The sequence below is a fragment of the Dipodomys spectabilis genome, unplaced genomic scaffold (assembly GCF_019054845.1).
Source record: "Dipodomys spectabilis isolate Male_0828 unplaced genomic scaffold, ASM1905484v1 ptg000294l, whole genome shotgun sequence".
In the NCBI taxonomy this organism is placed as follows: domain Eukaryota; kingdom Metazoa; phylum Chordata; class Mammalia; order Rodentia; family Heteromyidae; genus Dipodomys; species Dipodomys spectabilis.
Window position 1 is genome coordinate 1652801 of NW_024870971.1, and position 71540 is coordinate 1724340.

At 47.7% G+C, this 71540-nt stretch overlaps 2 protein-coding genes across 2 annotated transcripts; both read right to left on the reverse strand.

The window, feature by feature from the left end:
* Positions 1-14726: 14726 nt before the first annotated feature.
* Positions 14727-39890, reverse strand: LOC122126947 (phosphatidylinositol 3,4,5-trisphosphate-dependent Rac exchanger 1 protein-like). Its single transcript, XM_042701494.1, has 13 exons — positions 39831-39890; positions 39466-39565; positions 38547-38690; positions 38353-38467; positions 37948-38014; positions 36882-37054; positions 35826-35928; positions 35669-35732; positions 34589-34679; positions 30766-30819; positions 26731-26857; positions 17901-17951; positions 14727-14861 (listed from the first exon to the last, which is right to left on the reverse strand). Exons 1-13 carry the CDS (start codon positions 39888-39890, stop codon positions 14727-14729), a joined length of 1284 nt encoding a protein of 427 aa, XP_042557428.1.
* Positions 39891-44868: 4978 nt separating this feature from the next.
* On the reverse strand, positions 44869-45201 carry LOC122126946 (histone H3-like centromeric protein A). Its single transcript, XM_042701493.1, has one exon. It carries the CDS (start codon positions 45199-45201, stop codon positions 44869-44871), a length of 333 nt encoding a protein of 110 aa, XP_042557427.1.
* Positions 45202-71540: the final 26339 nt, after the last annotated feature.

Genomic DNA, 71540 nt, shown 5'->3' on the forward strand with positions numbered 1-71540 from the left:
GTTAGGCTGGCCCCGCCCATTCTAGGAGGAGCTGGCTTGGACAGGGCTCTTTGAGGCTAGCTCCCATCGGTTCAGGCAGCGCAGGCTTGCACAGGGCTTGAAAGGCTGTCCCCCAGCTGGTCTAGGCAGCCCTGATTTGGGTACGGCTCTGTGAGCCGGCCTGCACCGGTCCAGGCAGTGCTGGCTTGCACAGGGCTCTGTGAGTTTGGTGCAGTGTGGTCTAGTTGAAGGTGGCATAGACCGGGCTTTCCAAGGCTCACTAGGGCCAGTCAAGGAGCAGCTTGCTTGGACAAGATTCTGTGAGGTTGACCCAGGCCAGTCTAGGAGGATCTGGCTTGGACAGGGCTCCCCACAGTAACTCTCTTATCACATACTCTTAAAGAAGCATAAGGTAAAGAATGGAGAAGGAAACAGGAGGTACCTCTCGAGCAGCCACAGAAAGGAGGGTATTCATGACAGCTAGGACTTCACCAATGTTCATGCCAGCAAGGTCACTTTTCTCAGGTAGAAGGCCACCTGGGTCTTTATCACTTAAAGAACACAAACTCGTTACACCTGTTTGTAGGAAGGAGCTTTTCCTGGTCAGGTTCCAATAAAGAACCCAGAGAGATGTCAGCATCATTTCTATGAAATAGAGGGGTTTGGGTCAGGAAGACAAATGGTAGTTACAACTAGGACTATGCCACTGTCTGTCCATATGTCCTTCCAAAAGCAAGGCACATAAAGTACCTTGATATCAGTGTTAAATATATCTGATATCATGACTGGTAACTCAACAATCCAGGCTAACAATCCCTGTATCTTCAAATGTTCTTCCTGCAACACCTCCAGGACCTATCATCATCTCCGTTAACTGATTCTGAAAGCATTTTATACAAATAGCCCTAAATCTGGCATCCAGACCAGATAGTTCGACTTGTAAGCAGATGCTCAGTTCCCTCCCTCCTTCAAGTGTCTGTGCCTCCATTAAGGAACTCTACAGTCCCATCGGCTTCTCTGATGGGACTATAAGTCTTCATATACTCTCTTCCTCGAATGTTTTTTTCTACACATTACTACTCTGGGCTTTTTCAGTTGTTGTAATGTAGGACTGAGGACCCCAAACTCCTTTGGTTTTAGTTTTTGTCTTTGATATTTAATTAGAGACTGAAGTTCTCAAGAAGTCCTCACTAGGTTAAATACTACCTTGTCCTATAAGGGACTTGGATTAATGTCTTGACAAGATTATCAGTCTATCACTCTTTTAGTCATTGTCATGCCTAGTAGGATCTCGAGAAACTATCTAACTTCTGGGTAGGAGAAGCACTACTCTAAAAGCACAGAAGGAAGGGCTAGTTTTAAAAAATAACTACAGAGATTAGAAGTATTCAATGATAGAGGATAATCAAACTTACCTAAAATATGTGCACAGTGAATGGAATGTGAGCTTCAGGGACTGCTTATGTTCTTGCTCAGTGATATTCTTCTAGAAAGCCAGAAAAAGGACATTCAGAAAATCTACTTCATGACACTCCACAGACATATTGTACCATGAAATAACATCACGTACTTGTCCCAAGTATGAGGAGAGCAGATTCAGCAGACCACATTGTGGCAGTGAACTACACCCCTGTCCAGTATCAGGAGAGGGAAGAATCTACTACTTAAACAAAATCTGCAGGTAAGTTTGGTTTATGCCCAAAGGTAATATCTACAAGTTTTCCTTCTGGAAGGTTTGACCCAATATTTGAAGAAGCTGACTTCTAAAAGATATACACTATCAGAGGAAGAGACAAAGGAAGGAATAGAGTATGTTTTTTATGAGCTTTCTGTTGTTTAAACAATGTTAAAGCTTTCCCTTTATCTTGTAGATTTACAGACTATGCTTACAATCATAGGAATCAGGCCTCCAGACAGGGCTATTGAGTTATTTTTGGAGAAACTTACTGTTTTAAAATAAATGTATTGAATAGTTAATGCTGTGCAAGGCATTTGACAGAGAGTTCAAGAAGACCCAACATGAGGGCTGGGAAGGTGGCTCAGTGGTAGTAGAGTGCTTGCCTTGTATGCATGAGGCCCTGGGTTTGATTCCTCAGCACCACATACACAGACAAAGCTGGAAATGGGTGCTGTGGCTCAAGTGGTAGAGTGCTAGTCTTGAGCTGAAGAGTTGAGGGACAGCGCCCAGGCCCAGAATTCAGGACCCACTACCAAAAAAGGAAAAAAAAGAAGACCCAACATGATGGAGACAGTGAGGGAGACAAGGGTGGGGGGGTCACATGAACATAAGGATGCTGGACAAAGAACGGCTTAGTCAGGTAAAATATTAGTGAAGTTCAATTCATTAACATAAGTAGGAAAACAAAAACCCCCACCACTGCTTTCTGAAGGGACAATGAAAACAAATGACACAGGGTTGATCTACTAATAGTCACTAGTGTTATTCAAGAAGCCATGTGCCCTCTACTTTTTTGTGTAGGATGAAATAAAAATTATTCAATCAGCTACCTGGTAAATGCAAAGAATTGGGACAATATTCCATTTGCTAACAGAGTGCTTGTAAATACTGAAAGCACCCTTGTACTTCAGTATTTAGTCTGAGTAACATGACAGTATCTAAAAACTGAGCAAATAAAAAAACTGGAGAAACAAAACTTGGTAACATTGTTTTACAGGTATATTTTGAATTATTGATGAATAAAATGGTCATATACTTTCTCTAAAATAATACTGGTAGGAGGGAGAAGAGTAGGTGAGGTATATTATAAATGAAACAAGATAAGCTTATCATTATTGAAAGTAAGTAATGAGTACACTTGGGGGTGAGACAACTATCTACCTTTTTGTTGTCAGTCATGGGGCCTGAACTCTGGGCCTGGGCGCTGTCCCTCAGCTTTTCAGCTCAAGGCTAGCACTCCACCACTTGAGCCACGGTATCACTTCTGGCTTTATCTGCTTATGTGGTGCTGAGGAATTGAAACCAGGGCCTCATGCATGCAAGGAAAGCACTCTACCACTGGGCCACCTTTCCAGCCCTCCCCCTCTTTCTTTTTCGTCTGTCATGGGACTTGAACTCTGGACCTGGGCACTGTCCCTCCGCTCTTCAGCTCCAGGCTAGCACTCTACCATTTGAGCCACAGTGCCACTTCCAGTTTTCTGGTGATTTATTGGAGATAAAAGTCTCATGGCCTTTCCTGCCTGGGCTGGCCTTGAACTGCGATCCTCAGATCTCAACCTCCTGAGTAGCTAGGATTACAGGGGTGAGCCGCCAGCACCTGGCCAACTTTAGTTATGTATTTGTTTAAATTTTTCTCATAATTTGGTTGTAAGCAAGTCATAAGGCTAGAGACCAAACTATGACTTGTAAGACAAAAGCTTATACAATACAGATTAGAAATGAACACAGGGTCATGTCCTTTGATATCTATTTTGTACAAAAGCTTTAGAAATCTATCAACAAACATTTTGGAAACTCTAACTGAAATATTCAGAACAAATAAAAAGTAACAAATCTCATCCTAATCGACTTCAGCGAAAGAATCCACACTTTCAGTAAATAATTACCATCATAGTGAAGAGATGGTTCCGACGGTTCTATCGATCAGGAAAGAATATGGCAACTCCATTGAGAAGGGTGTTCTTAACTTTTTGCTTTAGAAATTTCACAAGTACTCAGTCTCCACCTACCTTATCTACTACTAATAAAAAAAAAACAATGAAATCAACTTTTATATATTCTGTCAATGTTCATCCACTCAACCATCCTACAGACTCACTAGTATTTTGTAGTTAATGCCAGAGCAAAGAAACATCTTTGCATAGGTTAGGGAGTTTTAATTCATTATTTTTATCTTCTTTTGAGACACAACTTGGCAAAGCCTTAAAAATAACCTAAAATCTATCTGGGTGCTGGTGGCTCACACTGGTAATTCTAGCTACACATGAGGCTAATATCTGAGGATCATGGTTTGGAGCAAGCCCGAGTAGGAAAATCTGTGAGACTCTTTCTTTACAATTAACCACTTAAAAGCCAGAAGTGGAGCTGTGGCTTAAATGATAGGCTGCAAGCCTTTAGAGAAAAAAAGCTAAGGGACAGTTCCTAGGCTCTGAGTTCAAGTCCCAGTACCAGCACAGTAATAATAATGATTGCAGACGTGTTTTAACATCTCACTCAGCTTTAAAAGCTCAGATTTCCTAATATTTTAATACTGAATTATCTGTTTTTCAAAGTTATCCACAGGTAATTTTTCATAAGTTTTTTTCTTATTTTATTTGTTTTAGGATCAAGAAGGGTAGCTCTGGGCTGGGAAGGCGGCTCAGTGGTAGAGTGCTCACCTCCTATGCATGAGGCCCTGGGTTCAATTCTTCAGTACCACATAAGCAGAAAAAGCCGAAAGTGAGCACTGTGACTCAAGTGGTAGAGTGCTAGCCTTGAGCTGAAGAGCAGAGGGATAGCACCCATGCCCAGAGTTCAGCCCCCATGACTGACTAAACACAAAAAAAAAAAAAGAAGAAGAAGAAGGGTAGCTCTCAGACGTTAGCAGTTCCCAAGGTTAACTATTTCTTGGATAAATGTTCACCAAGGCCTGTGCATTGAAAACTTCATCCCCAGCCATGACTCTGCTGGGAAGCAGTGCAAAGATAGGAAGAACTAACTCTCTCTACAGGTATCAGGCAGAGGGAAGTCAGTGTTGTTAGGTAAAGTTCCATGGGGGAGAAAATGTCACATCTTTTGCTGTAAATACACCTTAATGTTTCTCTTTGAATAATTAAAGTTGTTAAAGTTGAGTAGCTTGACTGACAGCTTCCAGGCCTTCCCTCTATTCTGTCAAATGATCTTCTCCTTCTTTGGAGAGCAGAGGGACTGACATCCTGAGAGCCAGGCGGCTTCGAACACTTAACTGACACACTAAGTAAACTCCAACCCAGCTACAGAGATTACTGCAACACAGCTGCTGTGGAAGCCATGACTTGCCTTAGACAGTCTTGCTCCAGCTAAGGCTACCGCAGTCAGCTTGCACCATCTCTGGGAGACTCCACTTTCACCATGAAAAGTCTCATCTGGACTTCCAGATGACTCTACCATCTGGCAGATAGTGCCACTCAGGCCAGAGCAAAAGCACTGATACCAGATTTTCTGCTGTGTTCAAGGTGAACAGAGCCTCTTCAAGTTACAGCCTTTCTGGTTCCACAGCCATCAGTGGCCACTAAAGTAAAGTCACAGGCAATGCCTGCTAGTGTATTATCACAACTCTACTGGCCATCTTCTCCTTGGGTTCTTGTCTCAAGAGCTCAAAGAATGAAATCTATGGATACAAAGGGTGAGTGGGAAGACCTTTATGCAGGTGAGAAGGTCCTGATCAAAGGCTGCTCCTGCTCCAAAGTAGCTGAGTCTGGTTTTAATACCCTGCTTGACCTGAGCTCTGATTGGTCATCACACGCTATGCAAATGAGGTGTAAGACAATTGGCCAAATAGAGAAGACTTGCTGAAGTCCTGCAGACATGGAACTGTAGTTCTCGATGAGGTCTCCCTAAGATGGTGCAGAACTAGGAAGGATGGAAGGGGGCCATTTCTTTCTCTGTGGCTGGGAATTTTTAAAGAATAATTTTGCATCTTTTACGGTTCGGTCTCCACTGTTCAGGACAGCAAGGCCTTGTACTGCAAGATGTTCTCTGGGAGCCCTATCAGACTAATAACTATGATGGTAAGTTCATTATGGCCTAGGGCTCCCAGAGAACTATAGTTTTACCTGTTCAGCACTTTCCCCATGACTCAGAAAACAGACTGCAATCAATGAGCTTGGAAGCTGTGAACGAGCATGCCATGCCCCTCTTCCAGCTCTATTAGCAGCCTGCTTCTCTGCCTTCCTGGGTCAGCCCTGGAGGCCTCTGCACGAACTGGGCGCTGCCTCCTTCTCCTTGTGTATCAACACAAATTAAATTTTGTGTTCCTTAGTGAAAACTAAGCTATTTGAAACCGGCTCATGAAATACACATAGGAAATTAATGGAGAGAAAAGATTGATCAAAACAGTTGTTCATCCTAGGATAGAAGCAAAGCAAAGCAGGGAAGACACAGAGCCCGGCTTTTCCAACTAAACCAAACCAATGCACACAATCAGCATTTTATGACATTAACTAGTGAGAGTGAATAGAAAATAGAATCACAGTATTATTTTACAAAAATTTTGATGCATGTGTGTTTATTGTGCAAGTGCACACACATATGCTGGACTTTATTGTAAAATACATTTTTTAAATGCTGGGTTATGGTCAAAACAGCTTGAAAAACACTCTAGTGGATTAAATTACAGAGGGAAATAATTAAATATCTGTCAACAAAATTTGTAAGTAAAAAGAGCAAGGAAACGACTACCTCCAGGAAAACTCTGTGGAGAAAGCAAACACCACTATTTTTTAATAGTTGGCTCTGTAGAGAATGGTATTTACCTGTCATCTAATAAAAACCCATGCCTCCCTCCACCCACTGAATCAGTTGGGGTCATCACAAGGAGAACGCTGCTTCTACCCCATTCTGTTGCCAGAATTGGAGTCTCAGCACAGATGGGTGGATTTGTACACTAATAGATACGGGGTGCACACTTTTAATTTTAGTGATTATTTTGTACTAGGAGGAAATCAAACCTGTGATTTCCTAAGGTGACAGGTAAGGTCAAAGTAAGTGGTACCACAGTGAGTTGATTTATTTAAGTACAAATAGTGTTGGGTTTGTTGAGGAGAAAAATATTAAAATTACATAGCAGCATGGTCTTTGCATTTGGGAAGATGCTTCTTACTGCCTCTGACACAGTTCCATGGAAGGCCTGCCCCCTGCCATCCACAGCCCTGCTCCTTCCCATCCACAGCCCTGCCCTCTTCCATCTACAACCCTGTCTCCTCCTTTCCACAACCCTGCCCCCTCTTATCCACAGCCCTGCCTCCCGCTATCTATAGCCCTGTCCCCTTGGTGACAATGTGAAGAATCTCAATCCAAGTGTGGAGATAGTGGCCCCAAACTTCTACTCAGAAAATACACAATCGCCAGCAGTGCAAAATCACAAATGCCTCCTCTCTTCCTAGGCCCTCCTGACATGGGAGTCCTGCAGGTAACCCAAAGGCACTCTCTGGCCCCATAGCAGTTGGCTCTGCCCCTGCAGTGATCACATGACCAACCTCCCTGTAGACACATGTGCCAGTGCCCACTCTACCTGGCTGTGATCCAATGCCCAGGGTCACTCTCCAGAGTTGCTCACAGCAGCCTAGGTCACACCCAGACCCCATAATTAGGTTCCCTGGCTCCTCAGCCCTCCCAGCAGTATGCATACAAAAGCTATGATCAGTCCTTGGGTTCTGACTCAGATCTGCCACTGACCAGGCCTGCCTGGAGTCAGGGATCATCCCAGGCATCCACAGGCTGTGGAGTGGGGCAGAACACTCAGATCCCCTCAAATTCCAGTAACCCCAGTACTTCCACAGGAGGTCCAGGCCCAGCAGGACTGAACAGCAACCCCAACATAGATCAGATAGCACAGGAGATGACATGGTAACATATGAGATGGTGACGTAATGAGATGACATGGTGACATGTAATGTGGTCGCATGGTAATGTCATACCACGTGGTAATGTGTATGATGTAGTAACATGGTAATGTGTGATGTGGTATGGTAATGTGACAAGGTGACATGGTAGTTGATGACATAGTGATATGATAATATGATGTGGTGACACGGTAATGTATGACGTGACATGGTGATATGGTGACATGACAGTAACATATGACATGGTGATTTGTGATGTGGTGAAATGGTAATGTGTGATGTGACATGGTGACAGAGTGACATAGTGACATGGTAACATGACGGTGATGTGGTGGCAGGGTAACATGATATGGTGATTTGGTGAGTTGTGATGTGGTAACACAATATCACAGCAGTGAAAGCAGGAGATGATGTGTCTGTGTCCAGCTCGTTGTCATCTACCTGAATGTGAAGGACCCAGATGCTGACCAAACAATGACCTAGGAGGCCCCGTGCCACCCGCCCGCCTCAGTGACATAATATGACTTACTGCCTAAGCTCTCCAGCCCAGTTGATAACAAATCTTCGTGTAGAGACCACTAGGTAAAGGGATCCTCTGATGTTTGCAAACATCCCTGGGCTCAGGAAGGGCCTCAGGCTTGACAAATGAGAAATGAGAAAATTAGAGGCTTCCAGAAAATGTAAATATCATCCTTTATAAGTCTGTCCCTGAGCAGGAGGGGGAAAAAAGTTTCCTCAAAGTAAATGAGGCTTTGCTTTGATTCTTTTTACACCAGGAGAAATGACTGTGGCTGTTTTACATGCTTTTACACATTCAGTCTAGTCTGTCTTCCACATTCCTAGCCTAGCCAGGTAGAGGGACAGATGAACTTTTAACCCGTTTTCTCGTAACTCTGTGTTACAGCCTTTATTTCATTACCAGCCATGAAGGATCCCAGCCTAATCTGTTCCTGCTTCCAGCTAGGTCCTGCCCTAAACCTTGGAAAAGATTTTAGCTATTCTAGGTGCTGGTGGCTCATGCCTGTAATCCTAGCAACTCAGGAGGCTGAGATCTGAAGAGTGTAATTCAAAGCCAGTCCCAGCAACAAAATCCATGAGAATCTTTTTTTTTTGGTCAGTTATAGAGTTTAAACTCAGGGCCTGGGAAAGTCTCACAGCCTTTCCTGCCTGGGCTGGCTTTGAACTATACTCCTCAGATCTCAGTCTCCTGAGTAGCTAGAAATATAGCTGTGAGCCACTAGCATCAGCCTCAGTGAGACTCTTATCTCCAATTAACTACTAAAAAGCTGGAAGTGGAGCTGTGGCTCAAATGGTAGAGCATTAGCCCTGAGGAAAAAAAAAAACAAATTCAAGGACAGTGCCCAGGCCCTGACTTTAAGCTCCAGGACCAGCAAAATAAATAAATAAATAAATAAATAAAAATTAAAATAAATAAAAAGTTTACTATGGCTGTGTAAGCCAAGCAGGCTTTGGATATAGTCAAGCCATTTGCTTTCCTCTCCCCATGCAGTGGAGCCTGGCCTGCAGGAAGGCCTGAGTCCCTGGCAGTTGAGATCGGTAGATTCATTCACCCCTGGCAGGTAACATGGTTTCTAGAGCCCATCTCAGTCCCAGCTATGTCCCTGGAACAAGTCCCTTCACCACTCTGTCTGCCTCAGTTTCCCCACAGCCACTGACTGGGAATCAGCCGAGAGAAGGACAGCTCTCCTGGAAGTTCCATGGTGACTGATCTCAGGCCTTCCCACTGGAGTTTTTCTCAGGGTAAGTTTAGCCAAGCTCATTCCTGACCAAGTTCAGGAACAGACCTGGTACCTGTTGGTCCTCACTGATAAGCAACCAGAGAGAACAATCTCAGGGCTGGTGTGGAATGTCTGGAAGAACACGGCAGTGCCTTACGCTGGCGTTTCCACACCATTCATTTTCTTCTGTAAGTTGCCTGGATCACTGTGGTCCAGGGCTGGAGCCTGTGTCCCAAGAAACAGCCCCAGTGACATCCTGCTGTTCCACTCTGTACAGTGCTGCCTGGCTTAGGCCAAGGAGCTGCAGGCACTGAGAGCCACGGCATGAAAAGGAAGAGAAAGTGCCATGGGCTCACAGTGTACCACGGAGCCCGGGAACTTTGTGCCTAGACGTTGGTGGCTCTGGTGGAATTTCTGGAAAAGCAATCAGGAAGACATCTTGGGATGAGTTGGGGACACCTGAGCAGTAGAGCCCATTGGGACGGTGTGGCTGAGTTCAAAGATACCCACCAAAGTCTGGGCCCTGCTTTAGAATAAGCCTCAAGGACAGAGCAGGAGACAGGGGCGGCCTGGGTGGTGAGCGTGGGCCTTTCCCCACGCTCTTGTTGAAGCACACACAGAAAGAGTCCCGTCACGCTCAGTTGTCTCCCAAGATTTCCTTGGACCCCAGGAAGGACCAGGAGATGTTGGGAGGTGGAGCGCCAGGTCCTGTCCTGCTGCTTTGGCTCACCCCGCTGTCACTCTCAGGAGCAGACCTTCCACGTGGGTCTGACGTGGACTGTCCATGTCACTACTTCCAAGGCCAGGGCTGTCCTGTCACTCTAGCCAAGTCCTCCACGGGGAGAATTTTATGTGTGTGCCATCTGAAGCCACAGCCAACAGGTCTCCAGCAGGGCTGGGCACACCACCGGGGACTGTCAGCTCAACTGCCAGCTGCCAGGGGCATTTTCAAGCAGAAATAATGGCCACTGGGCTTCTAAAGAGCCATGACTGATCCTCGGGCCCCCATCTGGACTGCTGGGGACTGAAATAGGTCGCGGGACAGTGAGCAGCTGAGACCCCCTCGGCTGGCCGGACAGCACCTGTTGAGATTTCCAGGGCAGAGTCATGGAGTTAGGGTAATGAGCACCAGATCCCCAAAAAACAGCTGACTGGAGTAACCCACCTTAAAGGGGTGGGAACTTGGGGGGCATGTTGGGTGTGGAGCACACAATGTTTCCTCGGAGGATCTAGCAGGTAAGTGCTGTGGCTCAGCAGCCTTGTGGGTCAGAAGCAGGGCTGCATGTGGAGCTGTAGTCTGTGTCCTTGTGCTGTGGACAGTGCTCCCTGGACTGGACCATGGAAGACTCTTCTGTCACCTGCCACCTGTGCCTTTTTCCCTTAGTAATAGCACCTTGAGGGCCACACACCCCCTGGCTGCTCAGCCCATGGAACATGTGGCCTCCTGGGAGCCCTGTGCACCTCCAGTTTGGGGTCATGTTGCTTTCCATTTCTTAGTGCTGCTCCACTTACCCAGGACCCCCAGCTCTGTAGCAGGCGTCCTGTGGAACACCTCATCCATCTCTACCTGCTGCAGATGCGTTTCCCGCTGTTACAGGCCTGGTCCTCTCAACAGACATGGCAGGATCCAGCTCTGCTCTGGGTTCAGCATTCATTCCTGAGCAGGCCTTTACTGCCTGCCTGCAGAACTCGGGGTGAGGGGCAGGCAGCAGGACTGCTGCACAGGACAGGGACTGACAGTTGTCCTTGCCTGGGGTCAGCGGGGCCCAAAGTCAGCAGTGAAGTGAGGACCATATGAGGGTGGAGCTTGCCGTGCTCTTTCATTCCCACTGCTGCCTGAGCCCCTCCTTTTCTATTTGGTTTTCTTACTCTCCAAGTAAAAAATACAATGTCAAGACACATGCATAATGCCTAATTTGAACCCTAGGACTTACAATCTCGCGTCTGTAATCCTTAATCTCCATGCAGTTAAAGAACACCTTGTATAATAGGGGGATGGCTACACTTTGTGGAACTAGAGGAGACTTGCACAGCTAATGCCTCATTTTCTTTTCTCTCCCCACCCTCTCTTCCTCCCCCATTTCTACTCACTCCCCTTCCCCTGCATGTCACATTCTGCTGGGTCCCATTCTCCAGTGATCTGTGAGTGATAAGGGCTTCCTTCAGGAGTCATTTCTAGGCCCACATGGCTTGCCATCTCTAGAAACCATGTCCCTCTGTTTGTCCCAGTCTGCTGGCCACAGGACCTCACAGGCTCCTGAGCCCCTCCCATGTGTAACCACTTGTAACTTGGCGGGCCTCACGCACACCAACCCCTGATGTCAGGAGCTCCAACAGAACCACACAAAGCAAGCCTGGTTTCCAAGAGATGCCCACTAAGTCATGGTCCCTGCTGTGGGAACCCAGGCCCCGCTGCAGGGACCCGGTTCCCTCTAGATTGACCAGCATTGAGCCAGTTCCATCTGGAATGACCCACATTGAGCCGCAGCTAAGAAGCAGTTAACCTCAGGCTGATTTCCTGGGACCAGTGGTGTTTACTCCAGCTGGGAAGAAGCTTCCTGAATTTGCCAGAGTGTGCTGGCTGCTGTGGGCCAGTGTTTTCACAGAAACCGCCTGGCTGCAGGGCAAGGGAGGAGGGGGCGCTGCTGGGGCCGTGGAATGGGAAATGAGGTCCTTTCTTCCCGTGCTCCTCTGCCCTGATTTGCGTGACAAGTCAGTCTTTCTGCTCTTTTTTTTCTTTAACGTGTTTGTCTATTGATTATCACTCTGTCTCCTATAGGGGGACAAATTAGTTTGCCCACCGGGCAGTGGCCTAAATTTGGCAGAAGCCCCAACCATGCCGACAGCAAAGCAGAGCAAAAGCCCCCCCCCACTTGAGAAGCCAATTGTAGAGGAATTTCAACAGCCTAAGGATGTGCATGGAGATTCTGGAGGCCTCCAGCAGAGCCCTGAAGAGAAATCTTGGCAGAGGAGAATTGGGAAAAGGAGGCGGGGAGAGATCCTCACACGACCCTTTGGCTCCATTTGGCTCCATTGAAACGAAGCTCAAAGCACTCTTCAGACGAGGCTGCCGTTTCCCTAGGGAAAAAGGCGTCAAAGGGGTTGATGAGCGGTAGGAACATGGGTCTTGGCTCTGCTAGGCCCAACACCATCTTTGCCAAACGTTTTGTTTGTTACCGTGTTTTATTTCAACTCTCGCTGAAATCTGAGCATAAGCTACCTACATGTGTGGCTTCAAAAATAAAAAATTCAACACAATGTCCTAACTACATAGAACAACAAATAAGGAAAGTGATGCATGACTACTCATTTGAAGTTAGATCAGTCCTTGTTCTCAGTGCCAATGCTCAGGCACAAATGCTCATGAAGGGCCCACCAGGTCATTCACGCAGGAGGTCCGGGTGAGAATGAGACATGTGCACAAGTTAGGGATGCCAACCTCAGTAAGTTCAAAACAAAATAAATACTGCCTGCTATAGTTAAGCCATCGTGACCATCCTGGGAAACAGAGCAGCCATCAGAACAGCACGTAACCCATCATTACTCCCAGGAAAAGTAAATTTGGCTGCGGATGTAAAATCATAACTCTGCTTTAAAGAGATAAGAAAAAAAAGGTTTACTGTGAGCCAAGATGGAGTGGCCAGAAGACAGGTCGCATTGGCCTAAATGTTCCATTCTCTTTTATAGCCACAGAATAAAGGGAAGTACTACCTAGTTGGGTACTAATGGCTCACCTCTGTAATCCTAGCTACTCAGAAGCTAAGTACTGAGGGTTGTGGGTTCAAAGCCAGACCAAGTAGGCAAGTCTATAATACTCTTATCTCCAGTTACCCAGGAAAAAGTCAGAAGTGGATCCGTGGTTCAAGTGGTAGAGAATCAATCTTGAATGAAAAAGCTAAGGGACAGCACCCAAGCTCTGAGTTCAAGCCCCTCTATCAGTACAAAATGGAAAACTAATTCTTAAAGTCTCCAATTACATTTCTGGAAACATCAGGTAGGGGGGTGGCAGTCAGGTGGAGACCCCCTTCCACAGGTTGCTAACATCACCTTATTGCATTCTGATTGTTTTTTCTTAGTTGGTGGTGAGAAGTGGTTGAACTTAGAGCTTCACGCTTGTTAGGCAGGTGCTCTACCATTTGAATCATACCCCAGCCTCCTTTGCTTTAGGTTGTTTGTTTTGTTGTTGTTATTGTTTTTGTTTTTGTTTTTTGTTTTGTCAGTCATGGGGCTTGAACTCGGCCTGGGCACTGTCCCTCAGTTCTTCAGCTCAAGGCTAGTGCTCTACCACTTGAGCCACAGTGCCCCTTCCAGTTTTCTGAGTAGTTTATTGGAGATAAGAGTTTCACGGACATTCCTGCCCAGGCTGGCTTTGAACCGTGATCCTCAGATCTCAGCCTCCTGAGTAGCTAGGATGACAAGCATGAGTCACCGGCTCTCAGCTGTTCTTGTTTTTTTAGGTATGATCTCAGACTCTTTGCCCAGAGTAAACTCAAATCCCAATCTTCCCAATCTTTAACTCCTAAGTAGTTGGGATTAAAGATGGGAACCACTCAGCCCTGCCCTGTTAGCTTTAGGAAAGCTGAGGTCTGCCAAGTTTAGTGATATACCCCAAGAAGTTTACCTAGTAGTCACCAGGCTGTTGCCTCAGATAATGCAGGTTATTGTTCGTGACTGTTCAAGGAAATGTCAGCTCTTGATCTCCAGTGACTTACCTCCGGGGCCCCGATGCTCCTAGTCAGCCAAGCTCAGAGAGTGCAAGCTCCTTCAGAGACCTTGTTGGCTAGCAGAGTGAACACAGCTCTCCACCTTGTCCTGAGAAGCAATCCAGGCAAGACGGGAGATGCAGTGCGGTAGCAGGGAAGCTTAGTGGAAAGGAATAAGTTTCCATAGACCAAAGTGGGTCACCACGAGGGCAAGAGTGACAGTCTCCGCTGGCACAAGTGTCTGTTGAAGTGCAAGAGGCTGGGAGCACAAACCTCCCCGAGGACAGGCCCATGGCAGCATCATGGAATTACATTTGGCCTCTGGGATCAAATTGTGTGGGACCTGACTTAGACTTTCCTTACTCCTTAGAGGTGGGGGACCCAGAAATAACCTGGCCACGTTCCTTGACCTTGATCTCCACAGAGCTGGGGCACCTCTAAGTGGGAAAGTTGAAGTTGGATTCTGTCTTCTCTCAGAGGCCTGGGGACCTCATCCTCTACATTAAGTGTTCCCTTTCTAGTGGCTAAGTGCTACTTGTCAGGGTGACAGGGCTCAGATCACTGCAAATGGCATCTGGTGACAGCCATATCCAGAGGGATGCTCCACACTTGAGCAAGTGCAAGGAGAAGCACTGGCCCAGCATTGGCACAGTGTGGGTCGGGCCTATGCCGGAGTCATTCAGCCACGCCAGCTCCACGCACTCGCTCCAGCAGACCCCTGCCCTGTCACTGAGCAATAAGGATCATGTCTCCTCCCCACCCTGCATCATTTCCAGCAGTCAAATAAAAGGTCACCGTCAATCACAGAATCTGATGTCCCCTGGAGCCACAGGGTCATGGAGTAACTGGGGCTATTACTGTCACGGCTGCCACTGGGATTGGTGGCCACGACCTCCCAAGCCTGGGCAGACACAGGAGAAGAGGGAGCTGGGAGTGGATCAGCCTTCGCCGTGCAGCACAGCTGCTGCTGGAGAGGCAGGACCTGGACAGGAACGGCAGTCCATAGCCCAGGAGGGGAGGTGGGCAGCGCTGGCGGGGACAGAGCCACAGGCCACATCATTCAGACCACACTTATCCAGTGCAGAGACCCAGCAGGGAGCAGCAGTGGTTGGGGCAACAAGGAGCCAAGTGGGTGAAGACCAGGAATGGAGGGGCCCATGAGCAAGAAGAGGTAGCCCTGTCACCCCCCAGCTTCTCCCAGGAGGCTCGGGGAAGCCTCCAGGGACCCCACTGGGACCCCTTCAGAGTGACCATGGAACCCACACACCTCCTGGGGAGCAGGGCAGGTGGGACCCAGAGCCCAGGTGGGAAAGAAGCAGAGAACAGCCCACAGACAGCAGACCTGCACCTGAGGAGTGCACAGAAGTATGAAAGAAAATAGAAGTTACTGAGGTCTGGGGGCATAATATTGTGGCACTAACTTGAAAAATCTTTTCGCATCAAGACATGTTAAGTTTAAAAAAAGAAGTTTCCATCTGTCAAGAGTAAAAGTGAAGTCTAGTTGCAATACTGAAATTCCATTTTATTTAATTCTGGGTAGTCTACTTTCTTGTTTGTCTGCATTGATGATCTGCCTCCCCTTGGCCCCCAACTTCCTGGCATTAGCAGCTCAGCAAGCCCTGGGCAGCCCAGGTTGAGGTTTCAGCCTTCCTTCTGAAACATCTGCCATTGCCCCGCCCCTGCTTGACACGACCCCACCCCTACCTGACACTGCTCCATCCCTGCCTACCACTGCTGTACCCTTGCCTACCACTGCCCTGCCCCTGCCTGCCACTGCCCCGCCCCTGCCTGCCATTGTCCGCCCCTCCCTGCCTTTACCCCTGCTTCAGCTGTTGTAGCCCTGCTCTGACTGCCCTTTGGGAAAAAAACTAGTAAGACTCACATTTTGCTGCAAAAATGTGTAGGTTAACATATATGACTAACTGGTATATAACTTGTCCAACTCATCAGTGCCAGGAGACCAGACCAGCTCACAGCTGGGATTTTGATGTTAAAAATGAATATTTCTTTTTCCAGGGCTGGGAAGGTGGCTCAGTGGTAGAGTGCTTGCCTAGCATGCATGAGGCCCTGGGTTCAATTCCTCAGCACCACATAAATAGAAAAAGCCAGAAGTGTCACTGTGGCTCAAGTGGTAGAGTGCTAGCCTTGAGCAAAAGAAGCTCAGGGACTGTGCCCAAGCCCTGAATTCAAGCCCCAAGACCGGCCAAAAACTGAAAGAAATAAATAAGATTTTCCAGGCACCAGTGGCTCATGCAGGGGCTGAGAACAGGAGTATTGAGGTCCAAGGCCAGTCCAGGACAGAAAAGTCTGAAAACTCTCTGCCTCAACAAAGGTAATGTAAACAGTGACAGGTGCCTGTAATCCATCAACGATGACAGAAAGCCTAAGGTCTTCCGACTGAGCTCAGGCATGGGCCTGAGACCAAGACTATATCTCAGAAAACAGCCAGCAAGAAGCCAGGCTGGAAACGACGTGGAGATGTGCCAAGCACAGGCCCTGAGTTCAAACCTATGAGATAGAGGAGGAAGAGAGAGAGAGACAGAGACAGAGACAGAGACGGGGGGGGGGGGGGGGGGGGGGGGGGGGGCATATTACAGATTTCCATCTTCCTCGGAAACATAAGACACACCTTCCACTACACACAGCGCTCCTCCTAAGCAGGTCAACAGCCAGCCTCGCCAGACCCAGCAGCAGGCCCCGCTGCTCTCTGCCCCCTCACGGTGGAGCTGAGAGCCATCTGTACACGAGGCTGCACGCCCACACTCGCTGTGGTACTTCTTCCAGTTAGAACAAACACGTCTCTCCCCTTCTCTACACAAAACAAGAACACAAAAGATAACTGGAGAAACCCATACTGCTTTGTAAACATGAATCCGCCATTTCCTAGGCCAATTGGTGTGATGCAGACGTAGATTGGGAAGCCAAGCCCGCTGACTCCTCCCACATACCTGCCGCTCTGCCTCTGGCTCCTCCCACACACACCTGTTTCTCCACCTCTGGCTGCTCCCACATGCCTGCCACGCCCCTCAGCCGGTCCATCCTCATGAAAGCCCCCCACAGCCTAGGCAGGGTCCCGTGGTCCCCCGCTGATGGGCCTGCTCCCACTTTCCTCATGGGAACCACGCTCTCCTTGAACTTTTTTTATTCTTTTGTTTTTTTTTCTTCTCAGACCTGGAAGCAAGGAAGCAGTGTTTGTTTTCCCACCACACTGACCCAAACAGCCCCTCTTCACTCACACACACACACACACACACACACACACAATCACCTTAATTACCCCCTTGCTATTGAATCCCTGCAGTGAGAGACAACCCCCTCATTTGGGAGGAAAATTAACCGTACACAAACAACACCCCATTTCATCTTGAATTAAACCCTTCCACACTCCCTTGGCACAGAACACTCTGGTGTTTCTTTTGTGCTTGGAGTCCAGTCTGCCCTCTTTTCTGGGAGACATTTTGGCGAAGAAGCCAGAAGTGGAACTCCCCCACTCCCACCCCTAGGGCTGAGCCGGTCACTTCCCTTCATGGCTCCTTATCTGGCTCATTGAAGCTGCCATTGCTCCAGCCCACCTTAAGCCTTACCCCCAGCCCAGCCAGGCCCTTCCCACGCTGGCTGTCCCCTGCCTCAGCCTCTGAGGAGTGACAGCAGCCCAGGCCACCGTGGGCTGCTCCTCCCTGCCACCCGCCCGCACTTGGGAAGTCAACGAAAGATTGAAGGTGATGAATTGCACCTCTGGGAAGACACAGCATGGAGAAAGAGCTTCGTTTGCTGCAACTTGAGATTTATCACCGCGTGCCACAGATAATGACACCATCCATCTCCCCTGGGCTGAGCGCGGGGTCCCCCTCTGCAGGTTGGAGAAGGGCCGTGGGAAAAGCCCTGTGTTCCTTTGCGAGGTGATGCAGGGCCAGGCTGCTCAGGGATCTGCCTTGCTTACCAGCCAGGGCCATCCCAGGTTCTGCAGAGTGGACACCTCCGACTCCTCAGTCTAAAAGAGGGTCACCAACAGCCTGACCTATGACCTTGCAGGGACCTGGGATGGGACCTCAAGGACACCAGAATCTAGGACACAGCCAGAACTTTCTATTGTCCCAGGGCCTCAACTGCTGACACACACATTGGTCAGTCCCAACAGGAGTGCACAGCCACCTCACAGCCTGGGGAATGCAGGACTTAGTTCCGGGAGTCTCTGCACCCCAGAGAGCCTGTGAGAAGGAGGTCTACCCCTCCCACCATGCTCCTCACAGCAGGCTGGAATCAGTTCACTCACACACTACCCCAGGCCCACAACAGCCTCCAAACTCCACCTTCCTCAGTCCCATGATCCATTCAGTCTGAATGTACATAACCTTCCAACCTCTAGAACTGAGAGTAATAAATTACTATGGTTTATAAATTACCTAGTTTAAGGCTGGGCACTGGTGGTTCATGTCTGTCGTCCTAGCTACTCGGGAGGCTGAGATCTGAGGATCGTGGTTCAAAGCCAGCCCAGGTAAGAAAGCCCATGAGAGTCTTATCGCCAATGAACCACCAGTGCTGCTGTAGCTCAAAGTGGTAGAGCACTAGCATTGAGCAAAAAGAACTCAGGACCATGCACTTAGGCCCTGAGTTCAAAACCTACAATTGGCAATAAGTATGTAAATTACAAATAAATAATGAATATCTAGTCTAAGGCATTTTGATCTAGCAGCCCAAACAGGCTAAGACAGGACACAAGAGGTAACTGGAGGTCAGCCACACAGAGTGAGGGGAAGACAAGATGGGCAGCTTCTTAACTTCCATGCCTTTTGTTGGTTCTGCAAATGAGAGCTCAGTCTAAGCTTCTCTTTAACAGCAAGAGTGGGTGGAGGGGCTAAAAGCTAAAAAGAAGTTTGTTAAAAAAAAAAAAGTCAGCGGACATCTCCTAATTAAAATCTCCTTAGTGATAGGAGCAGGTTTCCAAGGTCCTTCCTGGTCCTTCCAAGATTGCCATCTTTGGTTTTAATTGCCGGGGCCATTTGTTGTGTATTGCAAAGCAAAGTAGCACTTCAAATCCTTGCTGTCACTGGCATTATTGACTCACATAGATAACGGGGACTTTTAAAGTAAATATTCTTAAAAGAAAAAATAACGGTTCTCAGTGGTAGAAGTAGATTCAGTAGATGTTAAAACTGAAGAAGGTAGCTTGGGGCACCTATGGTTTGGGAACCCCTGGGAATGAGCAAGTTGGGGTGCCCGCCTCCCCCCACTACCCCCCGCCCCGTCACTTGCCGGAACACAGACCCTCCTTGGTGCCTGGTTTCCAGGGGCAGTGCCTTCCCTGCTGACTGCATATTTCCTGTTGTGAAGGGCTTCCAGAATGGCCCAGACATGGCTGCTCCACTCCTGGTCCCCAGCCTCCCCTGTGCCCAAACAATCACACCAACCACCCACGAAATCCCTGTGTGGACAGGGCTAGGAACCTGCCAGTGGCAGCCTGAGGATCTCTGTGGATACGAAGAGGTTAGGTGCCCCATCTTTCTGGATTGTTGTCCCCAATCAAGTTGCCCAGGACCTTGCTGGTGACACCTTTGCATCTTCTGGAACGGGGTTGGAGGTCCTTCCCTCCCCTTCCCTGTGCAGCCCCCACCACAGGCCAGTTCCCCGCACAGGGATGGCCAGGGATGGCTATGGTGCGAGATGACCTTCAGATGGCGGGGTCACACTCCTAGCTTGGTTCTTCACCCTCAGCACAGCCTGGAGTGTGTTCAAGAGGTGACAACACTCCCATATTCTCGGAACCACTGACTCCTGGGGGCTGTGAGGTCTTAGACGGACATGGGTGTCCGCGGAGGATCTTCTGTGGCACTTTACCCCTGGCTCATCATTTGGAAATAATTAGAAAACTGTGTCCTTTCTTCTTCCAAAAGAGATCTGAAGATTGTATTTCAAACTCATCCCAGGCAGGAAAGGCCGTGAGACTTTTCCAGACCCTGAGTTTAAGCTCTATGACTGACCAAAAAAATAGGGCATGTCCTATGGGGGCGCCATCACTGGATGATCCCAGTGCCTTCCCCCACATGCCCTCAACTCTCCCACAGCCCACTTTCCCACAGCAACAACAGGGAGCCTGTGCAAATCTGCTCCTGGGTGACACTGTCCAAAGAGAAACATGCTTCCTGCCTGACCTATGTCACTGTCACCCCTCCATACATCACCTGCATCACAACCATTCTTTTTAATACTTAAAGGAAAGCCTACTTAAACATGATCCCTCTCTGCTAGCTCCACAGGTATCTTCAAGACCCTGAGTTTAACCCCTGACCTCCTGCTCGGCCTATCCTCCCCCTGCCCACCCTGCCCACCCTACTCTGTACCCCCTCTGTCTCCCTCTCAGGGTCCTGCCCTCGCTGAAATATGGCGCTCCCACTTTCCAACTTTCCCATGGTAGTGGTTCAGGTGTGGCCTGGCAGCCTGGGCTACCTGAGCCCCTGTCTCACAGTGCATTAGAGGGAGACCTGCCCTCCTTCAAAATGAAACCCTGACCCCAGCACTCCTCCATCTTGCACAGGCCCGAGCCCTTGGTCCCTGTACAGCCTAAGCCCTGAGAGGGGTGCCAGCCCCTGTGCCCCGCATATCCCTGTCCACCCTCTCACGCTCTGCTTTGGCCCCTGAAGGGTGGTCTGACAAGGTGACCCCATCCAGGCGCCAGGCCCTTGGGCCTCGCTGGGAGCCTGGCCATGCATCCCCATGCCCACCTAAGGGCCAGCTGCAAGTCTGCAGCAAGTACCATGTGGCATCACCCACTGTCCCCCACCCCTGTCAGGTGGTACCCATCTAAGGTTTCAAAGCAACCCTTTCTCAAGAATGCCACCTTAGCCGAGGGTGGCTCACGCCTCCAATCCCAGCGACTCAGGAGGCTGAAATCTGAGTGGCTCACTGTTCAAAGCCAGCCTGGGAAGAAAAGTCCATGAAATTCTTTTCTCCAATTTACCACAAAAAGCCACAGTAGAGCTCTGGCCTAAGTAGTATAACACTAGCCTTAAGCACAGAAAGCTCAGAGATAGTATGCAGACCCTGAGTTCAAGCCCTAGAACCAGCACGGGAAAAACGAAAGGAAGGAAGGAAGGAAGGAAGAAAGAAAGAAAGAAAGAAAGAAAGAAAGAAAGAAAGAAAGAAAGAAAGAAAGAGAGAGAGAGAAAGAGAGAGAGAGAAGGAAAGAAGGAAGGAAGGAAGGAAGGAAGGAAGGAAGGAAGGAAGGAAGGAAGGAAGGAAGCATGCCACCTCCTCCTGCTCCTGCAGGCCTCAGGTGTCAGGGGCCTGTCCCCAGGGACAGTGGGTCCGCCCCCCCTCCCGCCATCTCTTCCATCTCTCCTTTCTCATGATGCCACCTGTTTCCTGTCACATGTCCCCTGATTGCTGCACAGCCCTGCCTTGTCCATGGCTTCTTCTCCAATTACCCACAGCAACCACACTCCAGAAGTATGGCCTGGAATGTTCCAGAAATAAAACATTCATAAATATAAATTAGGCACCATTGTGAGCAGTGCAATGAACTCTCCCTCCGTCCCAGGATATGCCTCCTCTTCTTGTCCAGTGTATCCACATGGGGGCCATTACCCAGAAACCCAGGAAACAGGTAACCCAGGAGCCCAAGAGCTCAGGAATCCCAGAAACCCAGGAATCCAGGAACTCAGGAGCCTAGGAACTCAGGAATCCAGGTAACCCAGGAACCCAGGAACTGAGAAACCTAGGAAACAGGTAAGCCAGGAACTCAGGAGCCCAGTAACCCAGTAACCCAGCCACCCTCTTGGTTATCAGACAAGCTGGTGCTGAATTCTAGTACTTGTTTTCTCTCTTCACAGCAGTTACTAGCAAACTTAAGATACCATCAGTTATAAGATGCACCGTTCTTTTTATACACTAGCGATTCACACCTGTAATTCAAGCTACTCAGGAGGCTGAGATCTGATGATTGAGGTCCAAAACCAGCCTGGTCAAATAAACCTGAGAGACTCTTAACCTCTAATCAACAACCAAAAATGTGGAGGTGTGGCTCAAATAGGAGAGCACCAACTTTGAACAGAAAAAGCCAAGCAAAAATGCATGACCCTGGGTTCAAGTACCAGTAAGCCTGATTGAAGCTTCCTGGCACTTGATGCTCAAGCGTCCTTGAACTCTGCTCCCCCTAACCCAACCAGCTCACTTTCCTGCAGACCTGACATGTGGGGTCAAAAGTGCAGAAAAAGCTGTGGAATGGTCACACCAGAGAACACGTTGGGTATAAGGAGGCTACCTCCACATGAGTTAATTGTGAAGAGCTCTTGACCCCAATTCTTTCAGCTTGGTGTGAAAAGATTTCAAACCCTTCCTTCCATTCTATTCTCCAGCCTGCTGGGCAGGCATGAGCAGTTATCTCCTGCTGCACTTTGTCGCATGCTCATTCTTAGGAGATAATGTCCCTTCCTTCAGGGACAGTCTTGGTAAATTAAGTGACTGTGTCTCCATTTCCTAGTGGCACATGGTCCCCAGTCCTGTCTTGCACCCCATACCCCAAATCAAATGCCAGGCAGTGGCTTCTGATAAGAGCTAATGACCAACATCTGCTTTCAATTGACAAATGCAATCCTGGGCCAAACAAGGTTTTTAACGGAGGAGGATGAGGAGATGGGGTGGAGGGAAGCTCCCAGCACAATATGAGGCAGGGATGAGGCAGGGGTGTGGAGGAGCAGGTGTTCTGAGCAGAGGTTTGGAGTGCCTGGCCAAGATAAGAAACCTAAAGCTGACAACAAAATGAAGACAGCCTGAGCCAGTGGCACACGAGGGCTTTGTCGAGGATGCAAGGAGTGGGAAATCATTAAACCCGGTTACCAGGGCTGCCCAGAGATTGACAGAGCCAGTCGTCCAATGCGAGGCCCAGCACCGCAAAAGAATCTAAATTAATTCTTCTCTTGGCTGTTCCTGGGGGAAGAAGAGGATGCGTTTGCCAAAATAGAAGATAACCAAAATTGTAACAGAGGTAGTGTGTGTGTGTGTGTGTGTGTGTGTGTGCACACGTGCACTTGTACATGCATGCTCATACATATGGATGTGTGCATGTGTGTAGCTGCTGGAGAGAAAGAATGACGTGCACGCATGCCAGTTCTGGGGCTTGATGGGTAGGTGCTATCTGTTAACTTTCTTGCTGAAGGCTGGTGAGCCATACCTCCACTTCTGACTTTCGTTGGCTAATTGGCAATAAGTCTCACATACTTTCCTGCCCAGGCTGGCTTTGAACCTTGATCCTCAGATCTCAGCACCGTCTGATTACAGGTATGAGCCATCACTGCCTTGGCTGACTCATTTATGATACTGGCCTGAGAGCTACACACAGACACACAGACCACACACACACACACACACACACACACACAAACTATCCTTGAAGCTGTAGCTGCCACCAGCCTGTAGGTCCCAAGCAGGCCCTGAGCCCCAGAGCACCAACCTGGGGCCCACATTACTGTCCTTTGTCTTGATCCTGCCCTGTCTCCCTTCCCTGAAGTGTGGGTAATGCTTTCCCACACCCCAGTGGGTCCTGGTGACGGCTCAGGATGTCTCAAATCCTGAAGTGGGGGCACACCAGCGTGCTCTCCCTGGTCCTCCCCCCCCCACACACACAGTCCCCTATCATGCCACACCTCTTCTACCCCTTCCTCCATGAAAGTACCTTGACTTAGTGCTCAGGCACCTGGGGCACCTTCCCCTCACCCAGGCCGTCGTCCTTGTGACCACAGAGGGGACAGGCTGAGCTCATGACACCTCTCCATGCAGTCACCTTCCGTCCCCGCAAGAGACACTGCTGCCCGCGGGCATGTGCCCAGGACACACAGCTTTCCTCTCAGAACAAAGCTGCTTGACCACAAACGGCAGATGGGCTTGGAGAGTGGGTTTGGGGATCCGCCAGCTCCTGCCAGGGAGGGCTCCCACCAGCCAGGGATGTGTGTCACCAGGGCACATAGAGCAGCTGTGACAGCGGCCATGCACCCCCGGAAGTGGAAACAAGGACTCTCTGGCCCTGAAACATATGAGCCCCACCCCCAGGAGTAAAGAACTGTCCAGGGGGTAAGTGGCCAGGACAGCCAGGGAGTGATGAACACTGGGAAGCGGTCAGCTGAGGTTGGGAGTGTAAGCCTTGGGGGGTGGGGTCTGCCCTTCCAGCCATCCCCCCCAGGCTGTGGGCACCCAAAGGCCAGCACAAGAAGTGCCTCACCTAGCTATGATTCGAGCAAAACATCCTGCTTTTCTGTTCAAGAAAACTCTCATCCAGCAAAGCTCCAGGAGTTCAGCCAATCCTCAGAGTGTCAGCCCTGCCTAGACCGCACCCTCACCTCCGTGCTTGGCCTCACGCATGTTTGTCCTATCTGAGGACCTGGTCTCCAGCGAGACCAATGCCCCTTCCTTCCCCCAGCCCACTGCTAGGAACAACAGATGGATGGTTAAGGGACTAGACAAATGGTTACCAGCATCTGCTCTGAGCCTAAGGCAGCCATGAGAGGCTGCCCAGGATGCTGATAAGCCGTCTTCGTTTTCCTTGGCTACTAAGGAACAGCACCCAGAGAGCACAATTACACCTGCTCATCCCCCAGACTCGCCCTCCATTCGTGACCATGCCCTTCAGGTGTCAGGCATTACTATAAATTACCCTACACAATTTTTTGCAATTAAAGGAGCAAATGTGTACTGTACTGCAAAGATTAGCTGTGCTTTGCTGAAGTAAATCACATCCGTGCCTGCACACTGGCCTGTGAGGCCCCTAGGAAATACAATTAATTTTCTCCTGACTTAATAATGCAGCTTTTGTCATCATCAGAGTCGAGCTCAAGACACACAGTTTCTCCTCGCACAGTGGCAGCCCACCAACAAGAGAGCTTGGTTTAAATGAAACAAATGTATCAGGCAGAATTCACCACAGAAGTGTGGTGTATGTTCTATGGGTCATGTTTCAGCCTGATATCAAACCTGGGGACAAAGCCAGCTGCAGTGGCTCATGCCTGTAACCCCAGTGACTCAGGAGGCTGAGATCTGAGGATCGTGCCTTAAAGCCAGACCAAGCAGGAAAACTCTAGGACTCTTATCTCCAAATAGCCTGCAAAAAGCCAGAAATGGAGCCGTGGCTCAAGTAGTAGAGCACCAGCCTTGAGCAAAAAAAATCTAAGAGTGCTCAGACATTGAGTTCAAGCCCCAGTACCAGTGTGCACACAGACACACTCACACATACAAACAAGCCCAAGGTCAAATGTTCCCACACAGTGCTGGATTTGAAGCAGCCCAGGAAGGAAAATCCATGAGATTCTTTTTTTTCCCCTGTCCTGGGTCTTGATCGGGGCCTGGGCACTGTCCCTGAACTTCTTTTGCTCAAGGCTAGCACTCTACCACTTGGGCCACAGCTCTTCTTCCAGCTTTTTCTGTTTATGTGGTACTGAGGAATCAAACTCAGGGCTTCATATATGTGAGGCAAACACTCTACCACTAAGCTGACTTCCCAGCCCTCCATGAGACTCTTATCTCCCATGAACCACCAAAAAGCTGGAAGTGGAACTATGGCTCAAGTGGCAGAACATTGAGCATAATAGCTCAGAGACAGCACCTAGATTCTGAGTTCAAGCCTGAGGACCAGCACTGCCCCCCCCTCAAGAAAAAAAGCCAGTAGGACAGTTTAATGTGTGAATAAGCTAATTGTACACGCATAGGGAAAACAAGGTAACTAAAATCATGAAGACAACATGGAAATAAAACAGTATGCTTGAAAAAGTCACTTCCTTTTTTTTTTTGGTGGTACTAGGATTTGAACTCAGGGCCTGGTGCTTGCTCAGCTTGCACTCTACCACCTGAGCCATGCCAGCTGGCATACCAACCAGGCAACTCAGAAGTAACATCTGAGTTGAGGCCTGAAGCAGGACATTGGATTCCAGCAAGAGCACCTTCACCATGTGATTTCCCTGTCAGCTCAGAGAGATGGGCAACCAACCCCAGGACACACAGCACTGCCTCAGTCTGGCTTTGGACAGTTTTGATGACTCCTGTCTGACCTCCACCTGGGGTGCACTGGGCCTGGGGGTCCTGGGCTGTGATCCCTCAGCTCCCAAACCTTGGACAGCCACCTTTGAAAGCTGCCCTGAGTACACACACACACACACACACACACACACACTCCCTCTTCTCTCCCATGTCCTAATTTTCTAAGAGCAGGGCGGAAAGCCACTGTCTAACAGGGCTAGGATTCATCCAGGATGAATTCTGGAAGCTCATTTCAGTGGATAATTAAATCACAGTTTAATTACAAGCAAGATGTCAGTGTCTCCCTGGGAGCCAGTCCAGTGCTGCAGAGGGTGGAGGGAGCAGATGGGGGATGGCGGAGGCTGTGTGTCCCGCGGTCCAGGCCACCATGCTAGGGCCAGGGGTCCCCTCCAGTGCTCGCATGCAGCTGGGCACACCCTGCCCATGGCCAGGCCAGCCCTGCAGCTCAGCTCTGCAGGGACAGCCAAGCAGGGACACCGCTGCTCCCGGGAGACCCCGTAACAAGGGACAAGGCATGGTCACACCAGACAGCGGTGGACCATGGGCCTCCAGCCTCCAGCCTCCAACCTGGGGTCAGCTGCAGAGGACCCACATCGTGGCACTGGGGGGGTTCCGGCTGGGGTGTGGGGGACCCACAGAACTTCCACATAGCATGCACGGGGGCCAGGCCCCACCATGCCCTCCTGCCTTCCACGTGGAAACAGGTCTGCCACATGGGCCTCTCTGGGTGGACATGGGACCCGTGTCCATACCAGGGGCTGGTACCTCTGTCTCCGGCCATCTTCGATGGGCAGAGCCTCATCTGTCCTGTCCTCCATCTCCATGGTAGGGGATGGGCAGCCTGGGGCAGTGAGTGAAGGCCATGGTATCCCCAGGTGCCTGGGGAGCATAGGTGGCAGACAGCAGGTGGGGAGACTCTGCTGATGAGTGGGTTCAGATAACCCCGGGGAGGGGGAGGGATGTAGACAGCACCTGGGAGAGACAGGACAGCAGGATGGCAGAACACAATAGGCCACACCCACCCTAGTGACAGCCCTGCCCTTGAGCAAAAGCCCAGCCCCTCTGAGCCACAGCCCATGCCCACTGACAGCCAGAGCTTTCACAGGTCAGTTCTGCAGACAGATACATTTATGGCTGATGTGTTGTTGTTGTTGTTAGTGTTCTTATATTTCAAGCCCATTGTACAGATGAGGCGAGTGAGTCCTCCCGAGGATGCAGTCTGAGTCCTTGTTTCCTACTATCTGTGGCCTAGAGCTGATGTCCCCTACTCAGTCCCCATGCTGCTGTCCTCAGGCCTGGCGCCAGTGGCTCACACCTGTCATCCCAGCTACTCAGGGGACTGAGATCTCAGGATCGTGGTTCAAAGCCAGCTGGAACAGGAAAGTCCGAGAGACTCTTTTTTTGGCCATCATGGGGCTTGAACTCTGGGAGTGGGTGCTGTCCCTCAGCTCTTCAGCTCAAGACGAGTGCTCTACCACTTGAGCCCCAGTGACACTTCTGGTTTTTTGGTGGTTCATTGGAGATGAGTCTCACAGACTTTCCTGACCAGGCTGGCTTTGAACCACAATCCTCAGATCTCAACCTCCTGAGTATCTGGGATGAAGGCATGAGCCACCTGCACCCAGCAAGTCTGTGAGACTTATCGCCAATGAACCCCAAAAAGCCAGAAGTAGAACTGTGGCTCAAATAGCAGAGTACCAGTCATGAACAGAAAAACAAAGGGACAGTGCTCAGGCCCTGAGTTCAAGCCCTAGGACCAGCACACACAGAGAAATCAGAAAGCTCCTGTCTCTCAGATGCACAATGCTCTCATGCACACCCATGTCACCTCAGATTGGTAGTTAGTGACACAAGCCCCCGTTGCCAGCCTGAGATACCTCAGCTCGGAGCTCAGCACCACTTCCTGCACAGTGCTACACAGTAAATGCGCTACGAGCCATGCACACCGTGTTGCCACAGCTCTGTCTGCCTTGAGCCACAGCAGCCACCAGTGCTGCCCAGATGTGGGCCAGGCTGTGTGCCACACAGAGCCCACAGAGATGGGGCCCATGCGGGGATGATGGCCCACCACCCACTGCCCAGGTATCTTCTCTGACTGTTGCTTCTTCGTGAATGATGACAACACGTGTGTCTATGCACACACGTGTGCGCTGTGGCCATGGCTGCTCTAGTTACTGAATGAGCAGGCATGGAACATGATGGCTTCCCACGGGCTACCCCGGCCCCTGCAGACATCTCCAGAAAGAAAGGGAAAGGGGGAGGGAGACGTTTAACCACGTCCCGCCCAGAGATGAAACCCAGCCATAATTCACCAGTAACATCGCACACCTACACACAAAGCCATTCCCGTGGAGTGGAGGATAGACAAGACATAAAAGGGACTGGGAAAGTGACTTAGTGGTAGAGTGCTCACCTAGCTGCATGAAGCCCTGGGTTCAATTCCTCAGTACCACATACACAGAAGAAGCCAGAAGTGATCCAGGCACCCATGGCTCACGCCTGTAATCCTAGCTACTCAGGAGGTTGAGATCTGAGGATCACAGTTCAAAGCCAGCCCAGGCAGGAAAGTCTGTAAGACTCTTATCACCACTAGAAAACCAGAAGTGGTACTGTGGCTCAAGTTGTAGAGCACTTGCCTTGAGCAAAAGAAACTCAGGGACAGTGCTCAGGCCTTCAGTTCAAGCCCCAGGACTGGCCAAAACAAGAACAAAAACAAAAGAAATAAAAGGACAATAATATTCCATGAGAGGAAACTAATTTAATATGCAAATGAGAAGCCCCGGGCCGTGGCCTCATCCAATCCTGGTCAGCAGGTCATAAGTTAGGCATGGAGGGCAGGAGGGGAGGGCAGGGGGGGAGGATGGCCCAGAGCAGGCAGACATGGGGTGCATGGGACACTGCTGCACGAGGCCACCTCCCATCTGACCACCAGGTGGCTCCCCAGGCGGGGAGTTTTTTTTATTTTTTTGGTCGAGGGAAGGCCTCTGCCCTATATAGATAGTTCTTTTTGTGAGCAGCATTCCCTGCTGCCTCCTGGAAAGGCTACAGGGGTCCTGGGCCACAGGGGAGCCTAAACGCAGAGAGCCCAAGTGACCAGGGCTGTCCACTCACCCCAAAAGAAATCTATACAGCAAACACATGGTGAAAGAAGAGGAAGGCATTTCTTTACGGTGTGGCCAGTCCCAGGAGGCAGACCCCAGAGCTGCCCTCCGGGCGCTGATACGATCCTTGGGTCTCAGTGCAGACGGAGGAAGAGCAGGGGTGAGATGCATGCCTGGCGGAGAGGTCTTGGTCAAAGTGGGGTCTCACAGCTCGTCACCAGCTCCCCAGAGGTTGCAGACAGGTCAGGAAGGTGAGATGGAGCTCATTCAGCTTGGAGGCGCTGCTAGGGGGGGTGGGGAGAGCAGGCCCGGTCATGGCTGGCAGGTGACACCCACTTACTGCCATGTCCCTGCAGTTCTTAGAAAGCGCTTAGCCATTCCACACCCTACCCAGGCCCTTGGACCCTGGGGAGTAGGGAAAGACACCCCTTAAATGCACTGTGAGGTTTGCACGGTCTGCACGCTGAGCAGGAACCAAAGCTGATCTGCCTAGCACAGATCTGAAACAGGAGCAGAGGCACCAGGCTTTGTCTTGACCCTGTCGCCAGGGCCACTGCAGACCTCTAAGTAATGCCACTCATGTCACGGGTTAACAAGAGGGGCTGCACACATTTCCCACGGGTGCCGGCCCCAGGGCAGCTGCTAGCCCTCATAGTGATTCCTTTTCTCTGCTGGCCACTGGAGTAGAAGAGTTATGAGTGTGATTTTGGCCATGGAGTGAGGAAGAACTGCTCCTGGGGGGGGTCTCCCCATTCCCACAGAGGTGGTGGGATGGGCAGCAGTCTTCTCTCCTTCCTCTGGGCATGACCATCATCTGCCCAGAGCACTCCAGTGCTCCTGGACACCTCAAACCCGCTGCCAGCCGAAGGGCCAGGGGGCAGTGGCTTGTCCAGCGCCAGACCCAGGGAGGGGGCAGAGCGGGCACTCACTGCTGGTCCCATGCTGAGCCCTAGAAAAGCTTTCCTCTGATCCATGGGGCACTGGTGGGTCTGCCATCTGGCCCACTTCATCGGAACTGTCTAGACCTCTGGTTATCGGGGTGCTTCTTCCAGATGGAGCTGTATCTCCAGACACTCCTTACTAAAACACACGTAACCTATCCTAAATGAACTTATACATATTCACAAGCACAGGCATGGGAGGCCTGGAGGACATGAGGCTCTCTGGCTAATCTAGCCATCAACCCTGGGACAACCACCTAGCTGGCCCAGGGGTGGGGTGGAAGCCCAGCACCCACCACGCACTTAACAACCCTACATCTCCAACACAGGGAGGGAAAAACCTTAGTCAACACCACATGAGGACAGAGGAAGCTGTGCACACACCACCAGCCAATGGAGAAATTTGAGGAGGAATCTGAACCCAGGATCATGGAGCTCATCACCCTAAGAAATGAGCCAGGTGGTGGCTCACACCTGTCATCATAGCTACTCGGGAGACTGAGATCTGAGGATTGTGGTTCAAACCAGCCTGGGCAGGAAAGTCTGTGAGACTCTTGCCTCCAATAAATCACCAAAAAAGCAAGAAGTGGAGCCATGGCTCAAGCAGTAGAATACTAGCCTTGAGCAAAAGAGCACAGGGACAGCATCTAGGCCCTGAGTCCAAGCCCCATGATCAGCACTAAACAAAACTAAAAGGAAATGCCATCATGTTTCCAGCTGAGGGCTAGGACAGGTCTGTGGGTACCAATGTCCAAGGGCTGTGGGCTCTGTGGGTGCCAGGTCCACCGTGAGGGTGGCACTGGGGAGGGCAGGCAGCAGACGGGACACAAGTGTCAGCCTGAGTTCCTGTGCCCCTGTGTGGGGCTCTCCCCTTGGCTCACGTTGACCTCTGCCCAATTTCTCCTCCTCCACCCTGCCTCTCTAGAGTGAACCCCACTGATTCTGCCTCATTTGCTCCCAAAGGGGAATGAGGTGTTTGGGACAACAGCCTCACTGGAGTCTGCTCAGGGTCACAGGACACTCAGGGAGACTCAAACTCAGCCCACAGCCCTGTCCTGGATGCCCTGCTTTGGCCCTTCTGTGCCTCTGCCCCCCACCCCTCCGTGCCCAGGACTGCGGCAGCTTTGGGTTGGGCTCCGACTCACCCACCTCTGGAGCAGCCAGCTTCCTTCCATGAGCTCCTAGGGGGACAGCCTGGCCCACAGCGCCACCCAGCGGCCACAGTTCCATGGTTCGGGGAGAGAGCACACAGACAATGTGGGTTCCTGGTCTCGATTCGCAGAACCTCTCGGTATAGTTTAACTGGGATCTCCACATCCTTCTAGATCCAGCTGGGAATGTAAAGGAGAGAAGGGAAGGCAAGATCATGCTCCTACGCTATTATGATTTATGCTTATAATCCTGGTGACTCAGGACACTCAGATCTGGAGGATCTGGCAGGAAAGTCAAGACTCTACCTCCCAAATAATCATCACAAGGCTTGGCTGGGGACACAGCTCAAGTAGTAGAATGCTACTTGAATCCAGGGTCAAACCTCGATACCAGTGAAAGAAAGAAAGATGGAAAATGTCAAGAGAAACTAGCATTTATGATGAGCTTAACCCATCCGAGCAGTCCCAGCCCCACTTCTAGAAAAAGCTAACTCCAAGTAGGCATCAGGTTCGACAGGCACTCCACTGTCCCCAGTGCCCTCTGCTGGACAGGACAGGTATCCCATGCACACCACAGGCCTACTGCAAACCTCCTGGAACTCCTCTGGCCCAGGGCCCCCTGGTGCCCCAGATTACAGCCAGGTCTGGTCCATCTCCATTGTTTACAGAAGAATCAAGAGACAGTTACATCCTGAGAGGGGTTGCTTGGCAAGCAGACAGCTGCTGGTCTGGGGACAGGCGCAGTGACTAAGTTTCAAGGTCTCAGCCAAGCCTTCCTGCCAGTCCAGTGTGGTGGGTGCTCAGACAAGTGCCAGATGTAGATGCTGAGCGCTGTTAAGAGCTCCTAGGGATACACTTTCTGTCCAGGCTCTTAAGAAAGGTTAGCTGGGAAGGCCTGTTGGCTCAGGGGACTCCAGGATGGCTGTGACCAACAGGCACTCATGAGATCCCCTCCCAAAAAAATGCTCACAGACTTTGGGGTCTTCCCAAGTGCAGAAAGTATGGGAGGGGGAGTAAACAGGGAAGAGATAAACTAGGGAAACCAGGGAGAAAAGAAGAGAGGGAGAGACTGAGGAAAAGAGGGAGAGAGGGAGGGAGGGACGGGAGAGACTCAGTCAGGGAGGGATAGGGGAACTAGACAGGGAGACTCCCTATGTTGATCCCAGGATTCCAGGCAGCACCACAGGACCGCAGGCCCAGGCAGGTGAAGAACTGGCAGCCAGCCTGGGATCCACTGGGGCTCACTCAAGGCATGGACACAGGATTTCCTGATTGGCCCACTGCAGCCAGTTCTGATTGGCTGTTCATAGTCAGCCAATCACCGATTGGCCAGCAACTGAGACCACTCCCCAGAGTATTTTAAACTCCACTTAACTGCATGTGCAATGGGGTTTGTGGGTTGGGTGTGGCAACTTGAGGGCTACCCTGACCCCTTGACAAGTATAGGATTCCAGGAGGAGGCAGAAACTTCTGGTAAAACAGCTGTTACTGTTTTTTCACCTGTGGTTGAACAGAGCTCAGTTAAATGCAATATAAAATCTGCCATTTGGGAGCTGGTGCTCATGCCTGTAATCCTAGCTACTCAGGTGGCTGAGAGCTGAGGATCACAGTTCAAAGCCAGCCTGGGCAGGAAAGTCTGTGAGATGCTTATCTCCAATATACCACTAGAAAACCAGAAATGGTGCTGTGGATCAAGCGGTATAGCATTTGCCTTGAGCTGAAGAGCTGAGGGACAGTGCCCAAGCCCAGAGTTCAAGCCCCACAACCGACAAAAAAAAACAAAATCTGTTATTTGGGGTTGGGAAGGTGGCTTAGTGGTAGAGTGCTTGCCTAGCATGCATGAAGCCCTGGGATCAATTCTGCACTACCACACAAACCGAGAAGGCCAGAAGTGGTGCTGTGGCTCAAGTGGTAGGGTGTTAGCCTTGAGAAGAAAAAAAAAAGCTCAGGGACAGTGCCCAGGCCCTGAGTTCAAGCCCCAGAACTAAAAAAAAATCTGTTATGTTTTACAGACCCACCTTGTAATCTATGGGAGTCTGTGCCCCAGCCCTTGAAAGAGCTCTGAGGCACAGAGCAGCAACCTAGCTAGCACAGGGCTGGCGGGCTTGGGGACACAGACAGTTAAGATCTGCATGGCCCTTTGCCTATGCCAGCTCAGGCTGGATACTACTGCCCATAGAACCCAGCACCAGATGAAACTGACTTCAATAGCAATAGAAATCTATGGTGAATTTAAGGAGAACCTGTGCACAGGGCACATGCCCCAAGCATGTGCGCCATCCCTCAGGGGGACAGGGGCCATTTCTCTCATCAGGGATGAGGGGCTCCCAAGTTTTGTCTATGACAAGGCACAGTTGCACACATGGCGAGAGGTGTGTCCTCTGGGGATCCAGAGGACCAAGGTGTCTCAGCAGGAGCAGCTTGGGGTGGGGGGGAATGGAGCCTCTCTCTCTCCTGCTGGGACATTCCTGTAATGAAAGGAAGTTGGAAGGCTGAACAGCTGGGGGGCATCCCCTGTTGGCTCAGAAGCTGACAACATGACTTCCCTGGACACCCCTGTGCCCTCTTCAGGGAAGGTAACACCCCAAAAGTAAGATGGCCTTGTGCCAGGCACTGCCCAGGGGCTGGCCCAAACACATCTCCACCCATCACCCCAAAACCAAACATGCTGGACCACGAAGAGAGGGCGCAGGGCTTACGGGACTTGGGGGCCTGGAAGCCATACCGCGTGACTCTGCTATTGAAAAAGGAAAGGCATACTGACATCTCCACATTTTTTCATTTTCTTTTGTTTTGTTTTTAGTAGAACTGGGAGAAGCTGTCAGACAATAGGCTTTTTCTTTCAAATGTAAAATGTCAAAGACAGAATCATACAACCTTAGGGAAAAAAAGCCTTTGACAACATCGATAGGTAACAACAAAAAAAACCTCGGTATAAATATTGGGATGTCACACCATATAAATAAAGTAGGAGCCAATCCTATGCCTGGGGCTGATGGCTCCAGTTCTATCAGCTGTGGGGACACTGAAGGCTGGTGGGCTCTTGTGTCCTCTGGGTACCAGGCCCCTGTCCCCAGTCCCAAACTTTCCTGGCAGAGGCCTGGCTCCTCATGTGTGCCTGGTGGGCTGGTACAGGGCCAGGGGCACGGCTGGAGGCCAGAGCTCATCCCTCAGATTGAAGGCCGAAGGACCAGTGTTCCAAAGTGCAGGCTGAGTTCCTGGAGGGAGCTGGGCCTGTGAGCCTCCACGCCCAGGGCCTGGCACCAGTGAGCTGTAAGCTCAGCCTCCCTGGGCTCCTGGAACAAGTGTGGAGGAAGTGCTGCATGGGATCCTTCAATGGGCATGGCTCCCGCTGTCCTTGAAGGTGCATGGAGGAGGCTGGGCGGGAGCCTAGGCCATCTCCGCCCCAGGCTTTGCGGCCGCTGGCCCCGCCCTTGTGGCAGCTGCAGAGGCTGTGGCTGAGCAAGTGGAACATCCACTGGAGGCTGGCAGAGGTGGTAGAGGCTGGTGGGGGACAGAGGAGGCTGGGAGAGGTTCGGCTCCGTTGGCATTTCCACCTTCGTGCAACAGGTGACTACTGCTCACAACACAACACTCAACGGGGCAAAAGATGTGGTGTGCTAGACAGGTGCTGCCCATTCCTGTCCTGTGTAGTGGGCACCCAGCAAATGGCGCACTCAGGTCTGACCACACCCGGGCCTCCACCCATTCCTCCTCCGTGGATCTTGGGGACCTCTGCTGGCAGCCTTCATGGCACCCCCTGGAAGGGAAGGGGCCATGGTGGGAGGGCCCAGGGTCTCTGCATTTCAAGGGGGAGGGGCTAGGCCCGTGGGGAGGGACGATCTGCGGGCACAAGGACCAGATATGGGTCACTGGGCAGATGTGCCACCATGGGGGCGGCTGGGCATCCAGGCCTAGACCACTGGGTTCCGGATTCAGGCTGCGCAGACATCTACTAGCTGTCTGACCTTGACAAGACCAAACTCCTCGGGGGCTCAGTGCCCCATGGTGGACAGCAGCAGGGCATAGCTCCCAGGGTGCATGCGTGCTGGGCCCAACGGCTTTGTGTGGGGAGAGCCTAGCATGGTGCCTGGCACAGGCAAATGGGCCCAGGGCATGACCAGCCTTGTGAGACCCAGGCACGGGTCCTGCCCTTGACAAAGCATTGGACAAGCTGCCCACAGGGTGCACAGACTCTGCTGTTTCTACTTCTGGGGAGTCAAAACACATCCAAATGAATGACTCAGAACTCATGGCCAGGCCTCAAGCCTGTGGGAGGAGTGAAGTCAGGTAGGGTGAGAAGCAGGTGAATGGAGGAGATGAGTCACCCATGGGGGCAGGGGTACAGTGATCAGCAGGACAGTCCACCCAGCCAGACCCATGCTCTCCACTCCCCATAAATGAGGGGCAGCCCTCAGAGTGGCTGCATCTGATGGGTGAGACCCGGCTGGTCTTCCTTCAGGGAGGCGTGCAGGGGACAGACGGCCACTCATCACAGTGACCCCCAGGGCATAAGGTCTTTGATGCAGAGGGTTTTGGCCAGAATCTTCACTCTGTGGCCCTGGAAAGGGAGAAACATCAGGCTGGGCCAGCTCAGAGCTGCTGCCACCCCCTCCAGACATGACCCAGGGCTGGGGCCAGGCTGGAGTGTCACCTGCTTGCACATGATGTCCGTGGCCTGCATGATGCACTTGGGCAGCAGCCCATGGCTCCATGCTAGGATGGCCACCTGCTCTGCTGAGACACTCAGCGTTCTCCTGTACCAGGTGGAGGCCGGTGAGATGCAGGGCCTTACAGGCCACGGTGCCCCAAGGTCCTTGCTCTTGAGAGGCCTCCCCACCTCATCCCTGTCCATCCTGGCTCCCTAAGGTCTCAGTGGGTCCCCCTCTGCCCACATAAGGGAAACAGGAGGCACGGTCTCCATGGGGCTCCCTGGGGGACAGGGAAGAGGATTTGGGAGCATGGGTGACAGGTGGATCCTTGGAGGCCTACAGGTGAGCACAGAGCAGGGTGGACGAGCACCCCGCTGGCCTCAGAGCTCCGGTGCCCACCAGCGCAGGGGAGAGTGGACGGCCACTCTGAGTCTCTCCCTGACCTGCCCCGACACACGTCCACACTGCCCAGGTTCAGGGAGCAGCAGTGCCACACGATGCCTCCTGGCCTGGATAATGCAACGGTTTCATCCCCATGAACCTGGGAGCTGCCCACGAGGCCACTCTCGAAGCAGAGCTTCACAGCCGCCCACAGGGACAGAGGACAAGGGGCTGAGACCTGGGGCCCGTGCCACTTGTGGGGGCACATGGGGGCTGCTTTGGGACAGGAGACTCCCCGGGAGGGGTGGAGGCTTCACATGGGAAGGGCTCAGCAAGGACAAAGAACAGCAGAAGGATGGGTGGGAAACCAACAGGGCTCCGAATTCAGGACTGTCTGAAGCCCCGGACCTGGGAGACCCTGCAGGCGGGATCCACAAGCCCTGCCCTGGCAAGGCTGCTCACTGGGCCTCAGTTTCCCTCCTCTGCGAATGGGCAGGGAAAGCCTGTCGTGGGAATCCTGTGAGACTCTCTCATCAGGTAAAGGCCGGCACACAGTAGGTCTCCACAAACACACTGAGGCCACAGGAGTGAGGCCAGACCCAGACCCCACTGGCAGTGGACATCAGCCCCGCCAGCCCTGCCGCATACCCTCACACAGGACCCCTGACTTGGCTCACAGCTGCATGCCTGTGCCGCACTTGGCAATCTGGCAGGCCCCCAGGAGGCAGCAGATCTCCGAGGAGATGGGGATGAGGCTGGTGCCTGGGCTGCCACTGGCACTGGGCCGGGGGTGCACCAGGGACTGCATGATGTGGCAGAGCTCGTTCAAGGCATTGATAGGCTGGATCAGCTGCCGGGCGAGAGGCTGCACGTGGCTGGGGGAGGCCCGGCTCCCCTCCCAAAGGCTATGTCCCAATGAACCTGCCTCAGCTCCTGCCCCAGAAACATCCCTAGCACTCCACCGCCCGCAGGCTGGCATCCAGTGCCCACTGTGTCTTCTAGCCTTCTTCACCCTTCACCCTCTCCAAAGCTGGGGTGGTCTCTCCCCAGAACAAGCTTTCCTCAGACGCCCCCCCCAGGCCATGTGTGCAGGCCCAGTGTCCACTAGCCCCGCCCCCAGCCACCTGTGCAGGCTTGAATGGCAGCCCACTAGTCCCACCCCCAGGCACCTATGCAGGCTTGAATGGCAGTCCACTAGTCCCTCCCCCAGCCACCTGTGCAGACTTGAATGGCTGTCTATTAGCCCAGCCCCCAGCTACCTGTGCAGTCCAATGGACATGGACTTCCATCTTCCAACCTACGACACTATGCAACTGGGATTACAGCCACACACAACCATGCCTGGCTTATTTACTGAGTTGGAGGTCTCACAAACTTTTTGCCCAGGCTGGCCCTGAACTTTGATCTTCCCAATTTCTACCTCTCCCAGTAGCTGGGATTGCAGACTTGAGCCACTGTGCCCAGTCTGTGGGCTCATGTTCCCACAGGAACACCTCCCGGGCACACGCAGCATGGGGTTCACAGCTAATCTGCGTGCGGCTCCAACTCACAGAATTCATTGGTAAATAAGGATGAATGAGCGGGCTCAGGGGGCTGGGAGCCTTCCCAGGGGAAGGGGCCCTCCCAGAGCCTTCAGGAAGAGGCGCTGCCGAGCCACAGGGGCTTCTGGGCCAGGATGCTAGCTGGGGTGAGGCCCAACTCGAGGGCCCCATCGGCCCACACTTCCTGTGACCTGAGACACACCTGGTCGATCTTGACCACTGTGGTGCTGGCATCGGTGGGCAGGTTGGACCGTTCCAGGTAAAATGCCCTGAGAGGAAGACATGGCCAAGGACACTCGCTGTCTTCCCGCCCCTGCTCTGAACCCAGTGTCTACAGCCACTGCCTGCACCCTCTTCCCTGGGCTCCACGCCTTTTCCTCAGGGACCATGCCCTCACGCAGGATATATGGACAGCCCGTGTCCATGGGCCCCACTCGGTTCCTGCCTCACAGACAGAATCCACACACCCCTGCCCTGACAAGGCTGCTCACTGGGCCTCAGTTTCCCCCTCTGTGAATGGGCAGGGATGGCCTGCTGCATGCATCCTGGGAGGCTCTCCTCAGGCAAAGGCCCAGCACACAGCAGGTGTGCGGCTCTCCTTGGGTACCTGAGCTTGCAGCAGTACTGCTGCACCTTGTCTAGTGACTGGGCATTGATCTCCTGCTCCATGTCCTCCACCACCTGGCTGCCTGGAGGTGGATGCCCCTCCACATTGTCTAGATCTGTGAACAGGAGCTGAGAGGGTGGATGGCCCCCAATGCCTGGTGGCCGTGCCCCTCCCCCCTCCCGCTGGAAGCTCACCCTTGGTGAAGAGCACAGTGTGCAGCTGGAGGCTAGCCCTGCTCTCCAAGCAGGACGGCAACCTGGATAAGTGGAAGCTGTCCAGGTAGAAGACCACCCTCAGAGCCTGCCTGCTGCCCTGGAGGTGGTAGAAGATGTTGGCGTCTGTGGAGGGCAAGGTGGGCGGGTGGCTCAGGGCGAGGCCCAGGGCAGCTGGGCCTGCACTGGGGCCGATTCTGCACGCTGGCACCACCCATCCACCCCAGGCCAGGCTCAGCCCCATGTCACCCCAGCCTGGGGGGTGGGGGGAGGGGCCCAGGAATGCCTTGTTCTCCTACCCTGAGCTCCCTGTCTGGCCAGCTGGACAGGCTGTGCCTTCAGTGCCCCACTTGGGCTCCCCTGAGGCCCTTCAGCCCAGGCCCTGCCTCCTGAAGCAGCCCACACCCACCCAGGCCTGCACCATCTTCACCCACACAACAGCCCTTGGCTGGGATGTTGGGACCTCTCAGCCTCCACAAACTAAAGAGGCCCCAACACCCTTGGGGTGTAGAGTGATGCTGGGCTGATAGTTGGTTACTGAGTGGGGGCTGGGGAAAACATTCTTTATGCAGAAAGCGGCATTTAAACTTGAGGAGGAGGGGGAGGGGAAGGAAGAGGGGAGGGGGAGGGGAAGGGGAGGGAGAGGAGGGGAAAGGTGAGGAGGAGGGGAGGGGAGGGGAACTGTGCAGTCTTCATGACAGGATAAGCCCTTACAAATCTTAAGTCTTCACCTTGAAGAAGGGCTTCCCTTAGAAGGGGCTGTGGCATTTTTTTTTTACAAGCTGTGAAGACAGCTGGGCATGAGTGAAAAGAAACTCCTCTTTCTGCACATGGACTGCAAGCTGGCCTAGAGAGTCCAGCCCCAGCAGGGACAGCAGGGGTGGGGGCCCCGGTCACTCACTGGCTACGAAGTTCTTGTCCAGCTGGCTGAAGGAGAAGCTGACGTTGTCCAGCTCTAACAGCATCCCCCACAGGTCCTTCAGCATGCTCCCCTTCTCCTTCTGCGGGGACAGGGCGCAGCAGGACTTTGGACACCACCCCCCACCCCTGCTCCCCCCCTCCCCCCCATCCCCCGCGACCCACACGCTGACAAGCCACTGGGCACAGGCCCCTGGTGTGGCTCAGCATTGGGCAAAGGCTGTGCCCTGGCGCATCCTGTGCCTGCTGCAGGTTAGGACGCAACTCGGCCCTGACTGCTAAGTGGCCCTAGTGATGCCCTGTCTCCCTCACGGGCACGGAGCTGCAGACTTAACCAGGCTCTAGAACCTTGATCCACCCAAACTCATGGGCCCCATCCCCACCTGAGGCCTCACATTCGGGATCCATGGCTGTACCCAATGGCCACCACCAAACCCCCAACTCCCAGCCACTGCCCAAGGCCAAGTGCAGGGCCAGAGCAGAGTCTGGGGCCCTTCCCCCTCCTTAATCAGGACCATCCATTACCTTTTATGCACGTTACTCATCTGCCTAGAATAAAGCCTCAGCCACCTCATCCCAAGCCCTGCCTGCTCCCCTCTGGTAGCACTGCCTTGGGGCCTTTACAATGCTGCTCTCACTGCCCAGCACACTCTTCTTCCATTTTCCTGGCTGGCAAACACCTCTGCTCAAACATCATCTCTGCAGAAAGACTTTCTGCATGGCCTCACTGTGGGTGGCCCACAGCCCAGCCCTGTCTCAGTCCACCTACCCCTGCTAGAATGTACTCCACAGACCCAGCCAGCACAGCACCAGAGGCAGAAGGAGGGGACTGAGTTCTGGAAGAGGACAGCCAGGGATGGTGGCCCAAAGCCCTCTGGGCCCAGGCTGGACTGGGCTCTTTGCCCACTTGGAGCATGTGCCTGCCAGCAGGGGCCAGCAGAGGACGCTCCAAGGCCACGCTGCCGGTCACAGCTGGGCCTTGGGACCTGGGGGCCCTAGTTTGTGCTAGGGGCAGACAGGGATTCTGAGCAGCACCCCAGATTCACAGGTTCACACCGCAGGTTGGCTGTGCTCCCCGCCGCTGCCCAACCCCTTTGCCCCCACAACTGTGTCCCAGGTGGTCAGACTGATTGTTTTTGCTATTCGGGGTCTTTCATTGTTCCATATGAAATTTTTTATTGCTTCTTCTATTTCATTGAAGAATGAGGTTGGAATTTTGATTGGTATCGCATTGAATTTGGAGATAGTCTTTGGCAGTATTGCCATTTCACAATGTTAATCCAGGAGGATGGGAGGTTTTTCCACTTGCTTAGCTCTCTTTTAATTTCCTTTTTCAGGATTTTAACTTTTTTTTTGGTGGTCATGGGGCCTTAACTCTGGGCCTGGACACTATCCCTCAGCTCTTCACCTCAAGGCCAGCACTCTACCACTTGAGCCACAGTGCCATTTCTGGCTTTTCCTGCTTATGTGATGCTGAGGAATGGAACCCAGGGCCTCATGTATGCAAGGAAAGCACTACCATTGAGCCATCTCCTCAGCCCAAAAATAGATTTTATATTGACAACATTGTAATCTGTGTTTGTTCTTATCACTGATGACCATGGATTTATTAAACATTCTTTCAAGGCTGACAGGGAGATCAGAGTTCCCTTCCAGAGGTCAAGACATCTGATGTTGGAAGGGATGGTCCCTTACCTATGTTGACACCACAGCTGTGGCTGTGACTCTCACTGGATGATCTCCCAGAGCAGTCTTCTCCATGCTTGAAATATCCAGTTACTTCTTCCTCCTGTGTGACAGCTTCAGTGTAATAGGGAGAGAGAGCACTCAGTGATTGAACAAGACTGGTTTGTCTCCTTACTCATGGCAGTGATGCTGCTTGATCTCATTTTAATAGCATATAAGCAAACTGCATTGTTTCCAGGACAAAAATTTTGTAGGAAAACAGATATTTCTTTCCTGAACTTTTTTTATAGACAAAATCAAAAGCCATCTCTAAAGAAATTGCATGTTTCCTCATGTCCTTGTGAACAGATGATATTTCCCTTTCTTTCTATCTGAATTGACTGCATTTCCACAATAAACTGTTTCCATTCAGTCACTTTTTCAGTGTTGGTATCATGAAAAATTTGGTGTAAGAGATTTAATGTAATGTGGTCCTAGGAAACACATACACAGAATGTGATTCTAGAACTTAGTGATTCCTAACAGCAGGATCTCAATATTAGAAGGAAGTGAAGGGTACAGAAAGAGTGCAGCATCCCACACGCTAATATCTATGGTGATTGCTAGGGATTTAGGGGCAAGTTGTTGCAGTAGTTTATGTGAAATCTTTAGCATTTGATAAGCATTTGGAGTTCCCAGTTTGTGCATTAGCAGACTGTTGTTATTGCAAATGAGAGACCTTGCATGAGAAAATTAAACTAGAAAGCATAGATTTCTGAATTTGTAAAAGAACATTATCTGAGAATAGATGAGCCACTGATTTATACCAGCAGACTTTTAGTCTTCATCTCAATGACCAAGCAAATTTCCTGTGTCATCTATTGCACATTCAATAACATTTATCAAACAATTTATGAACATAGATGGCACTACTAGTAAGGTCTCACTGCCTTAAGATATATAAAAGAGAGAGACAAATGTTAAAAATTAGTCTAAGTTTTGTATGTTGAGTATGTTTCTTTCTATTTTCAAGCCATTGTGGAAAAATATGACAAAATATCTAAGGAGCAGTGTATAAGACCTTACAATGTTTATTCTGCTCTAATTATTACTGATGTCTTCTGACTGAAAAACATAATTCTGCTACCTTCCCTGAGTTTCAACTGTATTTCACATAGTAACAATAACTTAATTAACTGGTTTGTCTGAAGACTCTTGACTGTTAAATCCAAGGCCCTGAAGCAAGCTGAGTTCTTTAAGTTAGGACTTGTGAGTGAGTCTATTACTAGCTGGAAATTAGCTTGTGTGATTTTTCTCATTGACTTGGAAGTTCTTCCACATTCCACTCAAAGCCCTGCTGCAACTCTCCACACACACTCATGTCCCAGTTCTGAGTCCTCTATTCTGTTCCATTGGCCAATGTGTCTGTTTTTGTGCCAACACTATGATCTTTTTGCTATTATGGTTCTTTTAAATAAAGTCAGATGTTATGATATTTTCAACAAGGAATTTGAGTTTTAAAGCTGTGCCATTTCTTCAACCAGACCATTCATTATGTAAATTAAAATAAAAATATTTATTTACTGTATTTATCTACTTTTGCTTTCCCTCCCCCCATTGGTTGTGGGGCTTGCACTCTGTTCTTGAGCTTTTTCACACAAGACTATCACTCTACCACTTTAAGCCACAGTACCACCTCTGATTTCTGGTGGTTAATTGGAGATAAGAGTCTCACAGACTTTCCTTTCTGAGTTGGCTTCAAACCACAATCCTCACATGTGAGCCTTCTGAGTAGCTAGGATTATAAGCATGAGCCACCAGTGCCCAACTATATAGATTTATTTTTTATTAGTATATGCTAATGGTAATGATGTTGGTGATAGCTTTCTCATATGTAGACTTCAGTGAATTCTAAGTATTGTTCATAGCTTTTATCACGAATAAATGTTCAATTTTGTTAAAGGCTTTTATGTGTCAGTTGAAATGATCTTGTGATTTTTGTTTATGATAGTGCTTATGTGATGTGTTACATTTATTGATTTATGTATGCTGAGCTTTCCTTTTATTGCCCTATATTCTTTTTATTTTAATACTTTTTATTGTAAAAATACTGTACAGAAGGGTTACAGTTACATGAGCAAGGTAATGAGCACATTTCCTATCAAGCACCGTTGTCTCTTCCTTTGCTTCTCCCTTACCATCCCTTCCCTCCCACCTCCACAACTACATCCACCACCACCTCCCCCCCCCCCGCCCCCCCGGCTAAATTGTAAAGTTCATTTTTTCTTTTTTTTATTCATAGGATAAGCTTTATTTAAACATCTACAGAAATACAACTTGATGTCAAAATGCAAGTGTTTCCAAAGTGTTAAAATGATTATTCAGTGCTAGAACTCAGCTCTTTCCTTTAGTCTGTCTCTGAATTTGGTAGTGAGCATCATTGTGAAGGGTCTCTTTTCCCTGCTCATTTTCATTGTCTTCCTCTCTCTGGTCTTGGAGTGGCATGTTCCAGTTCTCTGGAAACTTCTCACATTGTTTTCATTTCCAACAGAGGGCAAGGGCATTTATCTCTACTCCATCATGGGAAATCTATACCCCCTCAATTCTCTTGTTCAAATTGTGGCTGTATAAACAGTGTCATGAGGAACTTCACATTACCAAAAAAAACCATTTATAATTTCTTTCTTTTTCTTTTGGTCGGTTGTGGGCTTGAACTCTGGGCTTGGGCACTGTCCCTGCACTCTTCAGCTCAGGGACAGTGCTCTACCACTTGAGCCAGAGTGCCACTTCTGGTTTTCTAGTAGTTTATTGGAGATAAGAGTCTCACAGACTTTCCTGCCTGGGCTGGCTTTGAACCGTGATCCTCAGATCTCAGCCTCCTGAGTAGCTAGGATTACAGGCGTGAGCCACCGGTGCTCAGCTTATAATTCCTTTATGCTATAACAGTAACCTTGTTTTTAATTAAAAATTGTTTTTATTATTTCTCTACAAAGAGATAAAATAGTTAAAAATACCTATGAAAACATTGAAAAAGCACTTTATATTCCTAAACTGACATGATATACTTTGTATGGTTTACAACTAAGAATAAGATAGTAAACCCTCTGCATTTAAATTTCTGGATGATTTCAATAGGAATTTGTAAGATGAAGTTGGAAAGACTTAAAAAAAAGATTGTCAATTTCAACTCCAATTAAGTTTTGAAAAGCTACAGACTTGCTGATAAGCACTAATGATAAGAAGAATCTGGTAGATTCATAGCTAAGATTTGTATGCTAGGCATGCCAAGCACTTCCCTGTAATTGATTGAAGTATTTTTTTCCTTATTTTCCCCTTATATTTTAAATAAAAGTAGAAATATACATATGGTAAAAAATGCACATAGTACAGAGAGATCTAAAGGAACAATATGCTTCTCCCATAGCAGATTTATGCCTTCAGTCATATGAGTATTTCACAAAAAGTATTACTTTTGAGTAAGACTCAAAAGTATCTGCACATACTTTTCAAGCTGTTGGAACTGTCTTGTCTTCTCTAATACCTCTGTTATAGAGGAAAGTCCTGAAGTCTTCCCCTTCATAAAGAAAGTTTAAAAGGCAACATGCACATGGTTTAGTTCACACAGCACTTCTGACACCACTGGATCTAGTCACATCTCCACAACGTCCCAGGGGATCATTCAGAGATGCTCTAGCACTCAGCCAAGTCCTTCCTGAATGCCTCAGATCCTTCTGGCCAGCTGCACATCCTTGAGGAAGAGGAGATAGGCATCCTCAAAAAGGTGAACCAGAAATGCTTCTACTGCCTCCTGAAGGGCCAACAGGGCCTGTGCTTGCCAAGTGAAGTCAAAACCTGGAGTGAATTTATTGCATATTTCTCTTGCCAGGCGAGCAAAGGGTACCTTCCTTAACAAGAGGTATGTGCTCTTCTGTAGCTTCCAGACCTCTGTAAGCCAGCCGTATCTCCATTGGAAGGTGCGCCGGGACATGCTGGGCGTCCGGGTCAGGCTCTCACTGTGCCTCCTTGGGGACTTGGGCTTGCGGCGCGGGCCCATGGCGGGCCGCGAGGGTCCCGGCGTCTGAACCTAGGGACCAGAGGCCGGCGGCCGGAAGTAAAGTTCATTTTTTCAACATAGTGTCTTGTACATCTCATTGTTACAATAGGTCAACCTGTATCCCATTTAAGCATTTTGTTTTTTTTTCCCTTCCCCTCCCCAAATTAGAGAAGTGTATATATAAGATGCAGGGCACCTAACCCCTGTTTTCACTGTATTTGATGCCTTATATTCTTTATATTCCTTATATTTCCTTATATTCCTTCTATTTCCTTAGATTACAAAATGTTCATGGTGTATGATCTTTTTAATGTATTGTTGAATTCTGTTTGTATTTTAGTGAGCATTTTTCCAGAAATGTTCACCAGGAGATTGATCTATAATTCTCTCTTTTTGTTTGGGTCTCTGTGTAGATTGGGAAAACTGCAATACTGGCTTTTGTTTTTCTACAAGTTTGCTGTACAGGTTAGTCTATGTATTTGGAAATTTTATGTGGAATTTTTTTTTGGTAGAGGGTCTGGGCATTTTTAACTACAACTGACATCATGTCCTTTGCTGTTTTCCAGAGATTCTGGTAGTTTGTGTTTTTTATTTTCATTCGATTCCAGAATTGTTTGGATTTTTTTTATTTCTTTATTGATCCACTTGTCATTCACATGTGTTACTTAATCTTCAAGTGTTAAATATTTGTAGTAACTTTTACTAAGCTTAGTTCTTTAATTGTCATACAATAGAATGCAGGGGATTTTTAAATGTTTCTGCATTTGGTAAGATTTCTTTATGACATAAAATGTTATCTATTTTAGACACTGCTCAATGGACTTCAGAAAAGCATGTGTATATTTCAGTTGCTGTATGAAATACTTTATTGATGTTCCTTAAGTCCATTTTATTTGTATTATTGTTTAGTTCTGAGTTTTCTTTGTTGATTTTTCTCTTGACTGACCTATCTATTGGTGAAAGCAGGGTACTGAAACTTCTCCCTAATATATTTTTGTTGGGACAGGGTCTCTGTCTATGTAACCTAGGTTGGCTTAAAAGGTGCTATGTAGCCCATGCTGGCCTAGAACTTATGCACATCATGCCTTAGCTTCCCAAGTGCTAGGATTAAGCTATCCATTTATTCATCTAATTTGCATTGAGAAGTATTTTTTAATTACCTGACAGATTTCTGATATTGTTTGAGGTGTGGGAATAGCATAATTTAATTTGTCTCTGCTATCCAAACTGAGCTAATGACTAGGCATGTTGATATTTTTACAATTCTATCCTAAAACTTGTTTTTCTAATTTTTCAGTGACTCACTCGGTGAGCAAAAAGTAAAGTCAAGTAGTAAAGTTAAATTCTTCTTAGAAGTGTTTGGAGTAGTGTTTCTAAATAAGATGTAATGGCTAAATAAATGTAATGGCTCAAAATACAAAAATAGAAAAGAGAATTAAAGAGAATCACCAGAAAGCTACAAGTATATTGGGGATGGAGGAGGGGGAGAGCCAGAAGGGAGTTATAGCACTGGCCTTTGAGAGGTTAACAGTCCTCTGAGTTTTGGATCTTGTCCACAAGGGGGCCCATCTTCCAAACACACGCCCACTTCCTGCTGTCATCCTCAGCTTACATTCATCTTTCCCTATGCCTTCGCCTTTCCTTACAACAAGAAGTCAAGATTCACTGACTGCAGAGGCTCTGAAAATGAGCTGCTCCCCAGGACCAGTGATTGCACTGCTTTTATTGTTTTGTGAGTGATATGGCACAAAAAGTAATTCTTCTGCTGATGAATCCTCTGCTGACAGAATCTTTAACCCTGGTTTAGCTAAGAAACAGGAGGGTCATGACCAAGCAGATTAAGGTATCTCCTGCTGAATTCTCATATTTTGTTTTCAGGCAGAAGCAATGGAGACTCGGTGACCCAGACAAAAGGCTAGTGGCCGTGTTGGAAGGGGCTTCCCTAACTGTGAACTGCTCCTATGAAACCAAACAGTACCCTACCCTATTCTGGTATGTCCAATACCCTGGAGAAGGTCCACAGCTCCTTATTAAATTCTCCAAGGCCAATGAGATGGGAAGCCGCAAAGGATTTGAAGCCATGTATGACAAAGAAAGAAGAAAGCCATAGTCCTAGTGTCAGACTTGGCTGTGCTCTGAGAGACACCGTGGCTGTACTATTGTGCTCTGAGAGACACAGTGGCAGAAACTACAGGGGGAGCTAAGCACAAACAGTGACAGCAGGGGCCTGGCTGCTGAGTTCCTGCTTCAGGGAGAGGAACCAGACTACAGTTGTTGTCATCACCACATCCAGGGCTAGAATCACAATAGGAGAACTTGGAATAGACATGCCGCACAGAGATGTTTTCACAGTGAGAAGGAAAAACAGTCTGCACCATAGTTCCCAGACTGGGTGTGAAATTTGTGATTTTAGGATTACAAAACTTGGAGATGAATGAAATGTTTTATCTGTTCATGCTTTTTACTTCTTAGGCTCTGTGGTAACTGGGATTGAATTTGGGGCCTTATACTTGCTAAGCAAGTCCTCTAACATTTGAATATCATGCCCCAGTCTTCTTGCTTTTAGTTTGTTTTTCAGATAAAGTCTTGAACTTTTTCTGAGTTCATGAACCTACTACCTACACCTTCTAACTTGTTGGAATTATGGCATGCTCCCTCCCCCCCACAACTGGCTTGTGTATGTTCATCCTCTGATAACACGCTATCCTCCTGAACTTGACTAAGGTCACAAGCTTTTGTGTTAAGAGACACAGTTGAAAGTGTAAATATTAATGTCTCCCTCATAAGTTGATGATCTAAAGAAAGTTATTTCAGAAGAATGAAACATAAAGCTGAGTTTATCCCAATAAATAACAAATTCTTAGCAAAAGAAATTGAATTGCTATCCTGGTGTCTTAGAGGTTGAGGTTCTAGTGAGTCACAGATTCCCTAGTACTTGCCAAGCTAGAATGGGGAGGAGGTGACCATGGCTGCAAGACAGAATGGATGGCAAAGAAAAGAATATATAGATGTCTTGGGCTGTCCTTTTAGTCATGACTATATGTCAGTTTTTTGGGGACCTGTGGTACATTTTTCCTTGTGAGGAGTATTCTTGGCACAAAAAGTGAGAGAGAAGAGAGGTTTATAATCATTCACTGTCTCACAGTATATAGGAAATGCTTAGTGACCTATGTTTATGTTTCTCTATTATCTGTGATCTATTATGCATCTATCTATCTATCTATCTATCTATCTATCTATCTATCTATCTATCTATCTATCTTCATTGGCTATAAAGATTTTGGGCCATTTCCACTGTTTGGTTATTGTGGCAAGTGCTACAATCGACATAGGTATGCAAGTGCCTTACCTTCTGACTTACATTCTGTTATATGAATGCCTGAGGAGTATGGCTGGGTCACACAATAGCTCTGTTTGTTTATGGTTTTTGTTAAAATTTCATACTGATTTTGATAGTGGTTTCAGTTGTTTAGGGTCCCTTTTTCTTCATATCCACAGCATTTGTGCTTGTATACATAATATTGGTCATTCATATTCTGTGTTTGTGTGTGTGTGTGTGTGTGTGTGTGTGCATACGTGCTGGTACTGGTCCTTGAACTCAAGGGTGGCAACTACCACTTGAGCCACAGCTCTGCTTCAGGCTGTTTAATTTTTTGGTGATACATTGAAGAAAAGGGTCTCAGGAAATTTGCACTTGCTTGACTTTGAACTGTAAAATTCACACCTCAGATTTCCAAGTAGCTAGAATTACAAGTGTTAGCTGCGGGTGCCAGCCTCTCAATATTGCTTGGTTTGGATTTATTTTATGGCTAGGAATGTTGAGCAGTTCTTCATGTATTTGCCAGCAATTTTACCTTTTTTGTTCATCTCCTTTGCCTGTTAATTAATTGAGTTGTTGATTTTTGACAGGTTAATGTTTGAAAACTCTCTGTGCATATTTTAATCAGATATATAGCTCTCCTCACGTATTCTGCTTCACCATTCCAACAAGGATGTGGAATCAAATGCTGCAATTCCCAGACTTTCAAATTTTTGGAGAGGATGGTTCTTGGAGGGGTGTTTGGCATTGCTGAAACAACTTTACAAGTTTAATCCTCACATCCTCAACCACATCTGATGAAAGCCATTCCTATGCACCAAACATGATCAAAAGTAAAGGCTTACTCTCTGGACTGGTCTCTGGTTTGGAGGACGGCCTATAAATCTGAGTGTGCCATGAGATTTAAGTTGAAAATAGATTCTTGCAAGAATTTTACAGTCATATTTTACTTGGACATCACTGAGTGCATATTAAGAGCATTATCACATATTCTTTTCTTCAATAACTGGTGACAAAGCAGCCCTCCCTTAGTCTAGCAAACTGATAAACTTCAAGTAGCATTCAGGCACCAGTGGTTCATGCCTGTAATCCTAACTAGTCAGGAGGTTGAAATCTGAGGATTGCAGTTCAAAGTCAGCCCAAGCAGGAAAGTCCATGAGACTTATCTCTAATTAACTACCAAAACCAGAAGTAGAGTGGTGGCTCCAAGTGATAGAGTGCTAGCTGTAAACAGAAGAGCCCAGGCCCTGAGTTCAAGCCGTATAACCAACCAAAACAGCAAGAACTAAAAAAGTATGTTTGGAAAAAGTACAAATAAATCCATATATGTTGCAATATGATTCAGAAACCTTTTCATATTGGTGGTTTAAATGCTTAAAACAAAAATATAATAATTATTCCATATATATAACATATATGATATATATACTCACTTTTTTGAGATCATTTTACTACATAGCCCCATGTGACCTCAAAGTCATGACCCTCCTGATCTTTTCCTGCCAAGTCCTGTGATTATAAGCATCAGCTGCAACTCTGAGCTCAATGTACACATTTTCTAATCAACTCAACACTGATAGTTTTTCTCAAAAACTATCTGGTTATTTTTTATTTACAATAAATGTTGAGTGAAATCTGACACAAAGTTACATTTTATTTTATTTTTATTGTGAAAGTACCATACAGAGGGGTTACAATTACATGGGCAAGATAATGAGTACATTTCTTATCAAGCATTGTAGCCTCCTCCTTTGTTTCCCCTTCCTATCCCTTCCCATATCCCCCCACCCTCCCTACCCGATCCTCCCCCCTCCCATTTTAAATTTTAAAATTTAAAATTTAAATTTAATAAAATATTTTAAATTTAATAAAATAGTTAATAAATGTAAAATTGACTCACTTGCTATTGACTGTTCTCTTTAAATTCGAACACTTAAACAATCACAAACAAGGCCACACTAAAGCTAACAGCACATCCAGTTTCATGGCAGCATTGTTTACCATAGCTAAGATATGGAAACAAACCAGATGGTCCTCAGTGGATGAGTAGACCAAGAAAATGTAATATATATATATATATATATATATATATATATATATATATATACATATATATATATACATGCACACACACACACACACACACACACACACACAAGTGGAATTCTATGCTTCCATCAGAAAGAATGACACATGCCCTTTTGTAAAAAAAAAAAAGGAAAGACAGAAAAAAATCACATTAAATGAAGTAAGCCATACCCAAAGAAACAAAGGTCTATGGTTTCCCTCTTTTGTAATAATTAGTATTATGTCTAGGTTATTCCTATAGTTCAATAGCTATGAACATATGACCATATAAGATTGAAATGAACTCCAAGATATGAGAACAAGAGGGTTTTGTTGTTGTTTTTAATGTACAGTGTGAAGTTATTTCTTTTTTCTTTTACTTTTTTTTCCTTTGGTTTATTCCCTGTCATCACTGTTTTTTTATTTTGGTAGCCAGAGTCTTGTATATATGTTTATCTGATTTGGGGAAGTGAAGGGGAATAACAAAATGGTGAGACGAAGGGCAAAGGGTGAACCAATGCAACCACTATACTCATAACATTCTATGGTGGAAATGAACCTTACAACTTGGGGATAGGAAGCTGAGGTGGGGAGAGAAAGTGGGAGAAAAAAAGAGGAAAGAGGTAATGTTTTAACATGAAATGTACTCATTACTTACGAAACTGTAACCCCTCTGTACATCACCTTGACAACAAAATAAAATTTTAAAAAAACAAGAAAAAATATTTTAAAAATGAGCCAATGCTTTAAGCTACTTGTATATCTGCTAAGATCAAATTCTAATAGAGTATTTTCAGCTATTTTCTTTTGTGTGGGCCCTAAAATGAGTATATTAGTCCCTAAATTTAACATTTTTTCCTAAATTAACCGTTACACCTCAAAAGGTCCACCAGGGAGTTGTCTTTATGATTCTTCTAAATGTTTTACCAAATTTAAATCAGATCTTCTGATTTCATTCCATGATTGAATAAAACACATATACATTTACAAATACTTTTGTCTCATTAAAAGTAGAAGATAACAAAAAACAATTTTTACAGGTTGCATATTACTACACACACAAAAAAAGAAAATAGGGACAAATTGCTTTCCATATATAAAAGAAAGAAATTAGCCTTTCCTTCTGCCATACATAAAAATCAAATCTAAATGGACAGTTAAATATGAACTAGCAATATTATAAAAAGCTATCAAATAAATATAAAAGCTTTCATAACATTCTGCTGGATAAATTCTTCGATATGATACTGAACTGCAAGGCAACAATATGAAAATGGACAACTTTGTCTTCATCATAAGTATAGATGTTTCAGCTTCATGCACTTCAACAGTAAAAAGGCACCCTCAAAATGGGAGAAATATTTATAAATCATATATCTGAATAAGCACTTCCAATGGATGTATAAAAATAGTTTTTGACCTTTTTTGCTTGTCCTAAACATTTACTAGTTATTGTGAATAAGGGAAACCATAGGACCTATGCTTCTTTGGGCCTGGCTTACTTTACTTAATATAATTTTTCCAAGTATTTCTATTTCCCAACAAATGGGGCGATGCCATTCTTTTTGATGGAGGCATAGAATTCCATCACACACACACACACACACACACACACACACACACACACACACACACACACAGAGATACATATATATCACATTTCCTTGATCCATTCATCTACTGAGGGTTATCTGGGTTGGTTCCCTATCTTAGCTATCGCGAATAATGCTGTGATAAACATAGTTGTGCTGGTAGCTTTAGTATACCCTTGTTTGTGCTCATTTGGGTAAATGCCCAGAAGAAGGATTGCTGGGTTATAGGGGAGCTCTATGTGGAATCTTTTGAGGAACCTCCATACTGCTTTCCAAAGTGGTTGAACAAGTTTACATTACCATCAACAATGCAGTAAGGTTCCGTTTTGGCCACATCCCCTCCATCATCTGTTGTTATTAGATTTCTTTTTTATAGCCATTCTAACAGTGAAATGAACCCCAAGACAGGGACACAAGTGGTTTTTTTCTTTCTTGCTATTGTTTTTAACGTACTTACAATGCACTATGTGATTTTTTTTGTTTCTTTGCTATGTTCCTCCCCCACGATATAATTCCTGTTTTCACTGTATTTGATTCTGGTGTCCTGCTTCTTGTATACACACTTTTCTAATTTGGGGAGCGGAAGGGAAAAAACAAAATGCTTAAACAGGGATACAGGTCGACCCATTGCAACAATGAGATGTAGAAGACACCATGTTGAAAACGAACTTTACAACTTTGGGTGGGGAAGGAAGGGGCAGGAGTAGTTGGGGAGGTGAGAAGGAAGGTATGGTAGGGGAAATATAAAAGGGGAGGCAACAATGCTCCATAGGACATGTACTCATTACCTTACTCATGTAACTGTAACCCCGCTATACAGTACTTTTACAATAAAAAAGTATTAAAATAATTTTTACACCTTAGTGAAAAAAAACACTCTCATACAAATCATATACACTAAGAAATTGAATGACATGAGACTGAGACAGGCAGGAGGGGTGAAACATGGAGTAGCATGAAAAGGCTAAGAATAAGTGTTGTTAAAGTCTCCATGCCCTGGCCTTTCTTCCCTCAGGTCCAGTATAGAATAAGATTAGGCCAATCTGGCACCAAGTATGTGCATTCATGTGACTGTATGTACACAGGTGCACAACCCCTAGCCCAGGTTTTGGCTCCCACAGGAAGCAGGCAGAAGGGGACTCACACATTGAAAGGAGGACATGGCAATGATGGTACCTGCAGTTGGGCTGACATAAACCAGGAAAATGGAAGTCTGGCAGGTGAAGACCAAGAAACCCTAGGGCAGGAACTCCCTGGAGCACCAAGAACCTGGGTTCAAGCCCCAGTACTGGCATAACAACGAAAGAAAGAAAAAGGAGGGGGAGAAAGGAATGGAAAAGAAAAAAAAAGAACCACATACTTGGATCCATTTTATACATTACAAATGCATTATGAGTTTGGATATTATGAATGTGTTACCCCAAATTTGTCCCATCCTACTCACCCACCTTCACTGTAAACCTCTTCATGGCCCAAGAGAGTTTTGTGCTTGCTAGATGAATAGTAAGATGTAGTTGCTGACTTTTAGTCTAGATTGTGGGGCATGGTGACTCAAATAGGCTGACTTCCCCACACCAATAGAGCTCAGGTGCCCCATAGCATATAGCTAGAGCCATCCTGGGATAGCCCTGTTTCGAGTTAAGTGGGCCCAGCCCCTATTCTTGGTCCCCTATCCACCTTGCCAGGCCCTCCTTATTCCTCAAATAGCTCACCCTGACCCCTAGTCAGTCCTTCTCCCCACCCCAACTCCGTGCTTTCTCCATACCCACCCCTTCATCAACCCTGAACTTCCCCACCTTCACACTGTGCTTCCTGCCCACCCTCCTACTTTAGGCCCTACCTCCTGACCAGATACCCTCTCTAGACCAGAGGCCCCTTCAGGGCCCACCCCATCTCCCAGCGCGCCCCTCCGGTGGGAATGGATGCATGGGAGAGGGGATGGATGTGCGCATGCCCATGGATTGAGCTGTGAGCAGATGCAAAAAAGGAAGGTTCAGGCTCAGAGTCTGCCTTATTTCCCTGCCTGGCTAAAGCTGGTGGATCCCAGGGCTCATTGGCTTCCCAGTGTCTGCTGGAGGTTGTGGGGCTGCAGCTGTGGACCTTGCCTCCCTCTCTCAGCTGGTGCTGAGCCTGCTACCGCCACAGGATGCCTGAAGTATCTTCAGCTTCCCGCGTGGACCTCCACCTTCCTCCTCAGTGTGGGCCCTGCTGCAGGAGCCATCCCTGGAAGACCCCAATTCAAGGCAAGTAATCCCCCTTCCCTCCCCTTCATTCCTGTCCTATTTTTCCCCCTGACTCGTGTGGGAGCCATCCCTGACAGCCCGATTCTGAGTGAAGTGGGCACATCCTCTCTTCCTAGGCTCCCCCATCCCCTATGCCAGCCCCCCTCATCCCACTGCCTCTGGGCCCACTGTAGCCCCATTCCCTTCGATGCCCAGCATACTCCAACCCTTCCCTCACCGTGGCCTGGTGGATCCCCTGCCCATACCACCTTCTGCCTCCAGGCCCACCCTCCAACTCATTCCTTGTGCCCCCCCACCATACCCACCCATTTACCCAGCCCTCCAGTTACCCCCCATTGGCTTAGGAATATGTGTATCCAGGTACAAGACACAACCCTAGATAACTTGGTTTCGCGGCAGGGGCGCCACACTACCCAACCCCCTCTTGGCCTGACCCTCACTCCAAACCAGCTCCAGCTTCACCGTGGATGGCCCTCTACCTACCAGATCAGAGTGGGGCCAGCTGCTGGAGCTATCTCCAAAGGACCCAGATTCAATGTGAGTCCCCCCCTCTGCTCCATTCCCCTCTTCTCCAATCTTTTCTCTGCCACCCTGTGAAAGTCATCCCTGGAAGTCCTTGTTCTTAGTTAAATGGGCCCAACCTCTATTCTTGCCCCCATTTCCACCCCACAAAGCCTCCTCCCACACTGCCCCTCTGCAATCCATCCCACTCAACCCCATTGCTTCCTGTACCCCTGTCCCACATTTCCCCCTACCCCATCCTACGTTTTCTACCACCCAGATTCTGGCACTCCACCCCACCCCTTGCTTTTCCTGCTCTACCCTACCCTACCACATGACCCCCCTCTGCCCACCCCCCAACCTGTGCTCCCCCTGCCTGCCTACGTCACCCTTCCTCACCCCATGCCCATTAAGTGCTTTCCCACCCCCACCAAAGTGCTTCCCCCTGCTTGTCAGCCCAAATTCATTGGGTCTCCCCAACCCCCAGGCCATCCCAGCATGCCTGTGTGAGGGGATATACATGGTCATGCATGTACATAAGCATGAACTTTCTGATGCTCTTGGCATGGACCTAGCAAAAGCAGTTACTAGAGAAGGAGGGCAGGAGATCAAGAGTCTGCCCTGTCTACCCTCCCAGCTTTGGCTTATAGCTTAGGGCTGTTCAGATCCACCATATCTGGCTGTTGGGAGGTTAGAGTTGAGGACCTTTCTGACATTCCTAAACCAGTGCTGCACATGCTGCCAAGACACAGTGCCCCAGGGCCCCTTAGGCTTCACTTCAGGCAGACCTCCACCTTAGGTGTCACTTTTGGGCCCAGCTTTAGGAGCCATGCCTGGCCAATCCCAATTTGAAGTAAGTGGGACCTACCCACCTTCTCCTAGCTGGATTCCTTCCTCTAGCCCCATGCCCTCTCCTGTCCTTCCCCCAAATCCTGATCTCCATTCCAACCCCACTGGACTTTACCCTCTCCCTGCGGCCTGGCCCCAAGCCTCCCAAGGGAACAGATGGATAGGAGAGAGGATATGTGCATGACCACCCAACCAGTATACACGGCATAGTGCAGGATTGGTCTGGACCAAGCTGTGTCTGCTGCAGAGAAGGAACACCCAGGCTGGGAGTTTGCCATGCTCTCCTCCAGGCTATGGCTTAAGATCTCCCGCCCCCACCCTGAAGTTCCTATGTCACCTGTTGGTTGTGGAGTTGGGCCTACAGACCTTGCCTCCTCCTTTTCAACCAGTGTTGTGTCTTTCACAGTCACACAGTGTCCATGGGATCTATGGCTTTCTGCATGGATCTCTACTTGGCTGCTCAGTGTGAACCCTACTAGAGGAGACATCTCTCTGGACGACCCCTATCCATGGTAAGTGAGACACACTTACTCATGTTCTTTCCTTTCTTCTCCGTCTTCTCAGACCCCTGCAGGAGCCATCCTAGATAAACCCTATTTGGGGTGAAGTGGACCATCCCATCTTCCCAGGCCTCCGTACCCTTTGTCAGGCCCCCTTCCCAGTGCCACCTGGCCCACTTGGACCCCATTCACCTTACTGACTGGCTCATCTCCACCTCTGGCCCATGGCCATAGAATTCTCACCCATCCCCATGCATTGGTTTAGGGATGTGTGGGCCCAGCTGTGGCAATCCTAGATAACCAAGTTCTAAGGAAAGTGGGCCACAATTTCCATATTCCTTCCCAACCTGATCCTCAACCCCAACCCGGCCCCACTCTTCCTATTGTGGGAAGGTATATGGGTGAGGGGATATATGTGTGTGCAAGAGGTGGCAAATTAGTTGTCACAATCAGCAGTGAAGGAAAGTAGGGGCCCATGGTCCACCCAGCCTTCCCTCCTGGCTATGGTCTCTGTGATCCTGGGTTCTCCATTTTCCTATATCCACTGGTGGAGCTATGGATACAGCCGCCCTCTCCCAACAGGTGCAGCCCATGTTGCATGGTGTTGGTTCCTGAGGAACTCTTCAGCTTCACCACAGGCAGATATCATTTGTGGGTCCAGCTGCAGTAGCCATCCTTGGACAACCCAGATACAATGTAAATGAGCCTCCCTTCCTTAGCTCCCTTCATTTCCCTCTTCTCCACTCTCTCCTCTGCCACTGTGTGGGAGCCATCTCTAGGCAACCTTCTTTCAAGTTAAATGGGCCCAACCTCTCTTTTTGGCCCCCCAGCCCAACCTCACTAGGCCCACTCCTCATCCACCTCCCCCACCTACCACTTAACCCATCCATACCTTACCCTGTGCTTTCCCCACCCCACCCCATGCTGTCGCACTATCACCTTGTGCTTCCCATCCCCCACCCTGTGCTCCCCCACCTCATGCTTCCCCACCCCAGTGCTTGCTCCACCCCAAACACATGACTCCCCGCCCACACTGTCCTCCCACCTCAGGCCATGCCAGCATGCATTAGTGAGAGGAGGTGCATGGGCACAAGTCCACATTTCTGATGATAGGCCTGGACCCACGTACCACAGTTACTGGAACTGGGGGTTCCTCTGTTTCCCAGGTATCATCTGGTGGTTGTGGAGCTGGAGCTGTGGACTTTGCCTCCCTCTCAATTGGTGCTGTGCATGCCACAGCTACATGGAGTCCAAAGAGATTCACCATGTATTCCTCCACCTTCCTGCTCAGTATGGGCCTAGATGCGGGATCCAAACCCAGATAACACCAATTTGAGGTAAGTGAGTCCAATACATTTCATTTCTGTCTTTTCCATTTTCTCCACTGCCTGCTATGGGAGCCATCCCAGTACAGCCCTGTTTGGAGTTAAGTGGGCCTAGCCCCTCTTGCTGGGCCCCCACACCCTCTGTCAGGCCCGACACCACATCCAGATGTGTTGAGCTAGACATGTGCTATAGCTGGTATAAGAGAAGGAAGACCAGGGATGGAGTTTGCCCCACCTTTTCTCTGGGCTATGGCCAGTGGAACTTAGGGTTTGGGGACTGGCGCTTCAGATGCAGCCACCATCCCCAACCAACTGAAACAAGGAGAACTTGCCCGAGAACCTCGACATTTTCAGCTGATTGAATTCCATGTTCTTGGCCCGTATCTCCCCAAATCTCAGTCCCATCCCAGATGCCCCTGTTTTGAGATAATGGGCCATGTTACTCCTCCTTAGAAATGGATGATGGGGAAGAGTTGTGTGCATTTGTGTTTACACATTCACACGAATACACATACATGATGCCATATTGGGCTGGAAGTGCACTATAGAAGACCCAAGAGAAGGCAGGCCAGTTCTTGAGTCTGCCTCCTCTCTCTGCTCATCTTTTTTCCGAGCTACAACCTATGTAGCTCAGGGTTATGGCCCTAGAACTGGGGATGCTACTGCCCACCCTGCCCCCAACCAATGCTTCTCCTGCTACAGAGAGGTCGTGCCCAGTGGCCTGTTCTTCACCTTGTGGATTACCTTTGGTTGGTCCCTCCATGTAGGGCCAAGGTGTCACTGCCATCCCAAATGCCCAAGATTCCAGGTGAATGGTCCTGTTTCACCATTCATGCAAAACAAACTCAGGTGTGGCATTGTGTATGGGCATGCACAAGGTTGAGGAAGGCAATATATATGGCTGAATTCGCCTCTTCCTGTGCCATTGAGGGCCCAAGGGAATGAAAGCTGGGGATGAGTCTTTCATGCCTCCCAGGCTATGGCCTTTGTAGCCTGGGATTGTAGGCTTTGAGCTGAGGATGCTGTTGCCATCCACATCCAGTGTGTCACCTGCTACAGCGATGTCCTACATGGTGCCTGTATTTTCTCACCTCACAGACATCCATTTCCTGGCTTGGATAGGCCCAGGTGTAGGTACCATCTGTGGGTGCATCTGTGGGGGCATCCACAGATGGTACCTACACCTGGGCCCATGGTAAGTGGGTGTTCTTCTGCTTAACCCTGAAGGAACCAAATTATTGGTGAGGGGTTGTGTGCATACATATGTACAGGTGATCACAGGAACGCACATAGGTGGTGCTGGCTATATGCTACATTGGACACAAGAGAAGGAAGGCAAGGATTTGGAGACTGTCCCAGATATGGCCTGTGAAGTTCAGGGTTATGGGGCTGGAATGCTGCTGCCATCCCCAACCAGTGCTTCTCCTAATAAAAGGGAGGTCATGTCAGGTGGCCAGTTCTTCACTTTGCAGACTATTGTTTTTCTGGTTCCTTAAGTAAGTGGGCCTGTTCCTCACTTTGTAGGGACTGATTAGGATGTGGTTGTGTGTACATTATTGTGAGGAATGCAGTAACTGTGGCCAGGTTTGCCTCTTCACATGCTATTGTGAGCCAAAGGGAAAGAAGGGAATGGTTTTTCATGCCTCCCAGGCTATGACTTGTGTAGCCCGGGGTTATGGACCTGGAGCTGCAGATGTGCCACTCTCCTCAACCAATGTTTCACCTCTTAACAGGGCAGTCATACCGAGGACTGCATCAACTTCAGCTCCATGACCTCTTCGTGGTCCTGTGGGTCCAGTTGCAGGTGCCATCCCATATACATCTGATTTGAGGTAAGTTGACCCCCACCCATCCCCTGTGCAAAAAGAATGGTGTATGAGAGGTTTTACAGACATTCAAAGTAATGTACATACATGTTGCCTCATATCTGCCCAGCTAATACCTGTGTATCCTGGGATTATTGGTCTGGAGCAGGGGATGATACCATCACCTTCCCTAACTATTGCTTCACGTGCTACAGTGAACTCATGCCTGAGAGCCTCTTTTTCACCTTAAGAACACTGAATTTCTGGTCTGTGTCAGGTCACCATGGAGGCCATCCAGCATGCCCCCAATTTCATGATAAATTAGACCTCTCTTGCCATACTGTGGGAATCAAATCACTGGTAAGGTGTTGTGTGTGTGTGTGTGTCCACATGTTCACCCTAGGGTATGTACATGGTGTCAAATTGGACTGGTGTGTGATATTATAGGACCCAAGAGAAGGAAGGCTTGGAGCTTCCTTGAGTAGGGAGTGTCCTGTGTCACTATTCAGCTGTGCCCTATATAGCCCAGGGTTGTGGGATTGGAAGTGGGAATACTGCAACCCTCCTCAACCAGTATTCCTCCTGCTACAGGGAGAACATGCCCAGTACCCTGATCTTTCCCTCATGGACTAACATCTTGCAGGTCCTTCCCTGTAATCCCAGGCGACAATGCCATTCCAGATGCACTAGTTTTAAGGCAAGTAGGACCACCCCCACTTTGTGGTAACTGAATATTTGTGTGGGATTGAGTGCATATGTCATCATGCACGTGTGTACACAAGTTTGTGGAACACATGAACCTGTGGCCAGATTTTCCCACTTGGGTGCTGATGCCGGCCCAAGGGAAGGAAGGCTTAGAGAGTAGGTCTTTCATGTCTCCCTTGCAGAATATGGCCTGTGTTGCTAGGGGTTATGGGGCTGGAGCTCGGTATAATGCTGCACTCTCTAACCAGTGCTTAACCCATTACAGGGAGGTCACACAAGGCAGCCTATTTTTCTTCACTTTGGGACCTCCTGCTTCCTACTCTGAGTCAGCCCAGGTGCAGGTAAATCTGCCTATGTCTTATTTCTCAGTAAGTGGTCTCATTCCCTGTTGGAACTGTTGGAACACACTTGTGAGATGGATTGTGCATGTGTGTACAGGAGGGCACAAATGTGGTGTCAGAGTGGCTTGGTCATGGATTATATTGGATCTGGAAGAAGGAGGCCAGAGCTTGGAGTCTATTCTGCATCCTTAGCTAGCTAATATCAGGGTAGTCCTGGGAGACATGCAATTCAAGGTTCCTCCCCCTCCATTGCCCTGTGGAAACAGAATTGCAGGTCAGGGATTTTGTGCATGTGTATACACATGTTCCCATGAAAGCACTTACATGTTTTTAAATTAGACTATGTTTTATTGGACCCAAGAGAAGAAAGGCTGGGGTTGGAGACTGTCAAACATCCTTTCATAGGCCTGTGGAACCCGGGGTATAGGCCTGGGACTTGGGATGCTAATGATCTTCCTAAATAGTGCTGCTTCTGCCTGGTGGCCTGTTCTTCATCTTGTGGACTACTGACTTGCTGGTCTCTTCTGGTCCCATGTGTCGGTATACACTTTCACAGGAGAGCACATATATGATGCCAGGTAGGGCTGGTTGTGGACATATTGGGCCAGGCTCTGTGTCCATACTCCTCTAATACCTGTGTAGCCTGTGTCATTTGCTTGTAGCTGGGGATGTTGCCACCTCCCTAACTAGTCTGTCACCTGCTACAGTGATTTCACACTGAGGACTTCTTCTTGTTCACGTAAAGCAACTCTTTATTCCTGATTTGTGTCAGCCAGGACCTGTGCCATCTGAGATACACCCGTTTTCAGGTAAAGATTGCCTCACCCCGCCATTCTGTGGGAACCCTTTCATGGAATGTGTACACATGATTGCACCTATGTGGTGCCAGTTGGGCTAGAGGTGGGATCTAGAGAGCACAAGAGATGGCACACTGGAGCTGGGAGTGTGTCCACCACCCAGTATACACTGGGATTATGGGCCCTGAGCTGGGGATGCTGTTGTCTGCCCCATCCAGTGCTTCACCTTCCACAGGGAGGTAACCTGATTTTCTTCATCTTGCAAACCTTCCACCTTTGTGATCTATGTTGGCCTAGATGCAGGTACCATTCACAGATGCCACCAATTCAAGGGAAACTGTTCCCTCCTGCCATTGTCCTGTGGGAAGTGACTTGCAAGTCAAAGATTGTGCATATATAACCAAATTCCCATGAAGGCATGTGTGTGGTTCCAAATAGCCTGGCCATGCCTGTTTCTTCATAGGAAGTAAGTATGTGGTGCCAGATAGGCCTGGTTATAGGCTATATTGGAACAGGAGAGGGAAGGCCAGGGCTTGGAGACTGTCCCACATCCATAACTGGCTAATGCCTGTGTTGCCCAGGATTATTGGCCTGGAGCTGGGGATGCTGCCACTCTCCCTAACTAGTCCTTTACCTGCTACAGTGAGCTCATGCCTGAGGGCCTCCTTCATTCACCTCCAGGAATTCTTTCTGGTCTCTGGGCCCAGGGGCTAGTGTCATTCAAAATACCCTATTTCAAAGTAACATTTGCCCCTTTCCACCACCCCATGGGAACCAAATTGTGAATGAGCTCATGTGGGCATGTGTACACACAAGTGCATTGATGTGGTGTCACATTAAAGGACAGCTATAGAGGTCACAAGAGATGACATGCTGAAGACTGAAGTGTGTCTACCACCATTTTCAACTGTGGCATGTATATTGGAATTATAAGCCCTGAGCTGGGGATGCTGCCACCCTCCCCATCCAGTTCTTCACCTGTCACAGGGAGGTCATGCCTAGTGACCTGTTTGTCACATCGTAGTCTATCATCTTGTTGGTCTGGGCCTCCTGGTAGGCCCATGTGCCAGTGCCATCCCAGATGACTATGTTTCAAAGTAAGTGGGTTCATTTCCCCCTTCATGGGAACCGATTGCTGGGTAGGTTGTGTGGGTATATGGTTTTGCTTTTGTGTACACAAGTTTGAGGGACACAGTTTTGTCTTTTCATGTTGTATTGCACAGCTACAAGAGAAGGAAGATCAGAGTCTTTCTGGTCCTATACCAGGCTGTGGCTTGAGTTGCCTGGGGCTATGGGCTTAAAGCTCGGCATGCTTCCAACATTCCCAGCCAGTATGTCACATGCTACAGTGCAAATGGACTGCTTTTCTTCATTTTGGAACCTCCCTGCTTCCTGTCTGAGTTGGACCAGATGCCGGTTCAGAAGAAGAGTTGTGTGCATGTATACACATGTTCACAAGAGGGCACATATGTGGTGCCAGATAATACTGGTCATGGGCTATATTGGACCCAGGAGAAGGAATCTCAGGGCTTGGAGACTGCTCCATGTCCCTACCCCTCTAATGCCTGTGTAGTGCAGGATTATTGTCCTGGAGCTGGGGATGCTGCCATCCTCCCTAACTAGTCCTTCATCTGCTATAGTGAGTTTGTGCTTGAGGGCCTCTTCTTGTTCATGTGGAGAAACTCTGTCTTCTTGATTTGTGTTGGCCCATTGGCCAGTGCTACCCAATTTACCCCCATTTTGACCTTCAGTTTCCTGATCCATGTCCACCTAGGTGCTGGTGCCTTCCCACATGCACTGATTTCATGGGATACATCCCGTCATGCTCAGGCTCAGTGGTGAGGACTTGCTGGGATAATTGTTTGTTTTTTTCACTTAAGTGACTTCAGGGTTCAAATGAAAACAAAGTAAGAGGTAGTTCATGGAAGCTGAGGTAGGAAGATAGTGAGCTTGAGGTCAACCTGGGCTACTTTCCTCAAACAAAAAGAGAAAACATTAGCAAGTAAGAAGTAGTGGTGAACTTGAAGTTATTTCACAAATGAGGGTCCTTAAGGCGTCTTACCCCTTTTTTCTTCCTTGCAAAATTTTCCAATGTACTAAAATCATCACAAATAATGACAATGCATATTAAATATGCAATATACTGCATATTCTATATGAAACTTTTCTTCATGAATTTGAGTCAGTGGTGCTGATACTCCTCTATATGCAGTTTGCATAAGGATACAGTTTGTATCCATAGCCACATATATTCTTTTTTTTTTTAATTTTATTTTATTTTATTTGAGAACATACTGTACAGAGGGGTTACAATTACATGGGCAGGATAATGCATACATTTCTTACCAAGCATTGCAGCCTCCTCCTTTGTTTACCCTTCACCTCCCTTCCCAGCCTCCCCCCTCCCCCCCACCCAATCATACCCCCCTCCCCCCCCACCGACATTGTAAAGCTGGTTTTGACATGACATTTTGTACTTCTCATTGTTGCAACAGGTCCACCTGAATCCTTAAACGACTTGTTTGTCCCCGTCTCCTCCACATGTTATACTGACATCAAATATAGTGAAAGCGGGGGTTACAATGTGGGGGAGGGACATACAAAGCAACAAAGAAATAATCTTATAAATGAGTTAGAAACACATGCATGAAAGAAACAAAAACATTAAAATACATATTTGAGGGTTCGTTTTCCTAACACATATATTCTTATATATCCCTTTTCCAGTCATTTGGTACTGTCCAGTATATTTTTAACTTTTCTCTAGTCTGACAAGTGTGGTATCTCTTTATTGTTCCTGATGGAATATTTTTCATATTTCTTGCCCTATCACATCTGCCTTTTTGTGAATTTCATGCTCAGATATTTCAGTCAATCTAATGTATTTTATCTGTCATCTTCTTGATTGAAATGCTCCTCTCTTGAATACATAGTTTTTAAGTGTCTTCAACCTTAAGAGAGCATGTTTATATTTTTCTTGGTGTCATTTACTCAACAAAGAGTGTTGCTGTAATATAGATAAACTTATTGATATTTTCCTATATATGTATTTATTTCCTTAGGGAACTCTTCATTCTTAAAGTACACTATTCGTTCATACTTCAAGCTTTGAATTGTTGCTTTCTATCTTTGCCTCTTTGTTTTTAGGAATTATTTGGTAAGACTTTAAGTCAAGGTCTACTTTGTATCTTATTCATATATCTTGGTCACAGGGGCTGTTTATTGAGTGGTCTAATGTCAAATCTCAGGATTTTACATAGGCTTGTTTCTCAGCTCTCTACCCTGTGTCATTGTTTTCCTTCAGCTTTAATATCAGATTGTTTTGATTACTAGGCTTTAGTATGACAAATCTTCATTTTGAGATATGATGTGTCCCCAAAATTGTTCTTCCACATTCTTTGGGTCTTTTGATCTTTCATAATCCCTCCTCTACTCTATTAGTGGGGACCAAACCCAGTGTCTCTTACATGCAAGTTAATCACTCTACCACTCAGCAACTTACCTCTTAACTTTGAGGAGCTACAGTCACTGGGTCCAGGTGATGTTTGGGGAAGTTTTCCTCTAGAAGTAGGAACTCTTGACTTGGGGTCCTTTGTCACAGAATAAAATTTGCAGAGAAGTCACCATGGTAAGAAAACTTGACAATGCTTTATTGAGTTAACAAACAGATAAGCAGACAAACAGAGAGACAGAGGCACACTGAGAGTGTAGGTGCTCTTAAAGGGAGAAGCACAGAGCTCTTTGACATCAGGGGCATTTATATAATAATGGCAAGACCTGTTATAAAGCCATATATATGTTTTTATATATATATGTATATATATGTTTATCTTTGCTCTTGATCACTCCTGGTGTTGCACCTTCTGAGTTCTTGGTTATATGTTGACTCAGTCTTTGTATTTCTTCCAGGAAAGAATGCATATATTTTTGCCATACAACAGACGCTTACTTATCCTTAAGATGAGGAATGCATCCTGAGTTAGAAGCAAAGAAGATAGTACATGTATGTTTCTAAATGTCTTGTTTCTATCAGAGTTCCTGGATGCCATTTCCCAGGTCTCAGTTTTCCTAATCTATAATACTTCTTGAAACTATAAAAAGTTCTGATAAGACTTTTCATAAAATTGCATTCAGTGTATAGATTGATTTGATGGAAAATAATATATTGACTTTTCCTATATATGACTGTGGGATGGCAATCCTTTAGCTGTATTCGTTTTTAATGTTTGTTACATAGTATTATATATCTTTTATTGGATACAGTTTTTGGTGTGCTTTTGTTGGTGTGGTTTGGTTTGAATAATACTGGAAATTGAAATGGTGCAGGGGAGGAAAGCATTCTACCACCTAAGCCACAATACAGATATGTTAGTTACTTTTGGAACTACTTAAAATACTCATCCATCTTATAATTTGTTATTTTTTTGATCCTGGGATATTGAATAGGATTGTGTGTGTGTGTGTGTGTGTGTGTGTGTGTGTGTGTGTGTGTGTGTGTACCCACACACATACATATGAGTGTGTATGTGCAAATCCTGGGCCTTGAATCCCCTTAACTTTTTCCAACCACATTTAACACTTTACCACTTGAGCGTGTATACACCTTCAGTGTGGCTTTGCTGGTTAAATGCTACTCAGGAGGCTAGGATATGTGGAGGGCAGTTCAAAGCCAGTCTGGGCAGAAAAGTCCAGTAGTCCTATAAACTACTCAGAAAAACCTGCAAGTGGCACTGTGACTCAAGTTGTAGAGCACTATCCTCAAAGACAGTGCTCAGGCCTTGAATTCAAGCCCTCAAGCCCTAGGGCCAGCATATAAAAAATATTAATGAACTCTGAATTGCCTGACCATGCTGTCTTTAACCCATGATCTACAGATCTCAGCCTCTCAAGTAGGTATGATTGCAGGTGTGAGCCTGTAGTAATAATAATAGTCATTTATTATTATTATTATTATATTTTTTAAAAGACATAATGAGGATGCTGGTGACCCAAGGCTATAATCCTAGCTACTCAGGAGGCCGAGACAGAAGGATCTTAGTTTACAGCCGACCCAAGGGAAAAAAATCTATGTAGCTTATCTCTAATTAACAACCAAAAAGTTGGAAATACAGCTGTAGCTCAAGTGGTATAGTAGTAATCTTGAGCAAAAAATGCTTAGGGACAGTGCCCAGGCCCAGAGTTCAAGTCCCAGAATCAGCCCCCCAAATTTAATAGAAGGCAAAATAACTCCAGGTATGGCTCATGATAGTATGCCTAGTTTGCCTGAAATTCTGAATTTGATTGCCACCACCAAGAAAAATATACAACCAACAAAAGATGTTTCACAGTCAGAGAGATTTTTTGCTGATCCTTACTAAGAGACAAAATTGTTTCTTACTCTATTTCATTTAGAAAGTTAGCCCAAGGCAGGTGCTAGTGGCTTGGCTCATGCCTGTAATCCTAACTACTGAGGAACTTGAGAATTGAGGATGGTGGTTTGGCCTGAGCAAAAATATCCTTGAGATTCTTCAATAAGCTACTCAAAAATAAGTGGAAGTGGCCCTGTGGCTCAAGTGGTAGAGAGCTAGCCTCTCAAAGAGGCTCAGGCACAGTCCCCAGGCCCACAGTTCAAGCCCCAGGACCAAACAAAAAGTTAAAAATAAAAAAGAAGAATGCCAAAATATAACTCCAGTAGAAGAGAAATGATTATGCAATGACTACTTTAGCAAGAATGTGTTTCCCAGTTTAAAATGAGGTTTCACGTTTTATCACCTTGTAAGACTATTAAATATCCATTATTAAATTTCAATTATTTAACTTCACTATCTACTAAACTGGGGTGTTAATCTAGATGTTAAATCACAGTGAGTTATAGAAACATTCGAGATGTACCTGAGGCAATGACAAGGGGAGTAGAAGAAATCAATGTTCTTTTGAGAGCAACTTCGGTTGAAGCTGACCACCTAGGTAGGTCTTCAGGAGGCTAGGCTGTTTCTCATTCCAGAGGACACTCTCCATGGCTGGTCCCCTCCCATTGAGTTTAATCAAAGGACTGCTTAGATGTGGAGAAAGCAGCAGCTTGAATTGAAGCTTTTCTGAAAAATAAAACCCTCTTCCTTATGTTTAAATGCAGGAACTAGAGAAGTCTTTGACTCACTGGACTCTGAATTTGAAAGAACTTCCAACTATGAAGGCCAACCTGAGCCACATATTCCAGAGAAGGACATGATGTTGGCAAAGGAACCGATAGAACATTTGCACAGAACATGGGAGGACCTCTCCTGAGTCAGTCAGTCATCTGCCCACAGGAGGCTGCATGTCCCCAAATGCTAGTGTTAGAAAAGAGCTTTAATTTTGTTAAACTTGAGGTACTTTTTGGCAGAGTCCATGGTCCTCAGCTTTTTCTTTACATTCTGTAATTTTAGAAGGCAGCAACATGCTTAAGAGAAACAATCCCTATTCAAATGTTTTTTTTTCTTTCATGCGATTGTTTCTAACACATTTATAAGATTATCTCTTTGTTGCTTTGTATGTCCCTCCCTCACAATATAACCGCTGCTTTCACTGTATTTGATGTCGGTATAATTTGTGGAGGGGAAGGGAAAAAACAAATCATTTAAATAGGGATACAGGTGGACCCATTGCAACAATGAGATGTACAAGTCGTTATGTCGAAAACGAACTTCACAACTTTGGTGGGGGGTGGGGAGGACTGTGTTGGGGGGCAAGGGGAGGATGGGAAGGGATGGGAAGGGGAAACAAAGGAGGAGGCTACAATGCTTGATAAGAAATGTACTCATTATCTTGCCCATGTAATTGTAACCCCTCTGTTACATTCACAATAAAAAAGAGAAACATCCCCTGGTTTCCACAGCACTGAATGCTGTACACTTTTAAGGAACATTTGAAAATAACCTTAATGAGGAGAAGAATGACAGGGATGGGTGTTGTGGGGCTCAGGTCTTGTTTGGGTAGATGGTGACAAGTATTGTCTGTTGTGAGAGGCCTCCTCTGACCTTGTTTGGGAAGCAGCTCATCTGAGCCTAGCAGCAGGAGTCTTACTGTGCTCCACTAAGCTTGGGGGCATTTACACTGTTACCTTCATACACATGTAATAATGTTCTTACTTAGAGGGGCTGGAACTTTTAGAAGCTGACAGATCAGCTGCTCACTTCTACTCAGGAGGAGGTCCTGATTAGAGTATTAGATAGTTTATGTCAGTGATGAAATTGAAGCAAATTAAGACTTCAAGTAGTCTTGAAGCTTTTTAAGAAAATACATTTCCGTGGAAGTGGAAGTGTGGCTCAAAATGGTAGATCACTTGTCTTGAGCAAAAAATTTCAGAGACAGTACCCAACCCCTCAGTTCAAGCCCCACCATCAAACACAAAAATGAGCATGCAATTAAAGTATTTTGTCATCTCTTTTTCAAATGTCGTTTTAAGGTTTTATACAAAAGAAAGTGTTTGTAATACTTGGAAGGTTCTCCAAAATTAATGTAGAGCAGACTCTAGAGCCATTGTGAGATTAATGAGGAATTCTGGGCTGTGAGAGACAAGAGTTTTAAAAGCTAAAATAAGTACATGTCAAGAGAGAAGAAAGCAAAAACTTGTCTTTCTAAGGATAGACTTTCAAACCTTTTAAACACATGAGTCTGGGTAGAGGATGCTAGATTTAGAACTTTTGCTTCACTCTGAAAGAGTTAGGGAAGTTTTGTGTGTAACAAGAAAATCCCTTTTGCTTTCCTGCTTATGAAGTGCATGTTAAAACTTTAGCAAAGGACCCTCTGTGGCCCATTTTTAACTGGAAGTACCTCAAGATTTTTAAGACCTCAAAATCTTTTTATACTTTCATCTAGGCCATTTGCATTATTTATTTTCAAATTTATTAGAGTAATTCATTTAACCATATAAGGAGTAGAACCATGATGAAGTCGGCTTGCTGGAGTTTTTTTGTAAGCAATAAAGCATTGGGTCTTTCAGGGTTAGCCTAAGTAAACTGGATTGAGGTGACATTCCCATGATTTATAGCCAAAAGCTGCCCTATACTACTAGATGTGTGGGATTGAATGTGTGATGAGCATTAGTTTAGGGTTTCTTTTATTTTGCTATGTATAAATCCCCAATCATGTATGTGCCTTTAATTTTCTTGATGCATTGTATTATAAACGTCTGATTTATAGCATGATGTGAATTATAGTTTTTAAATTAAATAAGTGGGACATTGGCCTTGATGTAAGAATTTGTTTATTTTTTAAAATGGAAAATTTTTGAGTCAGAATTAGCAGGTTGTCATCATTCAAAAATAAATATTGAAAAGACATAAAGCAGAAGAATTTTATGTGGCACTTAATTTATTCAGCCTTTCTTGTTTATGTTTGATGTAACCTGCTAGCAATAGATGTGAAATGAGTAAAAGACCTGTTGGCCACTTAGAGTTGTTACTTCAGCAAAGGTATGAGGATGTCTGATAATGCTAAACCCTAGGTTTCTAAAGGAAGAAACAGATGTAAGTCCTTCAAGATGCTGGCAAAACTGAATGAAATTCACAATCCATTAATAGAAGGGAAGGGCACTTTTTGTTGGCGATTTTAAATATCCAATTACATTTTTCTATGCAGGTGACTATCAGCATAGAGGAGATTGAAGGGGCCCAGAAGGTAGCTCAGTGGTAGAATGCTTGCCTCAGATGCATGAGACCCTGGGTTCGATTCCTCACACCACATAAACAAAAAAAAACAGAAGTGGCACTGTGGCTCAAGTGGTAGAGCACTAGCCTTGAACTTAAGAATTGAGCGACAGTGCCCACACCCAGAGTTCAAGCCCCACAACCGGCAAAAAGAAAAATAAAAGAGGAGATTGAAGACAGACTCAATTCATGGATCCTGTTCAATGAAGACAATAAGGAGCTGTGTGGATGGCTGGTGCTCAGGGAAAATAGTTCTATAGACAGCAGACAACCAGCATCATTGAAGAAAGGGTTGAAAATTTTCAGAAGGTGAACCAGCAGTGTCCAGGCAAGTGTAGTTATGACATCCTTCTCACTGCTGAGAATCTTAAGCTACAGGCATGTTTCCTATAAGAGTTGAAGAGACTTTGGAACTACTTTTCATCTTTCTGAGGAAAAAAGAGAAGATTACAGAGAAATGAGAGGTTTGAGCCACTCATGGATAGGCATATATTGAGAACAGTTGTTTTTCTGGGTTGGAAAATCTGATAAGAGGATGGGCTTATATAAGTCCCTTAAAGTATCTTAGTGTCTCAGACCAGTGAAGGAGACTAGTTATTGCCCAAGGGCAGAAGTAATTCCCAGTGAAGTTGATGATTTCAATGTGGTCACTAGGCCTCAGATGTAATGTAGCTTGGTAATGTAACAGGAGTGGTGTTCTTTGAGTTAATTGAAACTGAGTTATATCCTCTTGTAGACTCCCAAGTAAATTAGAGTAGAAGATACCCATGAGAGAAATGTGAGAGACTATTGCATTAAGAAAGTAAGAACTAAATTTTGGATTTGATTAATGAGCTTTACTTGACTTCTAGCCTTTCCTGTGGAATTGCATTAACTCATATATATGATGACAATTTTTCAATTACAAAAATCTTTAAGAAGCACCCTCATGTTTGTGGCTAAGGAAGAAATGCTTTTTTCCATTTTTGTCAGTCATGGGGCTTGAACTTTGGGCCTGGGCACTGTGGCTGAGCTCTTCAGCTCAAGGCTAGAGCTCTACCACTTGAGACACAGCGCTACTTCCTGCCTTTTTTGTTTATGTTGTTATGCTGAGGAATCGAACCCAGGGCCTCAAAATAATTTATCCTCTAATTGTTTCATTTTATTACTACTACTAATAATAAGTTTTTATACAATACAATTACACGGGCAAGGTAGTGAATACATTTTTTATCAAGAATTGTTTCCCCTTACCATCTCTGCCCTCCCATCTCCCGTCCCCCACCTTACCCTCCCCCCCCCCCCCCCCCCCCCCCCCGCCAAAGTTGTAAAGTTCCTTTTTCAACAAATGGTCTTGTACATCTCAATTGCTGCAATGGGTCCAACTGTATCCCTACTGAAACAATTTTTCCCTTCCCCTCCCCAAATTATACCAACATCAAATACAGTGAAAACATGGGTTATACTGTGGGGGAGGGACATACAAAGCAACAAAAAATCACCTTATAAATATGTTAGAAATAATAGCAAGAAAGAAAAAACGTTTGAGTCCTTATCTTGGGGTTCATTTTGCCTAACGTCAACTTATCTGACCTTTTCTGCTTGTCTCAGTCATATACTAGTTATTGCAAATAAGGAAAACAATGGGAC

What these genes read in the sequence shown, in the direction of transcription:
- LOC122126947 (XM_042701494.1), bottom strand. Translation starts at nt 39,890, where the DNA reads ATGGATCCCGAATGTGAGGCCTCAGGTGGGGATGGGGCCCATGAGTTT. An exon ending in CACTGTGCTCTTCACCAAGG is followed by an intron (nt 38,468 to 38,546) that starts GTGAGCTTCCAG and finishes TCCTGTTCACAG; the next exon opens with ATCTAGACAATGTGGAGGGG. An exon ending in GACAGAGGTACCAGCCCCTG is followed by an intron (nt 17,952 to 26,730) that starts GTATGGACACGG and finishes ACCCTCTTTTAG; the next exon opens with ACTGAGGAGTCGGAGGTGTC.
- LOC122126946 (XM_042701493.1), bottom strand. Translation starts at nt 45,201, where the DNA reads ATGGGCCCGCGCCGCAAGCCCAAGTCCCCAAGGAGGCACAGTGAGAGC.